Source organism: Helianthus annuus, chromosome 2, assembly GCF_002127325.2.
Source record: "Helianthus annuus cultivar XRQ/B chromosome 2, HanXRQr2.0-SUNRISE, whole genome shotgun sequence".
NCBI lineage: Eukaryota > Viridiplantae > Streptophyta > Magnoliopsida > Asterales > Asteraceae > Helianthus > Helianthus annuus.
In genome coordinates, this window is record NC_035434.2 from 144,942,475 (window position 1) to 145,014,563 (window position 72,089).

The 72,089-nt window shown below is 35.3% G+C and overlaps 5 protein-coding genes and 1 non-coding gene across 28 annotated transcripts in view; 4 read left to right on the forward strand and 2 right to left on the reverse strand.

The window, feature by feature from the left end:
* The first annotated feature begins 18,279 nt into the window (after positions 1 to 18,279).
* On the forward strand, positions 18,280 to 21,177 carry LOC110897525. The gene is made up of 6 exons (XR_004881864.1): positions 18,280 to 18,539; positions 18,633 to 18,896; positions 18,993 to 19,396; positions 19,504 to 19,587; positions 19,689 to 20,571; positions 20,664 to 21,177. It is a non-coding gene; the product is annotated as an uncharacterized LOC110897525 (transcript).
* An 857-nt stretch (positions 21,178 to 22,034) lies between these two features.
* Positions 22,035 to 26,410, reverse strand: LOC110897532. Its single transcript, XM_022144291.2, has 5 exons — positions 26,229 to 26,410; positions 25,169 to 26,133; positions 23,780 to 24,997; positions 22,739 to 23,696; positions 22,035 to 22,683 (listed from the first exon to the last, which is right to left on the reverse strand). Exons 1-5 carry the CDS (start codon positions 26,408 to 26,410, stop codon positions 22,035 to 22,037), a joined length of 3,972 nt encoding a protein of 1,323 aa, XP_021999983.2.
* Positions 26,411 to 28,955: 2,545 nt separating this feature from the next.
* On the reverse strand, positions 28,956 to 43,136 carry LOC110897540 (replication protein A 70 kDa DNA-binding subunit B-like). Its single transcript, XM_035982485.1, has 15 exons — positions 43,087 to 43,136; positions 39,564 to 39,822; positions 36,129 to 36,229; positions 33,348 to 33,489; positions 32,990 to 33,059; positions 31,292 to 31,489; positions 31,105 to 31,204; positions 30,791 to 31,003; positions 30,554 to 30,686; positions 30,278 to 30,483; positions 30,069 to 30,189; positions 29,806 to 29,985; positions 29,652 to 29,720; positions 29,467 to 29,538; positions 28,956 to 29,360 (listed from the first exon to the last, which is right to left on the reverse strand). The coding sequence occupies exons 1-15, from the start codon at positions 43,134 to 43,136 to the stop codon at positions 29,121 to 29,123; spliced, it is 2,154 nt and encodes a 717-aa protein (XP_035838378.1). The 3' UTR covers positions 28,956 to 29,120.
* A 15,284-nt stretch (positions 43,137 to 58,420) lies between these two features.
* On the forward strand, positions 58,421 to 59,047 carry LOC118485944 (phosphoserine aminotransferase 2, chloroplastic-like). The gene has a single exon (XM_035982489.1). It carries the CDS (start codon positions 58,421 to 58,423, stop codon positions 59,045 to 59,047), a length of 627 nt encoding a protein of 208 aa, XP_035838382.1.
* A 754-nt stretch (positions 59,048 to 59,801) lies between these two features.
* LOC110923472 (putative protein TPRXL) overlaps positions 59,802 to 72,089 on the forward strand; it is a 23,647-nt gene continuing 11,359 nt past the window's right edge. For 4 of the 23 annotated variants that reach the window (XM_035984415.1, XM_035984420.1, XM_035984417.1 and 1 more), the window contains exons 1-2: positions 59,802 to 60,626; positions 61,039 to 61,148. In XM_035984415.1, the coding sequence (XP_035840308.1) occupies positions 59,950 to 60,591 (642 nt within the window). In that variant the 5' untranslated portion in view covers positions 59,802 to 59,949 and the 3' untranslated portion in view covers positions 60,592 to 60,626; positions 61,039 to 61,148. Of the gene's footprint in view, positions 60,632 to 61,038; positions 61,149 to 61,238; positions 62,421 to 63,596; positions 64,296 to 67,990; positions 70,567 to 70,776; positions 71,182 to 71,729 lie in introns of those variants that run through there. The other 19 variants (XM_035984407.1, XM_022167578.2, XM_035984404.1 and 16 more) reach the window with 16 other exon arrangements.
* Positions 69,229 to 72,089, forward strand: part of LOC118479325 — a 3,118-nt gene continuing 257 nt past the window's right edge. The window contains exons 1-2 of the mRNA XM_035982490.1: positions 69,229 to 69,355; positions 71,730 to 72,089. The exon at positions 71,730 to 72,089 is cut by the window's right edge and continues 257 nt beyond it. Coding sequence (XP_035838383.1) covers positions 69,229 to 69,355; positions 71,730 to 72,089 — 487 coding nt within the window. The remainder of the gene's footprint in view (positions 69,356 to 71,729) is intronic.

The window sequence follows — 72,089 nt, forward strand, 5'->3', positions numbered from 1 at the left end:
TTGTTTTTGTGGGCATGTACTTTTTAAAAGTTAGGCTGGGTGGTGTGGGGCTCGTCCCAGCCTCGTCGTGGCCCGGCGTCGCCCAACACACCATCCCGTCCGGCTCGTCGTCGTCTCAAACGTCGAGGTTTGGACGTTTAAGACGCACACTACAAGACAAGAACACACACATATACATACAACTCTCTCTCTCTCACACACACATATATATAGAGAGAGAGAGAAACGGGATCTGGAGAAAACGTTCAAAAGTGTGAGAACGCATTCTGGTCCAACACGTGGCGTGGGACATGATCAGGGTCCGAGGGATATTTTTTGTCTTTTCAATCTTCTTTTATTTTCCCATCGCGGTATAATATTTTCTGGTGTCTAAATTTTTTGTGGCGTTAATTGTATTTATTAAACTTTTTGGCGATAAATTAATTGTTTTTGTGTCACATAGATAATTTTTTGGTGTTATAGCGTTTTCTGGTCAATTTTGTTGGCGTTTTATATAATAATTCACTATGAGTCATTAATATTTTCTTAAGTTAAAAATAAGACCAAATGTTTTTTTTTGGCGTTTAGTGAATTTTTTGCCATTTAATACATTTGACAAGTTGCTTTGCCAGCACCCGTTCTCACAATTTTCACACTACTAGCGTTTTGGTGTTTGTAGTTTTTGACGTTTTATATAATAATGGATTTTATTTGTAGAGAATTAGATAACAAAACAACAGATAACTTGATAACAAAAAAAAATTAAAAATGATAATCTAATTTCTCTTCCGAATCTTCACTGTCATCAGCTCCTTCTTCTTGAATTTGTTTTGGCGTTTTGAACATTTTGAATACCTTAGTTAGATGCCAACTTTCCTACATAAACCTCGCCTTTTTCAGACGAAGCTACTTAGTGGCATCCTGTTTTTTGGTGTGATATTCTTGTTTGGTGGCATGCTATTGAAGATCAACTCTTGCTTGATGCTATTTGTAATAATGGAGTCCAAAATAGCATTTTAGAGCATTCACATCCAAATCACTATATTTTCACCTTAAATTACACTAAAAAACACTACATTTTCTCTCTCCTTTTTAATTAAATAATATTTTTTATACTTTTATCATTATCTTTTCTCTCTCCTCCACCCACAACCACTTTCAAATATATTAAAAAATTATAGGGGGTGAACAGTGTCCCCCCAAATATACAGATGAACAGTAACATTTTCTCTCTCCTCCACTCACAACCACTTTTTATACTTTTTATATTTTAAAAACACCTCACTCAGAATATGATGCCTTGGATGTGAATGCTCTTACACTTGTGTTGATCCCTTTATTTCATGCCTATATTAATCAAGAACAAAGTTCACATGATGACATATCACTGTCATCAATATCTTTTTCTTGAATATTTGTCCATCTCATTCAGCAAAATATTATTGAGGTAACCCTCTCAGAAAAAGAATCCATTCAGTGAAAGCTTTGACATCTGTGGTTTTTTTTAACTAATATTATTTGGCATTTTAAAGTGAGTGGTTTCTAGAGGATATGGTGTTTGTGTTTTCTGGGTGTGATCAATTTCATTGTGTATAGACCCCTCTCTTATAGGAGTTTTTTGGCGTGTAGTTTAGGCGGGACTTTTTAATTGTAATAAATTATAGTAATAAAGTAACAGTCTTTTCGGTTACTATTTTTGTATTTACTGTTTTGATCAGCTTTTATCAGTTTTATAGGTGATAGACGTCACATCTTCTAAGTTTGGCGTTTTTTTTAAATGGCGTTATGCAGACCAAGATGACAAAATACAATAACGGAGAAAATAAAATATTAAGCAGGAAAAATATTTTTTGTTATTTTTGGCGTTTTGTAAGGAATAACCTATTTTCGTATTTTTTTTTGGCGTTTTGCTAATAAAGAGAGAAATATATCATTTAATTATCTTTAAAAAAAGAAGATTACACAGAAGAAAAAAAAGAGGAAAAAAATTAAAACCCTTCGTCAAAAGGTGCTTTATCCGAAAAGTATCCATCACTTGCGTCATCTTCTTCCTCGGAGTCTTCATCTGGATCTTCATCCATGTCATCACCTTCACCTTCATCGGCTTCTTGTTCCTGAAGATTCTGAAGCCTCCACTTGAACATATCTTGCATTAACTCTAATTTTGAGTCCATTTCTGTATTGGTACAAGTGACGTTATGCAATTCTTCCATGAAACCAAGACCCTGCTTTGTCATGATGTTTTCAAGCCAGTAGACTTCCTGCTCTCCGCTGTCGTATATAACGTTCACCATGTCTGTTTCATCATCAAAACGCCATGATGTCATGACAGGGTCCGGCTTCACATTTGCTTTGATTGGTCCAAATTTCCTGGTTAATGCTTTCATAAGCATATGTGTTTCATGGCATTCGTTGTCTAGAGCGATGCCAAGGGATAAGATTCCCCTTTGTACCTCTTCTTTCATCTTCAAAAATTGCCCTGACCGTAATACACCCCCTCCTTCTGTTGTCAAAACGGAGGACGAATCGCCTGATTGCCAGAGTGTATCTCCACGAAACGATTGTTGCCATTTTTGGCGTTTTGGTTAAGTTGACGTTTTTGGTTAAAGATGTTTTTGCAGAAATGAATAGATTTAAGTGATTATGGAAGCTATGTTTTACCTCGTTTATATAATGATGTTTTTGGCGCGTAATTTAGGAGAGAATTTCTTCTAATAAATGTTCATAATTGAAATTCAGTTACCGTGTTGTTTCATCTTCCTGTAATATCCAAAGCGTTTTATCACTAATTTTTGGCGTTTTATTTTTAATGACGTGTTATCATTTAATGGCGTTTTGAATATGAGCGGTAAAAGACCTTTTTACCCTTAATGAAGCGCGTCCCACATAATAAAATTGATGTTATTTACGAAAATGCCACCGCACAATCTAGTCCATGGATTGTTTTGATCGGATGACCCATAAACGTTCTCACCGTTCTCACACTTTTCACCGTTTTCTCTAAATCTTGACCCTATATATATATATTAGGCTCATCTCCCATTTCCTTAGTTTCATCCCCTTTGTCCCATCCTCACACCCATTCTACGTGCGTGCTTATGTGGAGGGTCATCTTCCAAGGATGAGCCTCTCCCATATCGTATAGCCTTAGCCAGGGGGCCTTGTATAGTGAAAAGGTTATTGTACAAGAGGAGTGAAATCGTACGTAGTGTAAGAGAAAACATAGGTCTATGATCAAATAATCCAATGATTGAGATTAATTGGTCCTCAAATTTAGAATTCACGTAACTCAAAATAAAAAAAAAAGTGGGGAAAAGGGCAAAATAGGAAAATCCAATATTTTCAAACGGGCAAAATAGAAAAAAAAGTGGGGAAAATGGCAAAATAGGAAAATCCAATATTTTCAAACGGGCAAAATAGAAAAAAAATGGGGAAAAGGGCAAAATAGAAAAAAAAATTGACTCGTAAACCCACTTCTACCATGATTTTCAAACGGTGATAATTTTTTCATACGATAACATTTTTTTTAAATTACACCATATTAACGAATATTTAATTCTCTTTAATTTGTGTATGCTATTGCAATAGTTTTCATTATTTTTAATTTTTTTATTTGACAAGCTATAAAGTTACGTGATTGTGTAACATTACGTGATTATGTTCCAATACGTAATTACGTACTAGAACATAATCAATGAATAGCTAAATCATGTACCTTATGTGCAAGCAGTAACAAATTCTTAATGTAACATTGCATCTATAATCACGTACCAAAATGATCAATGAATACCGAAATTACGTACCAGATACGTATACCTAAATCTAGAATCATGTACCATGTGTGCAAAATTAGCAACAAATGCTCAATGTAATAATCACGTATAATGTGTGCAAAGTAGTAACAAATGCTCAATGTAATAATCACGTACCATGTGTGCAAAGATGTAACACTACATCTATAATCATGTAACCATTTATATTACACATCAAATCACGTAATAGCATAAACACAATTAAGTTATCATTATATTGAATGTATAATCATGAAATAACCATAACTTTAGTAAAAAAATTATACAATTAAAAAACTATAATAACGTAATTACGTGCTGATAAATAATCACATGGCATTACACTTGTTACATATGGTACGTGATTAAAGATGTAGGATCACACTAAGCATTTGTTACTGCTTGTACATATGATACGTAATTACGTATTGGAACATAATCACGTAACGTTACACAAATCACGTAACTTATATACCTTGTAAAATAATTTTTTCAAAAATTAAGAAAACTGTAGCAATAGTCTGCTCAAATTAAAGAGAATAAAATGTTCGTTGATACAGTGTAATTTTTTTCAAAAGGATTATCGTATGAAAAAGTTGTAACCGTTTGAAAATCGATGGTGAAGAAGGTTCAAGGGAGAAAAATCACAATACCTTTCTTTTTCTAAAACTGAAAAGGACACTTGTCAAACTCAAATTGTCTCCTATATTTCGTACGAAAAATCTTTCTTGTACATGATACGATGCATACACTAATGCCTAGTTAGTTATTTTAGGTGGTGTTTGTTTTTTCAGATATAAAAGGTCTGTAGTTTACGGACCATATCTCCAAATGTCTGCACGAGAAGAGGTGCACCAAATGTCTGCAGAGTGTAATAAAAAGAGTATTTGGTTATTTCAAAACCCCACATATGCAAAAGGTCTGCTCTTCTCCCAAACCCCTTTTTTCTTTTTAACATTTGCAAACCACCCACCACCTCCACCACCCCCCATAAAACCTGATAGATTCCACTCCATCTCCCACCACCACCACCAACACGACGTAGAGAGAGAGAGAGAGAGAGAGAGAGAGAGAGAGAGAGAGAGAGAGATAGAGATTGACGACTAGAGAGAGAAACGGCGAGAGAGAGAGAGAGAGAGAGAAACAGTGAGAGAAAGAGAATGACGGAAGAGGAAGACAGGGCCGGCCTCCCCCTATACGGCGGCGGTAAACGGGCGGCGATTCAGGTTTGGGTTTGGATGTGTGTTTCAGGTTTGGGTTTGGATCTGTGTTTCAGGTTTGGGTTTGTATTTGTGTTTCAGGTTTGAAGACGGTGACGACGTGGTGGTGGAGGTGGAGGTGACGACAGGGACGTGGTGGTGGAGGTGACAATGGGGACGTGGTGGTGGAGGTGACGGGGGCCACGTGGTGGTGGCAGAGATGTGGAGGTGACGCAAAGAAGAGGAGAGGAGAAGAAAATGGTTGATCTGTGTTTTGAAATGGCAGAGAAGATGAGAGGAGAAGAGGTTTGAAGACATGAGTCCACATCTGCCCCAAGAAGAGGTCTCGTAGACCTTTTTTAATGAAATGACTTCGAGAAAACAAACAGTTTTCAAACTCAGAGGTCTGTGCGTGGTCTGCGTGACGCAAACATAAAAGGTCGGAAAGAAGATCTTGCAAAAAAACAAACAGCACCTTAGTAAAAAGATGGGTCAAAATATCTATTTTAGTGCTTTTCCTAAAATAAAACCAAAACGGCCCATAATGTCCTTGTAAGAAATATTGAAGATATCGTATTGGTTGTCACATGGATCTTTCATTCTCAAAGATGGAATGAAATGTCTAATATTGTACAAACAAACAAACTAACTTCAATAAATTGTTTTATCAAACTTTATGCATAGTGTGCGTTAATTTTGATGTTGGCTAAGTGATAAGAATTGAAAAGTGGCATCAACATTTATACAAGTTTAAAGACTTAAAGACAACCTAATATCGTCTATTTAATTCGTTTTAAACTAGTAAAATCTTAAGAACCGAATTGGCATTTATTTACAATTCTTTGATATGATAAATAATCTAATCTAATCTAATCTTTTTTTTTTAAATGAGAACTTCATTAAAACGCACTCCAAGCCCGAAAACCGAGCGGGGACCCACAACAAAACCTTACAACATGTTCAAATTACACCAATCCAACCATGAGATATGATTGGTTCTCGCTCTATTTCTAAACCATAAAAAACCTAAAGACTTAACTTCAGAAAAAACATCGTCCACCTTGGCTTCTATCGATGAAAAAACAGCCCTGTTCCGAGCGATCCACAAGCACCAACACGAGACTATGATAATGCCATGGACAATCAATCTCAACCTAGGTCTGATATGCCTCCCTTTGTGAACCTCCAATAGATCTCTAAGACTGAAAGCGAAAATAGGAGGGATGCGACACCACAGACTAACCTTATGCCATAGCACCGAAGAGAACCAGCACGAAGTGAAAACGTGCTCCACCGTTTCGACTTCAGACCTGCACAACGCACATAACCCGTCGCCTGTCGTCACTCCCCTTCTGTTTAACGCGTCATAAGTAGGGATCCTGTCCATTTCTGCTCTCCATACGAACAAATTACACTTACTCGGGGTCCATTTACACCAATTCAAGACGAACCTAGCATTGTCATCCCCCGAGCCCAGCATAATATTTTTAGCCGACTTCACCGAAAAAATCCCAGACTGATCCCCTAACCACTTCCAAACGTCATCTAATCTAATCTAAATATTAATAAAAGACTACAAATAATGCCACATGGCATTCTCTCCTTCAACCATATAAATTTTATTTATATTTATTTAATTAATATATTTTTTTAATACTAATAACCAATATATATAAATATCACTTATTTTTTTGGGTAAAGTATATAAATATCACTTATCTTTACCTTTATCCTTATCTTTATTTTAATATTAATAAATCCAATTAATAATATTATAAATATCTAAATCTGATAAAAACCAAAGGGAAATAGAGATAAACTGAATTCACACCTTTCATTCTATTCAATATTACAATATATAGATAAAGAAAACTGTAAACCCTAAAGCCCATAAGTAATGGGTTGGGCCTAAAATGTCTGCTTTATAACACTCCCCCTCAGACATTTAGAATTATACACAGTTTAACGACATACTTCAGGATGATGTTAAATTGGTACTTCAGGACCTGAATAAATAAACTGATACTACTGGATCAGCTATGCTGCCTCATTAAAAACCTTACTAAGAAAACCCAGTGGGACAAAACTTAGTTAAGGGAAAAAGAGTACAGCGTGTATAATTCTCCCCCTGAATTCAACAAACGTCTTTCAATCTACGAAGACCGATCTTGTGTGATAACTGCTCGAAACTGCTTCTAGGTAAAGATTTTGTGAACAGGTCTGCTAGATTTTCACTTGACTTGATCTGACGAACATCGATTTCCCCTTCTTTCTGCAAGTCATATGTTGAGTAGAACTTTGGTGAGATGTGCTTTGTTCGATCACCCTTGATGTAACCTTCTCTGATCTGAGCTATGCAAGCAGCATTGTCTTCATAAAATAATTGTCGGCTCCTTCTTGATCTGTTCTAATCCGCATGCCTCTTGTATGTGATTAATCATTGATTTCAACCACACGCATTCTCGACCAACATCATATAGTGCTATCAATTCAGCATGATTTAAAGATGTTGCTTTAAGTGTTTGCTTAGTTGACTTCCAAGAAATTGTTGTGCCGTCGTATGTGAATACATAACCTGTCTGAGATTTTGCTTTGTGAGGATCTGATAGATATCCAGCATCAGCATACCCAACAAGCTGGGACTTTTGATCTTTCTGATAGAAAAGACCTAAGTCTTATGTCCCGCAAATATACCGGAATATATGTTTTACACCATTCCAGTGTCTACGTGTTGGATTCGAACTGTATCTCGCTAGTACATGTACTGCAAATGCAATGTCAGGTCTTGTGTTATTTGCGAAATACATAAGGGCACCGATCGTGCTTAAGTATGGTACTTCTGGACCAAGTACATCTCCGCCTTCTTCTTGAGGGCGATAAGGATCCTTGTGTGGATCTAGCTGTCGGACAACCATAGGTACGCTAAACAGATGAGCTTTATCCATATTGAAATGTACTAACATCTTCTGGATGTAGTTTGATTAATGGACAAATGTGCCATTGCAAAGATACTCAAATGGTAGTCTGATGCATACTTTTGTCATACCAAGATCTTTCATCTCAAATTCCTTCTTTAACAACTGAGCAACTTTCTCTATCTCTTCAGGAGATCCGATGATGTTGATATCGTCAACATAGACTGCTATTATAGTGAAATTTGAGAGTGATCGTTTTATAAAGACACATGGACTGATTACATCAGACTTGTATCCTTCCTTTTCGAGATATTCACTAAGTCGATTATACCACATACGACCAGATTGTTTGAGACCATATAAAGATCTCTGGAGCTTTATAGAACACATATCTCGAGGTGTTGATTTTAATGCTTCAGGCAATTTTAATCCTTTAGGGATTTTCATGTAGATGTCATTTTCAAGTGTCCCGTATAAGTATGCGGTGACGACATCCATTAGTCTTATATGAAGTCCTTCAGAGATTGTGAGGCCGATTAGGAACCTAAGGGTTATCGCATCCACTACAGGGGAATACGTTTCCTCATAATCAACTCCTAGGATTTGGGAAAACCCTTGTGCTACAAGTCGAGCCTTATATCGTACAATCTCATTCTTTTCATTTCTCTTTATTGCAAACACCCATTTATAACCTACTGGTTTGACGTCTATGGGCGTTCGGACTACAGGTCCGAAAACATGTCGCTTTTCGAGCGAATTCAATTCGGCGTTTATGGCTTCTTGCCATCTTGGCCAATCATTTCTGTGCATGCACTCTTCTAAAGTTTTAGGTACGTAATCATTTTCATTGATTACATCCGTTGCTATAGCATATGCAATATATCACCAACACGTGTTTTATTCCGGTTCCACATTGTACTATCTTATACATAATTAATAGAGATCTCATTTTCGTTCGGTACCGGTGTTTCTTCTGAAACTTCATTTTCCTCTGGATTCATAGTTGTCTCTTCTGGGACATTTACCTCTACCTGGGTTTCACTTATAATCTTTTGTGAGTTTTCACCAACTGCGTTACTTTGCTCTTTTCGTTTTCGTGGGTTTTTGTCTTTGGAACCGATTTGTCTCCCACGCTTTCGTTGTATAGTAATCTCTTTTCTAAGATTACTTCAATTCGAGCAGGTGCATTTGACGCTGGTACATGTGACTTTGTCACTCTATTCGTGTCTGTGAATGCATCTGGTAATTCATTCGCTATTCTTTGCAAATGTATGATCTTTTGGACTTCATATTCACATTGACCACTTCGGGGGTCGAGATTTGATAGCGATGATGCATTTCACGTTATTTCTTGTGTTACCAGTCTTTCTTTGTCCTTATCTCCCCCTAAGACTGGGAATACTGTCTCATCAAAATGACAGTCAGCATACCGTGCTGTAAACATGTCTCCCGTCATTGGTTCTAAATATTTAATTATGGACGGGGAGTTAAAACCAATATAGATACCCAGTCTTCTTTGGGGTCCCATTGTAGTACGTTGTGGTGGCGGTATTGGTACATATACCGCACAACCAAAAATTCTAAGGTGGGACAAACTTGGTTCTCGTCCGGAGACCAGTTGCAATGGGGAGTATTCGTGATCAGCAGTTGATCTCAATCTAATCAGTGCAGCGGCATGCAAAATAGCATGACCCCATGCAGAAGATGGTAATTTACATCTCATTAAGAGTGGTCTAGCGATTATTTGTAACCGTTTAATCAGAGATTCAGCTAAACCATTTTGTGTGTGAACATGAGGTACTGAATGTTCAACATTGATCCCAATTGACATACAACAGTCATTAAAAGCTTGAGATGTGAATTCTCCCGCATTATCCATCCGGATATTTTTAGTTTGATTATCCGGGAATCTTGCTCTCAACTGTATGATTTGAGCTAAAAGCCGGGCAAATGCTATATTCGAGTAGCTAAAAGGCTCACGTGTGACCACCTTGAGGATGCGTCAATTAAGACCAAGAAATAGCGGAATGGTCCACACGGAGGATGAATGGGCCCACAAATATCCCCTTGGATTCTTTCTAAAAATGATGAGGTTTCATGTATCAATTTAGTTTGTGAGGGCCGAGTTATAAGTTTGCCCAGAGAGCATGCTGCACATGATAAGTCTTGTGGTAGCAAAACTTTTAAGTTTTTGAGAGGGTGCCCGGTTGCACTTTGATTATTCGTCTCATCATTATGCTACCAGGGTGACCTAGACGGTCATGCCATATATTGAATGTGTCTTTATCTAACAGCTTTTGGTTACTCACCATGTATGATTCGATAGGATTGATATTAGTACAATATAATCCAGAGGATAAGGCTTCTAATTGTTCAACGATGGTTTCTTGACTATTTTTGTTTGAAGTAATTTGAAGATATTCAATATTATTTTCAAATATTGTTTTTAGGTGGTAACCATTTTTCGAATATCTTTAAAGCTAAGTAAATTTCTTATGGATTTACTTGAATATAATGCATTATCAATAGTTAGTTGGGTACCCGAAGATAATATTATGTGTGCTCTGCCGGAGCCTTCGATAAGGTTACTGACACCAGATATAGTACTAATCGGTGTCTCTGCTGGAGACAACCCAGAGAAAAATTTCATATCTTTGAGAATAGTGTTAGTACTACCGCTATCTACCAAACATTCATCACCAATAATAGCTCTACTGGAGCTAGCATGCATATTTCAGTATGTGAGGAATTGAAAATGGTGAGTCTAACGTGTCTGATGGCCAATAAATAATCTTCTCTTTGGAATTTTTTTAACACTAATAGAGAAGTAATTAGAAGTCTGGGTCATATTAGATTATTGGTCTAGCTTTTTACGACCTTTAATAACTTCATAATGAGATTCAGGAGTATGACACTTCGGGTGTAATGTATAAGTATATCTATACTCTATAATAAACTACAACTTCAATAATAAACCACAATTTTGGTTTAGTTGTTCTATTCAATAATGTCTATATTATAACCAATAACATATAGAATACAAGATATACCATAGAGTCAAATTGTACACTACATGAGGTAATAGCATGTCACCACATATATACGAGACATAATAAGCCTTTTGGCCTTGATAAAATAAGGAACCTTTCATCACTAATAAGCAAACGCATATAATATATGTAATAACTTATCACAATATAATCAATCACAAAGATATCTTACATACAAATCTTTGCTACTCTGTTTTGAAACATAAACACACATTAACCACGTGACTTTGTTTTTGTTGTTTCATAAAGGATAAAACTTATATATAATAAACGATTACATGAAATTATATGTCTTAATTAATAGTAAAAGATAACTAAAGACATCAAAAGCATACATCTATATTAGGATACAATTTTCTTTGCAAATCATAAACTTTTTGTGTAATAATATAAGTTAAATAACTATACTAAATTCTATATTTTTTATAAGAAAACTACTCAACAGTCTATAACCCTCTTTGTAAACTAAAAATCACCGTTAATTTGTTTAATATAACGAAGTCATAGAAAGCAAACGAAATCAATAATTTTTCATGCGTTAAACAAATATAGTTGATTTGTATATGCAAATATTATAAGACTGGTAACACAAGAAATAACGTGAAATGCATCATCGCTATCAAATCTCGACCCCCGAAGTGGTCAATGTGAATATGAAGTCCAAAAGATCATACATTTAATATATCATATCAAAACAATAGATATCAAAACAACACAAATTGAAACCGATTGTAGTTATCAGTTAAAAATAATCTCTTTGGTTTAATTTAATAAACTATAATATTTATTTTATATATGAACGAAAGTTCATCCTTATCCTCATATGTCAATTAAATAAATAATATTTGTAATCAAAATAAATAATGAAGGATATTCAAAATAATACCCTTTCTAAAGCCAACAATGATCGATAATCCATACATATTTGAAAATATATAATATCAAAACATATTTTAATATGTATTAATAAGATATTGCATAACAATAACAAACGATAATTTAGATTCAAAATATTATGTCAATATAAATCTTATTTGATAACAATTATTGTCACAATACCAATATTATCACAAATATTAATATACTTTGCACGGGTTATCGTAGTTATATGTGGATTTAAAATACCTTTTGTTAGTTTTAAAACCAATTATCAGAATCTTGGCAAATAGATAATGTGAAGGAACACTAATCATTAATACCCACGTTTCCAATCATCCACGAAATCAAAATCAAAATATTTGATTTGTTGAAAAAATAGATGTTTTAGAATTATATTGGAATAATAATTATAAATCTTGATTTAACCGAATATTTTATGAAGTATACTATCAATTATTTTGAGAAACATATCTTTAACGAAACCTAAAAACTATATAATCTACATTAACCCATTGTTTATTTAAACAATATATTAATTAACATAATATAAAATAAAAAAATACTTGAAACGTATAATTTAGTTTCACATGTATTTTAAGTAATGGATTAATTTAAGCATAAATATATCATATATCTCTCGACAAGAGGGTAAATGTTTCAACTAAAATATAATATCCATTATAAAACTTATAAATCAAATCTAATTCATATTTATTAGAAAAAAAAATTAGTCATGCATTTAACAATCTTAATCTCATATAATTTTTTTATATATAATATATAAAATATTATACTCAGAGAGATTTGATCCATTATTCATAATAGCTATAATAAAACATATTTTTTTATCCCAATCCTGCCACCAGTAGGAATAAAATTATCGAACACTTGTAACAGAAGCCAATTTTGAAAATGAACAAGGTGGGTACGAATAACAAAAAACAATAATAACCTAAAATTGACGTTAAAGAATTCACAGAAATCATGTAAGCAAGATTCATATTTTATGGATGTATGATCATAAAGAAAAGGGTCCGTATCAATTACCTGATTCGTGATTGAAGTTTGAGCAGATCAGTTGTGATTTCATCTCTTACAACTCCGCAGTGGTTAACAAATCTGTTCTTGATTCCAGTGGATACACTTGCGATGGTTGTCTTGTTCCATTATTTCGTAAACACAGCAGGCGATTTGGTTTTATTCAATGGATTCAAAGTGAAACGAAAAACAAAAAGCAATGAGCGAACTCGTGCTGATAACGTGATAAAAACCAAAGGGAAATAGAGATAAACTGAATTCACACCTTTCATTCTATTCAATATTACAATATATAGATAAAGAAAACTGTAAACCCTAAAGCCCATAAGTAATGGGTTGGGCCTAAAATGTCTGCTTTATAACAAAATCTAATATCTAATAAATTATTAATATCCTTTGTTTTAGACCCTTTGTTTTTTAATTATTAATAATATTACCCAAAACTTTTATAATTTTGCAATTTAAACCCTTTGTTTTTTTACTTATTAATCAAAAGTTTTTCATCTTTTCCAATTTAACCCCAACTCTATTTAATTTTCAATTTTGTTCCACCATACTTTTCATCATTCCCAAGCTTTCCGTTTCGTTCTAAATTTTGTGAGTTAACGCATCGCAACGTGCGTGAGGGGTTCAACATTTTTCATATATTTTTCCCGTTTGGCCTGTCAAAACACATCTATTTTTCTCCGTCTGACATGTTCGTCGCAACGCACGGGTCTTGGATTAACTTAGTTATTTTTTCTATGTTTTAAGTTTCGATTTAATTTCTCTGTAACGAGTGTGCGTAATTCAAAGATTTTACATCTGCTTTTTGCTCGGCTTTATTTTTTTTTTCCCGTTTTTGTTTATTTTGTTTTTACGAATTTTCCAGTGTTGGTGATCGCTGATAATGGTATAGCACTGATACTACTTGAGACAGTTTTACGACAACCGCTGCAACGCAGGGACTTAATACTAGTATGATAAGTATCAACATATTCGGTCGGTTTCAAAGACATATTCTATCAATTGTAAGCTAATCGTTGAATTAATTTAATTTCAATGGAACCTTTCTTTTGACTTTAAGCACGTGACTTTTCAATTCTAAACCATGAATACGTGACTATAAGTGGGATATTGGCGACCAAATAATTGGAATGGGCAAAAGCTAGAAACTAGTTATAAAAATAATGTTTATATATTTCGTTGACAAAGATATTTAATCACATATCGAAATAATTATATTGGTAAACACGTACTAAACGTATATTGAAAACTATTAGTTACATAATTGAAAGGTGATCTAGTAATTAGTATTATAATCATCATATTCGATACTTATATCAAAACGCCATTCTTAGGTAAAAAAAATTTAACATAACATGTACATGTAAAACGGGTGCTATTTTAGTAAATCATACTATACATAGTTTTGATATAAAGTGCCTGAATAACGATTAGAGTATTAGACCATGCGTCGTTGTTTAACATAACGCCTCGTCATGTCACTGACACGTAGACAATAGGCTTCAACTAACACACCTTTAACGCCTGGATTTAACGCCCCGGGCGGTGTGCTCATCCGTTAAACACCAATGTGGCCCGAGGCGTAAATCCACAGCATTGAGCATTCAACAGTTATTCATTCTATATTTGGAATTTTACACAAAAAAAAAAGAAAAAAAAAAATCATGTGCCCAAACACCTTGGTCGGGTCAAGGGGGTGGGCTTTAATGAGTCTTATAGGTGCAACGCCTCTAGAAAAAAAAAAAATATTATTGTGTTTATAAAGAACCTTATTATATGTCTATACCGGTGGTATCACAACTTATGTGTTTATAAAGAACCTTATTATGTCTATACCGGCGGTATCACAACTTATGTAGAACTTGAATGAATTGCAAGTAACATAGAGTCATAGGAACTATTGTTTTGGATGTCAATTGTTGGGTTGAATTGATAAACCGGATATAGCTCATATATTTATTCGTGTTAAAGAAATCAACTATTATCGAACACGACTAATCTATTAAACGAGTTAGATAATTCTCATGAATTATTTTTTTTATTACCACACCAAGATGAGTGAGCGAACAAAACTAGCTTTGATTTGGGTTTATTATATTTTTAAAGTGTAAATTTACTACGTATACATTTACGTGGAGGGGAATAGTTTTGTTTGGTTATTGGCCAAAAATGGCGGCCAGTAACATGGTTTTCTTTTCTTTTTTTTTTTTTTAGTTTAGCATATGATAGTTATCTATAACTAAAAACGGGAGATGGAGAAAAGTGTCAAGCACTTGTCTACCACTTCTTCATTTGTTCTGTCAAATTATAATTTTATTCTTAGGATAAAATTACGATTTTGCCCTCAACTAAAAATTAGGATTTTACTCCCAGTTCAAAATAAAATAATGTTTTTGCCCCCAGTTATAGTCCTGCCAAATTATGATATTATCCCCAGTTTAAAATTACGATTTCGCCCTCAACTCAAAATATAATTTTGTTTTTGCCCCAGATAAAAATACGATTTTGTCTTACTTAAAAATTACGATTTTACCCCCTCCCCCCATTAATTGACACAACAAAACCAATGGTCGGCGGGAATAGAGATTCCCTTTAATTGGAGGAAAGTGGCGGTTAGGGGAATAGTGTCAGGCACCTGCCTGACACTTACCTATTGGCCTAATTAATTTATGTTTTATCTCCCCTTTAAAATTACGATTTTGTCATCAGTTTAAAACTACGTATTTACCTTCAGTTAAAAATAAATTTAAGCTTTTGCTGTCAGATAAAATTTCCAATTTTGCACTCGGTTAAAAATTACGGTCTTGTCCGTTTAAATTAAAGTTTTGCCATTAGTTTCAAATGGGGGAATTATGCCAGGAGCTGCCTGGCATACCCTCATTGGACCAACCAGTTCATTATTTTATATTCACTTTAAAATGACGTTTTCTAACCCAACTCAAAATAAAATTATGCTTTTGCCCTTAGCTCAAAATTACGATTTTGCCCTCGGTTTAAAATTACGATTTTGGCTGCTACGCAAAAATACGTTTTTTGCCCCCCAGTTAAAACTAAAAATATGTTTTCCCTTGCTAAAAGTTACGATTTTGCCCTCTGTTAAAAATTATCATTTTGCCTTGAGCTCAAAATTACGGTCTTGTCTTTACCAAAAAAAAAAAATTACGGTCTTGTCATCGTTTTAGTTTTTCTTTTCTAGCAAAACTATATAACTGTTTTTTTAATTGGTTGAGAATTATTCGGCCATCGCATCGCAACGTGGGCGGAGAAACAACTAGTTAGGCAATAAAACTTAACACTTTGAAAAATACATACAAATTCAAAAAGCAGCCAAAGTCATTCAAGGTGTTTTAAAATTATACATTAATATTAATATTAATATATATATCAACTAGCCTATATCCCGTGTGACACACGGGTTTAAAAAATACAATTAATAACCTATTATTCAATATGATCTTTTATATCTTAACAATCAAAATAACATCTAAGAGCATTGACATTGGTGCCTTCATCTTCATTTATATAATTTAATATAAAATTTATTTTTCTCTAAATTATCTTTAGTTTTAAATAACCTATCACGTCCATCTCTATATCTATATCTTTATCTAACTCACAAACACTAATTCTATTAGTTATTTCTCTTTCCTACACACTCACAACAAAAAATATAGTTTATTGTATTTTTCTTCTCTTTAACCGTACACTCTCATCACACTAAAACTTTTTAACTTTTACTTTTCAAACCATATGGATAAAGCTTTACTCAACCCTATTTTGGGAAGTTGGACTTCAAGTTCCCAACATAGGGTTTAGTGAAACTCTAGCCATATTATTTGGAAAGTAAAAGTAAAAAAACCAAATATTATATATTTGCAAAAGAAATTTTTTTATATGATGTCTTTATTATAAATTATAACACTTGTTTTTTTTTTTTTTGGTGGGAGAAACATAAAAAAAGGATCACATTATATGTGGGTGGGTTTTATTTTTTTGGATGATCCAAAGTTGAAACAGATCCAAACACTTCAACACTACCAACAGTCACAAAAATTAAAAACACACCAGACTACTACTCGCTTCCCCCTAGGGTTCTTCAACACTCCACTCGCTTCCCCCTAGGGTTCTTCAACACTCCCACACTCTCACTTCTCTCTGCGTTTCGTATCTTCAACATCCAGACAAACCCTATAATCTCTGAATTCCGCATCTTCTTCAACATCCACAGACGCGATTTCACGATTTCACTCACGAAAAGGTTATACACTAACAGTTATCAGAAATCACAGCATTCGGTAAAAAATTTTTGAACTTATTTCTTGCTTTTTCACAGATTTCGTAGTTTTATTTGTTTAATAATGTTAAATAATGAGAATCTAAGTGTCGGAAAACAAAATAACGATGACCAGAAGTTCAATCGTTTGTGTTTCATTTTTTTTCTTGACTTGTTTTTCTATCTAAGTAATGTTTACATTATGTTTCGTTTTTCATTAAACCCTAAAACGTTGATACTGATCAAACCCTAAATGTTTTGTTAGTGCTAGTTGATTTTCATTTTAAACCCTAAAACAGAGATTTTGATTGTTTGTGCTTGATTAATGCCCTGGTTATTTAGAATTTTGACACTTTTTGGTATTTGATATAAGATTTCTGGTGATAATGATGGTTTTTAGGGCTATGATTGATAATGGTGATGTTTTTATGCTAAATTTTCATCGTGATGTTTCTATGAACTGTTATATGAATCTTCAAGGTCGTTGTTGATTTTCTTTACTTCAAACCATAAAACGGAGATTTTGATATATGTTCTTTCAAACCTTTAAGTTATGCTTTAGTGTGGTAATTGAAAATTCTTACGAGTGATCATTGTGAATTAGATTGCACAAACTGTATATGAGTGTTTTTACACTGTTTTGGGTCAAAAATCTTATACGGTTTGAGTAAAAATGATAGACTTTTTTGGGTTAAAATGTTGCTGGTGAAAGTTTGCTAATGTAAGAGGCTCTTCTTAAAGTGGTTTCCATGTTGTTTTGATGTTCATAGTTGAAGGTACTCACTCACTTTAACTGTTATTGCATTCATTAGATACCCACCGGATTTCGTATGTTTTTTATATGAATGCTATAAAAATCCTTGTAAAAATTCCTTATTATTTCAGTGTTCTATTTTATATTCAAGTTCTGCATATGCTAGTGTATTTACCTTCCTAATTGTAAGTATCTATTTCATTCTGTGCAGATATGGATTCAACAAAAAACGCTCATTCATTCCTAGCATTTCTTGATAAAGAAGAGCCTATCTTAATGGTAATTTTTTTTTTAATTTCGTTGCCCTGTTATATGAATATTTGAGGTTATAATTTGACATGTTTGTTTTTGCTTTATTAGGAGATACCAAGTGATTTTGCAAAAAATCTGTGGGGCGAAAAAATACCATATTATAAAGCTGTTGAAATAAGAGATGGTGAAAAACTGAGAAAGATGCGTATTAGAAAAAAAAAATGATGGGTCGGTGTTTACAGATGGGTGGATGTTGTTAGTTAAAGAACATCAATTGAAATACAAAGATGGGGTACTGATCACAGCAGTTGGGAAGTTGAAGTTTGAAGTTTTGTGTTTTAAAGATTTGGTATGTCAGAACTCGTATATTACAGCACAAATTGAATCAGAACTTGGAATGTGTGTAAGTGAATTCATATTAGTTCAGTACTCATTTTCAACAAATTTTTAATTTTTTGAAATTGTATAGTAATAATTTGTTCAATTTCTTTTATAGGTAATGCCAGATAAATTTTATCATGACTTTTACGGCAACAATTTCAAAGGTGGAATGGCGAAGGTTTATTTTGGAGAAAGATTTTGGAACGTAAGACTGGAAGGAGGCTCGGACGGTGGTTATTTCAAGGATGGATGGCGTAAGGTGGTTGAAGAGGTCCCTATAGACAATGATTATTTCTTGGTTTTTACCAGCCTGGATTTAGTAAGCTTTGATGTTTCCGTATTCGATCCTGACACCGGAACAGAAGTTTTTCTAAAAAAGGTTGACTGGTTGTTTTAAAAGTATATATCGAAACATATTAATTAAAACTGTTAATAATTATACTGATTTTTGTCTGAGGTTTTTTAAATTTTCTAGTCTACTGCGGATGATGATATGATAGTTGAACAAAAGTTGCCGGCTGATGTGTGTGAAGATGATCTGGAAGGAAATAAAAAATATGTAAGTATTCAGCTTGTTCATTTTGAAAGTGTTTTATATGTTTAACAATTTTTAATATATTTATTTGAATTATTATTTAACTTTTACGTATTCATGCTTTATTAGACAAAGATAACTCCAAAAGTGTTTTATATGTTTAACATTAATGAATTTATTTATTTGAATTATTATTAAACTTTTACATAATCATGTTTTGGTAAGAAAGAATGAAAATCCAAAACATTCTTTATTTATTTGAATTATTATTTAACTTTTACATATTCATATTTATTGTTTTTATTGTGAAGGTTAAAGGCAAGTCCAAGGTATATGAAACTCAGGTATTTAAAACCAAAAATGAATACCGCTCAAGTCATTTATCGTTATATATTTCATAGTAACATGTTTATTTAAAAGTTGTTACTGATTTGCGTTACTTTTGATACAGACACAACGAAATCTTCGGAGCAGAATTAAAAGGGTTGATGCAGCAGCAAGCACTGGTTCTCCGGTCTTGAAATCCACAGACCTGGTAGAAAACCAAATTGTAAATTTTTTGACATTTACGGTTTATATTTTATAGTAACAAATTTTTATAAAAGTTATTAATTATTTGTGTTACTTTTGGTACAGACAAAACGAAATCTTCGAAGCAGAATTAAAAAGGTTGATGAAGCGCCAATGACGGGTTCTCCAGTCTTGAAATCCACAAACCTGGTACAACAACAAATTGTAACTTTTTTTGACATTTTTTATTGTTTACATAGTTCATATATCTTAATTATGTAGTGGCTTTCGTTCAATATGGTTTCTGCAATAAATGGGTTTGGGTTTAAATTGTTTGCTAATAATATAGCCGCTATTTGTTTGGTTATAATATAGGCGTTATTTCTTAATTGATAAAATAGTGGTTTGTTCATTTCTTTTTGGTGATAATACATGCTTTATTTGTTTCATGATAATATAGTCATTTGTTCATTTGGTTTCGTGATAATATAGGTGTAATTCGCTTCATGATAATATAGTCATTTGCTCATTTTGGTTTGATGATAACTTAGGAATTATGTGTTTCATAATAATATAGCTGATAGTATTGTTTTGCATGATAATATAGTCTCAGGTTCCTTTCGTGATAAAATTGTTTTTAGTGATAATAGAGTGTCGTGTAGGGGTGTTCAAAATTAGTGGAGGAAGTTGTAAACATCCTAAGAACGAAGTAGTACTTTTATTTGTCTCATTTTTATTTGTGTGTGTTTAGGAAATCGGATATCCGAACTTCGGATAGCCGAAATTTCGGATACGGATTCGGATAGTGATATTGACTATCCGAAAAATTCGGATATCCGGTTTTGAACACTCGTGTTTGTTTCGTGATAATATATAATCTCTATAATATATATCTAGAATATGTTCTAGTTAATTCAATTATGTTCAGACGAAGCGCAAGAAGACACTTCAAAAAGTTAACCCACAATCACCGGTTTTGAACTTCACAAGATTTGCGGAACACAGAATTGTAAGATTTTATAGATTTTTTTGTGTTTCTTTGTTCAACTTTTTATCCAAAGGCTATATTTAATGATGACTGTAATATGTTGTGCTTTTCAGCGACTACCAGCAAAAATGTCATCTGTGTTGGACTTATCTCCTGTTCATCTCAAAGAAGTCAGTGTTCAAAACCTGACAGGTGAAGTCAAGAACATCATGACCAGATCGGAAAAACACCGCAAAGGGTTCCGGTATGCATTTGTTGGATGGTCGAATTACTTGAAGGCTTGGAACATCAAAATTGGAGCAGAACTGTTTTTTGAGTTCAACAACTCAAGCAAGGTCTTGACATTGACAAAGGTTGTGGAGAAGCGTGGTGTTAAGAAGAAGAAATTGCGTGCATGACTCGGAAGTCTGCTTGTGGTTGTGGTGGTTTTTATAAACAATATATATGCTACTTTCTTTTGTTGGGCTTTAGAGTCCTAGTTGGTCTAGAAAAACTTGGGGCTAAATTAGACAGCTTTTGGTTTATTTTGGGTTGGGCTTTTATGTAAATCAAGGTTAACAGGTAGTCAGGTACATGCATGGTTGGTTGTTATTTTTGGGTAGAATAACTTGACTAATTTTGATATTATGTCTTACGTTTAATGGTAATACACAGTTGACGTGTGACGCACGGGTTTAAAAAATACAATTAATAACCTATTATTCAATATCATGTTTTATATCTTAACAATCAAAATAACATCTAAGAGCATTGACATTGATGCCTTCAAGTTCATTTATATAATTTAATCAAAAAATTTATTTTTCTCTAAATTATCTTAAGTTTTAAAAAACCTATCACGTCCATCTCTATATGTATATCTTTATCTAACTCACAAACACTAATTTTATTATTTATTTCTCTTTCCTACACACTCACAACAAAAAATATAGTGGATGGATATGAGCCTCTAAATATACAGGTTTACTTTAACGTCTTCGCAAATTCTCTATTATAGAGATATCAATGTAATGGTATTTTTGTTGTTTCCTCTATTTCTTTACGTATGATTAATTATCGTTCGCATCCTTCTATACTTTGATTATCTAAATTATTATTACCATATGTAAGAAATTTAAAATATAAATGTATAAGAGGTCTTTAAAATTAAATAGATGAAAAGTAATTATTTTGATATAACACAATTATAATTTAATAAATAAATACGTATATATGACTAAATAAGTTATATATAAAAAAAACACAACTTATACAATGTTAATACATATGATATAAATAAAATGTTACATTAAATTTAAATTACATCTGAATTTTTATATATACTACTAAAGTTGTCATTATATTACATTTTAAACAATGGCAATAAATGAAAATAAGGATAATAATATTCATACAATATACTAACGTGTCTGACTTAAACTAAACATAAAGCGACATACACGTACACTTCACTGTTACTGAACACATGATATTTTAAATTTACATTACAAATTTCTAAAAACTTCTTTGTATACGACATTTGAGGTTGTATCAGAAAGATTTCCATCACTATCTAGAATAACAATTTTGAGGCCATCTCGTCGGGTAACTCTTGATAATGCAACATACAATTGACCATGTGTGAAAACTGGGTTTTTCAAAAACAAACCAACTCTAGAGAGTGATTGTCCTTGACTTTTGTTTATGGTCATTGCAAAAGATACCGCAAGTGGAAATTGTCTTCTTTGTAACTTAATGTGAAGTTTTTTGTCTGTAGGTATCAACGTAATTCTAGGAATATAATGACGATCTCCAATGTGACTTCCAGAGATAATCTCTACCTGTATAACACGTTTACCCAAAGAGACCACCTTTAATCTTGTTCCGTTACACAAACCACTTTTTTGGTCAATATTTCTAAGAAGCATGACCGGAACACCTACCTTGAAAACTAACCTATGATTCGGCAAACCAGAAGCTTTAATTCCATTAAGAATATCCGGGGAGCATAATGTATCATCTAAATTCTCATTAACCATTTCTGTTGGACAGATACTATCTGAGCTTAAATATTCCTTCTCAACTCCCGGAAAAAGTGACAGCATACGATCGTTAATTTCTTGAACAACATCATTTGTTGGAGCTAGAATGGCTCTGATGGAAGTAATTTTGTTCATTGAAATTATATATAAGAGAAGGATATACAAACTCGATTAACTCTGAAATGGGATCAGACGAATGTTTGATGAGAAGATCTTCGGGTATTTGTAAATTTGCATTGCCGTCATTCACACCACCGACATTACCTTCCCCTATATCCAAAAGCCAGTTTGCAAAGTTGGTAGTTTCTTGTATTTCAGATGGATCATTTGAGGTACTCAACCTCAAATTTTTGGTCAATTTTAGGACTTTGCAAGTTCTCCAAATATAAGAAGAACTTAAAGAAGCATTTACAATTTGTTGTCTGCTTCCTCCTGGCACCACAGGTAGTATTTGTCGGAAGTCTCCTCCAAAAACTATAACTTTCCCACCAAATGGTAATTCTAATGATGCTCCAGATACAGATCTAAAAAGGTCTTTTAACGATCTGTCCAAAGCTTCAAATCCATGTTTATGTACCATTGGTGCTTCGTCCCAAATAATAAGTGATGTTTCTTGTAATAAACGTGCAAGATCGCTATCTGGCTTAATGAAACAAAAAGAATCCTCATCTAAATTGATAGGAATGTGGAGCCGGGAGTGAGCAGTCCTCCCTCCTGATAGCAAAAGAGATGCAATTCCACTGGAAGCCACACTTAAAACAATTTTCCCTTCAGATCTTATAGATGCACATAAAGTCTTCCAAAGATATATTTTTCCAGTTCCACTGTAACCATAAACAAAAAAAACCCCTCCTTTGTTGTTATCCACCGCTGTGATGATTTCTTCATATATAACCCGTTGTTCATGAGTTAATGAAGAGAAAAGGTTACGAAACTCTTCAGCTAATATCTCCTTGTCGTAAGCCAACTCTTCACTAAGTAAAAGATTGTTTGCGGAAGATATACAATCATGATTAGGAAAAGGCATACTGGAATACCTTTTAAGAGTGGAATTATTTCGAAGTAAAAACTTTTGGATCTCAAACAATGTTAGGTTCTTAAGTTGATCTTCGTTAAGTACTAAACCTGTCAAATAATGAAATTAACGTCTAAATTATATATTACATTAACTTAAACATTTATATAAAATCTATTGTAATGGAAAATACCTGGATGTTTTAAAATACGACGTTGCTTGTAGAGAATGTCATCTGATAAGTAAGTGAAAGTTTTTTCCCACACAAATTCAGGTCTAGACATACTCTCGGACATTAACATTGTACAAAACAAACTTCTTAAATAATAACCCGATTCGGTGAAACTGGCTTCTATAATTGCTTCAACATATTCATTGTCATCATCCAAAAGGTCATATGCATAACATGCATCTCTAAAAGTAGGATACTCAACATCATTTACGGTTCTAATATCCTCAAAATTTCTTGGACCTTTCACCTTGTTCAACAAAATCCTCAAATAATAAGCTTCCCCGACTGAAGGAGAAACCGAATGAATTCTGCCAATTGAAAACCCTCTTTTCCTTGGTTTCCACTTACGTTTGTTGCTCTTCCAGACAAATTTTGTTGGGAATTCGACATAAGTAAGTTGACGTGCGGCTGGGTATTTTTGATTACAAAGAAACCACTGTAAAAACATTGAAGCATTCACTGACGGTTTATCTAACACATCTTCTATTTCTTCAAATTCTTCATAGATAACATGTTGTTGTCCTGGAAGATGAAAAGGAAGCCTAATGACAGAAGGATTCCTATAATGTATATCATAAGAAAAAATCCGCCAAGACGCTTCACAAGCAGATATGTATCTACAACTATAGTAGTCTTTGATTTCATCAACCGTCTTTTCTTGATCATTTGCTTCTTTACTTGGTACAAAACAAATTGATGCCCTATCATGACCTTTGTTTATATATTTAAACAAATATTTTATTGATCCGGCCTGATTGCACCACTCGACATTGATGGGTGCTTGATATCTTTGTAACAGAATTTTGTTGTATGGCACAACACTGCGGTTATCTAACTTGACATCTGACTTCTCAATAAAAACACCATTGTTACGTCTTTTATAAACGGGAAAACCATCACCATCTATGCATGTAGATTCACGGAATTTTTTGGGATAATTTTTTGAACACTTTCCGTCAATCATGCAGGGACAATTCATATTTTCAACACCACAAGGACCATGAATCATGAACTCACTTACAAGAAAATATAACTCTGGTTCTTTGTCTTTGTCAGGTATTTCGGCAGAAATGAATGGATCGATATAATCAACGGTTGGAAGTTTGTGGTCGGCATGCATAAATAAGCACAAATGAGCATGAGGCAAGCCGCGCTTTTGAAACTCCACCGTATATACAACTAAAAATAGAAAAAAACAAATTTTAAATTGTGTATTATATTTACTTTTTAATGTTTCCTACCGTTTACTAACTAAATACGCATATATAACATAGTTTATAGTTTATTTATTATAAATGTCGAAAAAAAGGTAGAAACGTTTGAAGACAAAAACAAAAAAATTTAAAATACCTGCTTGAAGCTTTCCCAGAATTGCATTATCCCTTAAGTCTTTAATGATGGAATCCAACTTGATTTTAAATAACCTACATAAAATATCAGGCCTATCTTCCGGGTTAAGAGTCGTGTCCTTATGAAACCTCTTCACTTCAGGCCATTTTGGGTTACATGTGATTGTTATGAAAAAATCAGGATATCCATACCATTTACAAAGGGACATGGCATCTAAATAATTTTGAAACATGTACCGTGCACTACCAGTAAAAGACGAAGGTAATATAACACGCTGACCGATTTTAGAGACATCACTTTTGCCTTGTTCTTTAACGGAACATAAATTCTCAAAAGTCTCGCATCTTAATTTCTTTTGTTGAGTACGTATGTATAAGAGCCTTTCGCTTTCAATCATAGTATACGCATCAACCAAAAATTGTTGAAAAAGCCTTCTGGAATTAAGAACCAAAGAAAACGTATTCAATCTGTCTTGGATTCTATAGCAAAAGTATTCTCTCATTGTGCACGTATGTCTTTTACTGGTGGTTGAAGTAGAAACATCACTGCTGGTTGAAGTAGAAACATCACGATGAAGGATATCAATTCTATAACCATCATCACCGTACACAAAAAGTAGGGGATATTGAAGAGCTAAATAAGAAGGATGTAGTTCACTAATACGCTCGAGATAACCTTGTTTACTCTTCACAATAATATCTCTAGGTTCAAACAAAGTGTCAATATCTCCAACTATTAAAGCAGCAACTTCAGAAGCAGTTGGCAAGTTATATGTCCTACCATCTTGATTCCTTTTTGCAATAAGGCGTATCTTTAGATTCTCACAAGGATTTCTTTGAAAACAATCTCGCGCCATTCTGTAAGACTTAACCAACTGATTGTGTGAATCTAACATTGCCTTCAATTCTGTAATAATTTCAAAATCCAAATTTTCGGTACTTGAGGTGGAGTCTTTTTTGCTTTGCCTAATTAAAAAAATTAAAATATAAAGTAAATAAGGATTGATAAAAAAAGATATTTTTGGAATATGAAATTTTGAAATATTACATAAAAAACATACCCTAAAACAAATTGTATGTTTGCAACCTCATTCTCAGTATCATATATATATAACTGAGAAAATTTAGGCTTGGATCCATTCGTTGGTATAAGACTTCCAATACTATGATAATTTTCACCACTAAGTCTGAATACATACGGAGATTTACCATTGTTAATGGAGTTATCTACTTTTCCACCCATGGAAGTAAAAGAAAACATTGAGTTGTAACGACGAATGTTTTTCAAAAAATGAATGCTTTTTGAGTCCGAAGAAGTATAAAGACTTTTATAATCAGAGGGCGGGGGCTTGAAATCGGGAAGTTTGACTTTGCTGTAACCACAACAGAGAGAAAAACTTGATTTAGTCTTTCTTTGATAACTTCTTAAGACTTCATCTTTCCATAATTTTGCATGACATGTTTCACATATATGACTCTGATCACCATGATCCAAGTAATCTGTTAATTGTAAAGTTTAATTTTAGTAGTATATAATTATAACATAGTATTGTTAAATTGAAAAGAATAAATTTAAAAAGCTTTGTAAATGGAATATTACCTTTTGATATGCCACAAAATATATTGGTTATAAATTCTCCGGCAAAATGGAGTTTTTCTCGATAATTGTTCAAGGAAGATAATTGAATATTCTTATTTGACGTATAAGTACCTGAAAAAGGAATTCGTATTTAACAATTGTGAATATATATATATATATATATATATATATATATATATGTTAACTACTGATAATAATTTGAATTTAGAGTTTGAAAATATAAATAAGTAAGTAACATACTTTGTGGTAATTTGATAGATGCTTGTGTACTTGACCTTTGAAAGTTTACTGATGGAGATTTAATTGCTTGTTTTTGCCTATCACGATATTGTTTCCTGATGCTCCGACAAAACTTTGGGCTACTATAATCATCATTGGTGATTGAAGCTGTGAAAGATAGAATGTTGTATACAAAGAGAAAAAGTAAATGGAAATATGTACTTTTTTATTAAATGCAAAACAGGAAAATTAATAATTTATATACCATTAGTAATATCTGATAGCATAGGTGTAAAATAGATATTGGAAGAATGAACAGTGGTATGTTGATTTGGATTTGATTGATAAGGAATAACAACTTCCTTCACATAAGGGACAGTTCTATTAATTGGTGAATTGTTATAACTGAATTGGATATTTGATGAAGAAGTACCTGCCAAACATATGACAACTATTAATAATAATTTGAATTAGTATTTTGTAATTAGAAAAATGAGACTACCATACTTTGACAAAATGTGAGACAGGGTTGTGTACTTGAAATTGGAATGTTTGGTGATGTAGAATTCATGACTTTTTTTTTGCTATCCAGATATTGTTTCCGGATGCGCCGATTAAACTTCGGGCTAGTATAATCATTATTGGGGATTGAAGCTGTGAAACAAAAAATGTGGATAACAAAGACAAAAACATAATGAAAATATGTAGTTTTTAAAGAATTGATTATAAATAAATATGTACCATTTGTAACATCTGATAGCAATGGTGTATAATAGATATTTGAAGCAGTGTCAGTGGTATGTGTGTTTGGAATTGATTGATAAGTATTGACGACTTCGTTCCCATAATCGGCACTTCTGTTAGTTGGTGATTGGTTAGAAGTAAGTGGGACATTTTTCAAACCTGCTTTATGAAAACAAATATTTAGTATTGTAATAATAGTGTACGGTTAATATTTGCATAAAATGAAAATTTTAAATTAAAAAATATGTGAGTAATGAAAATTAACTTTAAAATATAGCTTATTCATAAATAATTAATGGTAAACAGATAAATTACCTTTAGATTTTTTGTGGGAATTCCTTTTATCGATCTCTTCTTTTCGCATAAGTATTCTTTCTTTACAATCTAGAATGAATACAGCTATTTCAGCTATAATCAAATAGGTGAAAAGTAAATAAAGTAAATACATACCATTTGTAATGTTAGAAAGCGGACTTCGCATTTGAAAGTCTGAATAAATATAAAAAACTTTCATTAGTTTCAAATTATTGTTTTCTAACCAGGCAAAAATTAATATTGAATGGCATATATTAATGACAAATAGGAGAAGGTAATGAAAACATGACCTTTCCCTGTGGAAGTAAAATCACAACGTTTCGTTTTTTTAACTGCCATATGTAATTTCCTTTTTTGTCGCATAACCTTTGCTTCAAAAATTCCCTCGTTTTGATCTGTGGATAATATATGGTATAAGTAAGGAAATAAATATTTTACATAGACTCAAACATAAGCCATATTTAGAGAAGTATTTGAAAAATTAAAATTTTCACATGTTGAGTTTTAAAATTACATAATAAGATGTAGAATACTTTGACATTCAAGGATTTGAATGTTTAAAGGGTATAAACTTTTAAAAATGATGTTTTTTGATAAACTATGTAGTACAATCGCAATATAAAGATCAAAGTTAAGTTTAGAATAAAAATTAGTGTTTCTCATGTATTATATGTGAATGTCGATATTTACAAAAGATTTGAGGGTTTCCTGTAACTACTATCAACTGAAGATGATAATATATATTCTTAAAAAAGTTGTTGATAAAGGAGCAGAGTTTAAAAAGTGATCAACCTTATCTAGTTATATTTACATTACAATGACATAAAATATAATGTTGTCAAAAATAAAAAGAGAAATGTAACAAAACATTAATACATTAAAAACCAAAACATAATAGTTGCTTTGGAATATTGTCAAGAAGCATTCAGTACAACAAAAGGAAATTAAACTTCTTAAACATAAAAGCTGGAATGATCCAAAGCTTTTGAAGTAGTTCTTAAACGATAAACATAAGTTAAAACACATTAAAATAACATAGGAAAACAACACTTAGAACATAAAGACTGTAAAGTCTTCATTTTTCAATTTTTGGAATTAGGAGAGTTGGTTTCCCAGGTTTAACTGGTTTGGTGGTTGACATTTCTCCATTTTCATCAACATCATAACTCTCAACCAAGTTTTTCTTGAAAGCAGGTTTTTTGGTTTTCCTCTTAAAAATCGCAGGCTCACCAAATGGCTTACTTGCCATGGCAGTGTCATCCAAATTTTTGGCCAAAGGGGTGATGACATTATCATCCATGGACTCAGTAGCAACCTAAAAATGATATACAAAATTGGTGTCAAAAAAAACACTGAAAATTGGTCTTAATTATATAAATTATATTGTAAAAATTTTAAAGTATATAATTAATTTTACATACCTTCGATTTGACGTCCTCGTTTGATTTGGTACCAACAGTGACTCCCATAATAACATCAGTGGAGTTATCATCCTGCATTTTTTGTATAGTACAATTTTTATATCAAACAACTAAAATACTTCATAAACATATAATTGAAGATAAAGTATAATAATGAGTAATTTTAAAGAGTACACAATGCATACATTCAGGTTAACAGTATCTTCTGAATCCATATCAGTGAACCTGTTGTTCAAAGAAGCAGACTTTTCCACCTACAATGTTTTTCAGAAATTGAGTATGTCAAATATGTTTATATAGTAAATGAACCGGTAATTAAGTACTGAATCTTAATATTACCTCAATGTTGTTTGCTTTCTTCTCAAGCTCAAATATGATATCCTCATCATCAGTCAATTTAGAAACACCAAAAAACCAAAAGTTGTTTTCAATGTTGAACTCACTTATATCAATCTTAAATGCAAATTTTTTCCCCAAAAGAGCTTCAAACTCGTCAGGATACAGACCCTTATCACCACCCTGTAGTATATATACAAAAATATTATTGACATATTACATGGGACAAAAATAAGAATTTGCAAAATTAATAAATGCAAACTTACAGCAACGTGTTTCTCAATTAAGTTAGCTGCAGTTGTTTTTAGAATTCGGCAAGCATGTCTGTCAAACAATGTCAATGACACAGTTCCACTTGAATCTTGAACAGTCAATGGAATTTTAAGCCTAAATCACAAAGTGTCAAAATGTAAGGAATGAAATATAAACAGCTAAGAAAAACAATAACTTTCTAACAATTTAAATTTCTTTACACCTTTGAGTATATTGAATCACAGTGTCCTTGCAAGTTGCCGTTTTGCACTCATAAACCTCTTCTTCATCAACCAAGACACCAACCGTAGGTGTATCATTATTAACTTTTTGGAAAACCTTCTTGTTACAAGCTTTACAAGCAAAATAATACCATGGCAAATCTTCGGATATCATTTGAACAGTACCAACAACAACAACAGACTTGGCCTATAAAATAAGTAGTTTAGTTATAATGACAGAAATAATGTTAATATAAAAACATAGTCATGTACTTTACCTGATTGAGATTTACTTCAGCTATGTTGTTGAATTCAGATCTAACAACATACTCATCATACAATGATAAAAAAATTCCAGAAAGCCGAGAAGATTGACTCGAACATGACGAAGCAGCAGAGTTTGTAATAAGCCTGTTACAAATAATTAGATTACATTAATATTTCTGTAATTATAATAAATTACCGAAAAAATTGAATAAATGAATTCTGGGTTTTCATTAATTGAAATGATTAACCTGTTACGAAAAGAAGTCATTTCATCAACATCAGAATTGATGAAAAGCTTTGAAACATTGAAACAGCTGTTAACATAACCAAAACGACCAAAGTACTTCAGTGTAGCAAACTGCAGAATGACAACAATAACACCATGTTGTTCTCTGTTTTCCCAGTGCTCTAAAATCCGATCAGCATAAGAATCCCACAAAGACAGGTATATTGAATCCATCCTTCACAAAAAATATTCTAAAATCAGGCTTAAACTAAATGGGTAAAAATTATAAATTATGAATTTATAATCAATAGATTGAATACGAATAAAAATACATACTCTAGATCTTGAATGATGACATTGAGTTTCTTGGTGTCTTTACCCCTTGCTGTCTTAAACTTCTTAAGGTCTTTAACATCAGCAACAAAACCAATAACATCTAGAAAATGACAGTCGGGTTAAATGTGAAAACATATTACAGTATTTAAAAATTTAACTAAAAAACATGTATGAGGTTTTTAGTCACCTATAGATTTGTTTTCTGGAACAGTTTTGTCGATGATATCCTTAAAGGATGTGAATGAGAACCCATAGATGGGACCATTGAAATCCTTACATGGATACACATCGGTATCACAGTAGATTCCCAGCTTGTTTTTGTTGTCCACATACTTGTACTTGGACTCATTTAACCCAATAGTGGGTTTGACAATGAAATAGCAATCTGTTAGAAAATTTGAAAAATAAACATAAAAGAATTTAAAAAACAATAAAAAGTGAACATGTAAGGTACATGTAAAAAAGTTGGTATGTAAAACTTAAAATTTAAAAAATATTTAGAAACTAAAAATACTAAAGTTACAATTGAATGTTGTATTATTAACTTAAAATTAAAACCACCAAACAGTGTACAAATATATTATGCAGTTGCTTATTTATACAGGTTATAAGTTATTGCATATAACTAAGTTATAGGTACCTTTTAGTTCTACACTATGTGGATGTCACCAATTTATTTTTAATAAATTTAAGGATAAGGTAAATGTAAGTATACAAATATTATATGATGTTTATAATATAAGCATATAAGGTACTTCAATGAGAATGTGGTCAAAACTTGTGGTTGTTCCATTTGAAACTACTCATAACTTATTAGGGATAAGATGATAATACAATTGAATATACGTTATTGAATATACCTTAACTTATAACTACCATTTAGTTCTACACTATGTGGATGTAAATAATTTCTTTTAAATAAATTTAAGGATACGGAAAATGGAAGTATACAAATAATTTATGATGTATAAAATAGAAACATGTAAGGGACTTAAATGAGAATATGGTCAAAAGTTGACGTTTTAACATTTGGAACTACTCATAACTTTCTAGGGGTAACATGATATTACAAGTCCTAAATTAATGACATGTGACTAAAAGTAATTTAAAAAAAAACACATAAACAACCAACCTCCATAATCTGCCATGTATACAGATAAATACAAAAACTAAAATTTCATAACTACATTTATTTTAAACTAACACAGCTGTGAATAACTCTTTATGTAACAATTAAACATGCAAGTTTATGCATAACCAAACATTGTTAAAATATACATGGCAGTTGCTTATTTCAACGGTTATAAGTTATTGAATATACCGAAGCTATAACCCCCTTTTAGTTTTACAATATGTGGATGTAAAAAAAATTTTTTTATCATAACTAAGACAGCTGTAAATGAGAATATGGTCAAAAGTTGACGTTTTAACATTTGGAACTACTCATAATTTTCTAGGGGTAACATGATATTAGAAGTCCTAAATTAATGACATGTGACTAAAAATAATTTAAAAAAAACACATAAACAACCAACCTCCATAATCTGCCATGTATACACATAAATACAAAAACTAAAATTTCATAACTACATTTGTTTAAAACTAACACAGCTGTGAATAACTCTTTATGTAACAATTAAACATGCAACTTTATGCATAACCAAACATTGTTCAAATATACATGGCAGTTGCTTATTTCAACGGTTATAAGTTATTGAATATACCTAAGCTATAACCCCCTTTTAGTTTTACAATATGTGGATGTAAAAAATAACATTTTATTATAACTAAGGCAGCTGTAAATAAGTTAATATGAAACAGTTAAACAGGCAAGTTGTTGCATTAAATATAAGTTTAACAACTTTAAAAGGTTTTAATAATATACCTGATTCATTCAAAAGTTGTTCAAATCTCGGAAACCATCTTCGGAGAACATTGGCTTGCATGGTGGTTCCCTGTCAAATAAAACATGAAAAGTAAAAATAATAAGGATAATAAGCACAAAAAATATAAATACTTTACGGAGATTACAGAGAAAAGAGACAGGAAACTTCATTTTGACATGTTACAGTGAGATGTTCATAAGCAGAAGGATAACACTTTAAATTAAACGGATAAGTAATTAGATAACCAAAACTTTAACAAACTGACTGGATGCAAAGGTTATAAGTTTGTTTGAGATGTAAAATATTTCAATTTGTTCGTTATTTCAAAAACCTCTTCTTGATATGAGAAATATATACCTTTTCATCAACAACGATCATTTCGATTGAGTAAAACTGCTCTGGATTGTTATACATGGGTTGCTTCCATAAACGGAGTACACGAACCTTCACAGTGTAATCACGGCGAGCCAAATCCAAATCCTTCAAATAGGTGATGTTACTGTATCAAAGAAATATGCGTTAATATTACTATGTATAAAATAGGATATGAAACAGTAAATGGATAAAAATTCAATTCCCTACCCGTGCTCCATTAGTTCACTAAGTTGCTTCACAGATCAAATGGAAGAAGGAGAGTTCTAGTTGGTGAAAAAGGAGGAAGGGGGAGTGGATATAAATAATGAGGGATGGAAGAAAAAAACAAAACTATATAAGGTATATGAAAGTAAACAGATTCAGTTTTCTTTCTTGGATAGGTAGTAGAATAACTAAAAGGTGAAACAATTTGAAATGGTTTATTTGTCCTTATAGTTGACCGAGAAAAAAGTTAAACCTTACATAACCTGCAAATTTCAAACCATGAACCGTTGAAAGTCCATTTTTTAAAGGAACAAAGAATTCAGTCCCATTTTAGGCTTTCAGTTTTGTTTGTATTATTCTGTTTTTATAACTGTTGTCTTTTCAGGGCCTTAATAGGCTGTATGAATATCAATTGGGTATGTAGAGTTTTTTAAGTTAATACTTGTTCTTAAAAGTATTTAAATACATATGTATATCAAATATCCTTTACTATTGTTAAGGACTACTGTTGTAAAGGTTTAAATTATTGATCTTTGTAAAAAAAAAAAAACAGGTTTCCGGTCTTTAAAATGTTTATAAAAGTATGGTTATGAGTAGAAATCAAAGTGTCTTTGTGAAACGTCCTTGAAAATTTTGATTTACTTTCAAAAAAATGAAATAATGTTAGTATATTTTTCAAACAAAAGGGCTTGACCGTTAATAAACTGAATGGTGAAAAGTGGAAAGTTTGTCTTTGTATTTTTGTGCTTTTCCTGGTTTTTTAAAGATAGTAATCTGAAAAGTAAAGGAGGTGAACAGTATTTTTAGGGAAGAGTTTGATTACCTTGTTGATACAAAGACAAACTTGTATACTTTAGGAATTATTAGAAGTGTAAAGTGTAAAAAGTTATAAAATAGGTTAAAAGAAATACCAAAATTGATTCAGATCTGTTTGGAATATTTTGTTTTCAAATACAGAATCGTGACATAATGGTTTACCAAGATCAAAATCATATGAACCAAGATTTAGTTTAAATTTTAAAATCATTGATCCTAAACATATTAGTAATCAATTTGTGAGTACATATACAACGATAAGATAAAATGAGACTTGAAAAATTATATACCTTTGTAAAAAAGAAACACGTTTCCGGTCTTTAAAATGTTTACAAAAGTATGGTTATGAGTAGAAATCAAAGTGACTTGGCCTAACGTCCTTGAAAATTTTTATTTACTTTCAAAAAAGGAAATAATGTTAGTATATTATTCAAACAGAAGGGCTTGACCATTAATAAACTGAATGGTGAAAAGTGGAACAAAGATTATGGGTAAGGTCAACTAAAAGGAAAAGGTATTTCTGAAAGTCAAAATGAAAGGTTTATGAAAATAGGAAAAGTTTGTCTTTATATTTTTGTGCTTTTCCTGGTTTTTTAAAGATAGTAATCTGAAAAGTAAAGGAGGTGAACAGTATTTTTATGGAAGAGTTAGATTACCTTGTTGATACAAAGACAAAATTGTATACTATAGGAATTCTTAGAAGTGTAAAGTGTAAAAAGTTATAAAATAGGTTAAAAGAAATACCAAAATTGATTCAGATCTGTTTGGAATATTTTGTTTTCAAATACAGAATCGTGACATAATGGTTTACCAAGATGAAAATCATATGAACAAAGATTTAGTTTAAATTTTACAAATCGTTCATCCTAAACATGTTACTAATCAATTTGTGAGTAAATTTACAACGATAAGATAATATATACCTTTGGACCATTTCAAACTCAGCTGACTGAGATTTTGGATTCAGGTATGCATCCATCCAATGCTGAAAACTGATGATTCCATAGAAACTTATTTGTATCACCTACAACAAAAAAAATTGCTACAAATCTAAACTCTATTATGAATCTGATATGAACTGAAAAAAAAAAACATATTATCCCTTTTTAAAAACTAAAACTAATATCATGGTAAAAAAACATGTTGGCCTAGCTTTTTTAACAAAGCTTATAGCTTTTTTTAGCTTTTTTTACAAAATAAGCTTAACTTGGTGTTTGGTTTAGCTTTTTAAGCTTATGCTTATTAGCTTATATAAGCTAATTTATAGAAGCTAAGTTGAAGATGGTTTTTTAGCTTATTTGAAGAAACTTCTTGTTGTAAGGGCTAATGATATAAAATAAGCTATAAGTTAATCCAAGCACTTAAAAAGAGCTTATCAAATGATAGTTAATAAGCTATAAGCTAGTTTAAAATATAAGCATAAGCAAAAAAATAAAAGCTAGGACAAACACCCCATTAACACAATATTTGATTATCAAATATGAAAACATATTCAGATTCTAAATAATTGGTTTTCAGATCTGTTATAAAATAGGTTAAAAGAAATACCAAAATTGATTCAGATCTGTTTGGAATATTTTGTTTTCAAATACAGAATCGTGACATAATGGTTTACCAAGATCAAAATCATATGAACCAAGATTTAGTTTAAATTTTAAAATCGTTCATCCTAAACATGTTAGTAATCAATTTGTGAGTACATTTACAACAATAAGATAAAATGAGACTTAAAAACTTATATACCTTTGGACCATTTCAAACTCAGCTGACTGAGATTTTGGATTCAGGTATGCATCCATCCAATGCTGAAAACTGATGATTCCATAGAAACTTATTTGTATCACCTACAACAAAAAAAAATTGCTGAAAATCAAAACTCTATTATGAATCTGATATGAACTGAAAAAAAAAACATGTTATCCCTTTTTAAAAACTAAAACTAATATCATGCTAAAAAATAGAGGGGACATTATTTCTTGCAAACATCCAGAACACAAATTGGACATTTAACACAATATTTGATTATCAAATATGAAATCATATTCAGATTCTAAATAATTGGTTTTCCAAATCCATAACGCTAAAAAAACCCCAATGTTATTGAAATTAGTTCAACATTAGAAATCTTAATTCGACTTATCTGATTATGGATTTCCAAGAATCGTGCAAAGAAATGTCAATCACATGAAGCCGACCAAGTTGTTTGACTTCGAATCTTAGAATAAACCCTAATATGTTCAACAAAAAACAAAATGTTAGAATAACAAAATGGAATCACAACTCATAAAACTGCTATGAAAGAGAAGAACGATGAAAAAAGATGAAGAAACCCTAACCTGTAATACACGTGGTTCAGATCTACAATAATCACTAACAAAATCAAGTCAACAAACGCCTAGAATCAAGAACAGTGATCAGAAACATGACGAAAACATAACCTATTAAACGCGCTGTTTAAATCTTCATAAAAGTTTAAAAAAAAACAAAAGATTTTTTAGGGAGAATCAAACCTGAGACAGAAAAGGATGCAAATTTGTGAAAATTAAAACTTCCGCCGATACAAATAGCTTGAACAAACCGTAATATGATCAACGGGTGGTTCAGATCTACAATAATAAGTAACAAAAACAGGTTCAAAACCACCGACAATGAAGAACAATTAACAAAAAATGAGGAATCCCATACATGTTAATCGCGTGGTTAAGATCTTCAACCATGGATGAATGATGGACATGAACAATGGAAGAATAAACCCTAATATGAAATACGGGGGGTTCAGATCTAGAATAATCAGTAACAAAATCAACTCAAGAAACTGCTAAAGTCAAGAACAATGAACAAAAATAGAATAAAACCATACCTGTTAATAGCGTGGTTAAGATCCGGAACCATGGATGAGTGATGGAGAAGAAGAATGGTTGAGCAAGTGCAGAGGAGAGAAGAAGGAATCGTAGCGGCTGTGGGGAAGTTTTAGGGTTTGTTCAAAAGTGAAACAAAAAACCCGGTTCGGCAAACGTGTAGACGTGAACCCCTTCTTTGTTGAACACGGTAGTAAAGTGAAGGAGGGGTTGACATGTGTTTAGGGGGAATGTGGGGGTGCCAAGTGGCAGAACCTAGTTCTTTTATTAGAGATAGAGATTTATAACACCCTTTTGGCCAGTCTACTTTTCTATCTTTTTGCTTTTTACCACAACGGTTTCTTGCTTTTTACTTTCTCCACACAACCATCATTTCTCAATTTCTTATTTTAACTTCTATCAAACTGTTTTCAACATCACCATCCCACCATATATATATTCTTACATTTGAAGAGAATCAAAGAACCCCAAGAAAATTAATAAATCAAGTTTATACACATTCACATTCGCAAACAAACAAATTTCTAACCATTGTCATCCATGATAATCCTTCACTGTATTTCCCTTTATAATTAATTTACACCTATTTTATTTTACGTCACAATAGTTCGTATTTATCCTACCAGTTTAAATGAGTAATAACCTAGGTAAGAGTGTAAGACATATCAGGGTTAAAAATGAATAGAGATTACAAGTGAATCGTAGAGTTGTCTAATCTTAGTATATAATTTTTCCTAATCCATCATGTAACTTAAACATCAATACATATTATTGGAAATGTTGCCAGTGTTTGTTTTTATGGTTTTTCATCTATGTAATACACGACTTTATTTTTGGGTTACATCAGACGAGTTTCATGAAATGGAACCGTTGTAGATAAAAAAAATTGTATCGTGACCAACATGTAAACAACATCGAGTACCGGCACTATAACAAGTCAACATTCAAGCTAACAAAAGAAAAAGAATCAATTACATTTAATCAAATGGCTATGAGATGTACAAGTATGGTAGTCGTTTTTATCTTTACCGGTTGTTATACCTGAGTGTCGCTATTGTTACGAACCAAATTGATACCAATCAAACGTCCGCCGCAAAGCGCGGAAATCCCACTAGTTTTCTATTAGAAAAACACTAGATGATATATTTTCTATACCTATATTCAATAAAATAAGTATTTATGTAATCACATTCAATAAAATAATTATTTATATGTTTTGATGAAATGGACAAAAAGGGAAATCATTCCAATCCACACCAGAAACTTCCACCCCTGGCCCAAATTTTGGGTCAAGTCGGTAGTACATTCTTTTGAGTCTTTTGACACCTCTACACCATGTGTCGGTAAAACCATATGGTGATTTATAATAATGTTATATAAAAATTGACGATATTTATATAGATCTTTACAGAAATAGGCATTGCTTGGGTGAAGTGTATAACTTGAATGTCATATTATTTTATTCAACGCTTATATAGGATTCTTTTTATAAGATGGGAAGAATAATTAATTAATCTAAGTGCGCATATAATTGATGGTGTATGAATTTGTATAGAGATCTATTATTTATATAGTTAGTTGTACAGTCTTGAAAGACTATATGCTTTGGTATCGTTTAGTCATAGAAAGAAAATGTTATGGTCCTGAGTCGAAGTATGAATGGCCCGCTATTCGATGATCATCAATATGTGCAACTCATCTTTTAATGAGATGATGGTACGTAAAGTCCGACCATCACCACACATATGAGTAGTTGATTTAGACATACAATTCAAATTCAACCACGAGCAGTGATTGATCTTGTGATTCAAAATACCTCCCATGTTATTTCGGTGACTTCCATGGTTGGATCACCTCATCACAAACCAACCTCTATACTATTGCTTTTCAAATATGTGTGTAAATGTGTATGTTTTGTCAAAATTTCATGCCCTCAAATCAAATGTTTGTTTTAAGAGACGCGACTTAAGTTCGAGTATTCGAGGATGTTCAAGGGGATCTTCCTTGCATATGCCCTCAAATCAAAATGGTCGATATACAACTTACACTCGCGTATGTATATTATTTTTTTTATCAGCAAAAGGTCTTTGAATAGCAAAGGGTCCTTGAATGACATTTGGGCTTTGACTTAGCTTTTTAAAACAACTTATAACTTTTTTGAAAAGTTAATAAGTCACAATGTAGTGATTTAGGGGGTATTTGTTTTTTCAGAAAACCTCTTCTGGCCTCTTATGTCTGCGCCACGCAGACCACACGCAAACATTTAGATCTGCAGATCGTTTATTTTTTAGAAGACATTTAATAAAAAATGTCTTCAAACCTCTACGCGTCCTCTTCCCCACGCAGACATGGTCAAATGTCTTCCCACCTCTTCTAACCTCTTCTCAAACCCTAGCATCTTCCTCCTCCCAGTCGACACCTCCACCTCCTCCACCACCACCACATCTCCGGCACCTCCCTCACGTCCGGTTGACCCGACGCCACCTCCCCCACCTCCGATTGAGCCGCCTTCACCGCCGACAACCACCTGCTGCCTCGTCAGCCCCACACAACAACCACAGCGACGTCGACCTCCGCAACTGTAAAAAACACGTACCTGGATGTCGACAAGGAATAGCACGAAAAACGAGGTGACTCGAGACAAGTCGGAATCTGAGCAGCGGCGGGTGGTAGGTGACGAGTCTCTGGTGTAGATTGGCGAAGGTGATAAGTGGTGTTTGGTGTGGCGGAGATGGTGGCTGGTATGGGACGAGGTGGTGGTTGTATTGATGGTGAAATGATGAAATGGTGGAAAGTGGTGGTGTTAAGTGAGATGTGAGAACAGGCCCCATTTTGGGGGTTTTATTTTTTAGATCTGCAGGGGTCCTTGTATACCATAAGACTTAAAAAACAAATAATCTTCTTCCCGCAGACTGCAGAGGTTTGGTTCCTCTATTCTGCTACAGATGTATGCGGTCCGCATACTGCAGACGTTTTACCTCTGAAAAAACAAACAACACCATATTGACTTTTCCCCTCCCAAAATAGTTTCACCCAAACACTTTTTAACTTTTCAAAAAGTTAACAAACTAATAAGTCACTAAAATAAGCAATCCCAAACACCCCCTTGGTGATGTTTTGCAATTGTAAAGTTGATATGGATTATTGCTTAAATCCATGCAACTTTTGGCTTAAGTCGGTATTGATGAAAACGTAATCTGATATGCTATAAAAGCTAATACATGACCGTGAAGTCGAGTGCCTATAAACGTGATTTTTTACATGGATAGAGCATAGGGGGTTATCCCGTTTTCCCCATTTTTTACATGGTTAGAGCATAGTAAAAGCTAATAAATGACCGTGTGTGTGGGTGAGTTAGGTGTCTTTCAGTGAATAATCACCGATCGGTGATTGCAAAAGAGAACCCTGAGACCAGGGAAATGGTATTTCCCGTCGGGGCCGTTTGGTGTCTGTTTGCCACTCAGCGTGCTCTTATAAGGCTATAGGGTGTGGGCGTAATGGTTGAGACATGATTTGCCACCTAGGAACATGAACGGAATGCTACACCACCCTCTTGATTGATCCACCTGGTTTGCATGGATTAAACCATGGTAAAAGATAATATTGGAATGGAAACTATCATGCCTATAATTTCTCCTTTCTTTATATATAGTCAAATGTTGTTAATATGTTTCCTATTTTTATTATATTGTAAATTAATATAAATGGAATGCAATCCTCTCTAAATATTCAAGAGAGAGTTCACATATCACATGGTATCAGCCAGACTAGGTCCTCTCCTTCCTTAATCCTTCCTAAAATCAATCTTCTTCTTCTATCCCTTTTCCTGCCATGTCGCAACCTGATTCTTCCTCCTCTACCACTCCCGAAAACTCCCTCCCTATGGCTACTATGTTACATATGATCAATATTAAACTATCCTCTACCAATTATCTTCCCTGGGTTTACCAAATCACTCCTCTCCTCGCCAACTAAAAACTCCTCGGATATGTAGACGACTCCATCCCTGCTCCTCCTAAAACCACCATCGTTAACTCCAAGGAACAAGTGAATCCTGCCTTCACCACTTGGTTCCTTACTGATCAACAAGCCATTCTCATCCTTAACGCCTCTCTTACGGAAGAATTTGTGGCCGAAATCCTTGGCCTAAGCACTTCTCATCAGATCTGGAAAGCCTTACAAGCCGCCTATAGCAATACCTCGTTGGAACGCATGCACCTTTTGCGTGACAACCTTCGACAATTAACCAAGGGATCGTCTACTGTGGCCGAGTTTGGTCGTAAATTCAAAGTAATTTGCGATCAACTTTCGGCTATTAGGCATCCGGTAAGCGACAAGGATAAAACCCATTGGTTTCTCTGTGGTCTCGGTCCCACGTTTGAAAGTTGGTCCACCGCTATTCGCACCGCTCGTGACCCTCTTTGTTTCCGTGACCTTCTCACCAAGGCGGAGAGTTAAGAACAATTCTTGCGCAACCTTCATCCGCCTACTCCGGCCCCCGTCGCCTTCGTTTCTCACCAAGCCAGGTCAAATGGCTCTTCCAACAGCCGACCCAGATCTGGCTCCTCCAATTCCGGGTCATTTTCTCGAAATCAGTCTCACCCACATACTCCAAAAAACCCGCGTAGGCCTCCTCACTGTCAACTATGTCGCACGAATAGCCATTACGCAAATAAGTGTCCCAAACTCTCCTCTTTCGTTAAAATCATTTCCATTTTCAACAAATCATTTTCTTTTTCTTTAGACAAAGATAAATTAAAATAAATAAATGGCTAGTGGTTTGGGTTATGACCACACCTTTAGGGTAGTGGTTTTGGATGATGGATTAGAGGTGGGTTATATGGCACTAACATGGAGGGTCATGAGTGTCATGACCACACCCTATAGCCTAAAGGTATATCATACCTAGAAAAATATGTTTTTCTCAACTTCTATTAATTAATTATACATATATTAAAAAGAAAACATAATGAAGAGTAGAGGGCTACTTTTGTAATTTTTTGGTAGTAAAACCATAAAATGTATGAGAAGTTGATTATCTATCATGTTATCTTAGAATATTCGGAGTTCAATGATCCGAATTTTCGTAAGGATTAGCTTCCTGGGAATTGAAGAGGGCAAAACATTGTGTGTATTCTTAAGTGCAAAGAGGGGTAACATTTTCGTACATTATAAGGCACCAATTCTTAAATTCAGATCTCAATTTTAACAAAGTCGTGAAAACAAATTCATGGCTAGCCACTGATATTAAGCTTGAGTTATCTAGAAGGATAATCTTCAGATTTCAATTATAACGATTTTTTTTTTGTTTTTTTTTTAGTGAATAAGGGATATGCTATAACCAGAAAACTTGTTAAGGTCAAACCAATAAGGGTTCACCAGAATGTACTGTTCCGTCAGAGATTCCGACCAAACGCTTCTCACCGGAAAATATACAACCCAAATTTTTTAACTTTCAAACTCACTAAAAAGCAGATTTTCACTAATCTTACACGATTTTGACAAGATTTCAACCAAAATTATCACAGAACCCAGCCATTTTAGCAAGTTTTTAAACCATATTAACATCAAAAGAGCGGCGGCAGCTTCTAAGGAACGAACGGAGGAATTGCAAAACAAAATCAGAACTGAGAACGCCGTTGCGAGTAGGGATAAAGTTCGTCTGGTAACCACAGTATGTGTAGTAGTGGTTGGAAGACGATGAGGGTTGTTGTAACAGAAGGTTACGGCGTGGGGACCACGGAGAGTTGAGGTGGACGCGCCGTAGCTTAGCATTTTCTCCTCTTCGATTTCTCATATTGAGGGTTGGTGGGTTTTCATCGACATCGTTACTCCGATCTCACCTCATCGACATTGATCCTCTCCGGTAACTACACATTCCCTTCATCTCCATTTTTATGAATGACAAGTTGACCCACCAGGTGTTCGATCAAATGCCTCAATGAAGATAAGGTTTTAAAAAAACTTGTTTTTAGCAATCTTGTGGAGTGGGTATTGGTTAAGGCGATTTGATCTTGTAATTTAGATTCAATTGTGTTAATCTTTAACTACATGGCATGGGGTAAGAGGCTAGGAGGGACACCATTTAGAGGGTGGGCAACCAGCGGTTGCTGCCCTCCTTCATCTTCTATAGAATTTTACCGGTTTTCTACCCCCCACAACTCATCTCGAGTTTGGTGTATCGTTAGTTAACATACGATAACATACGCGCATGGCTCCTACAGGGGGGGGTCGGAACGTTAAGTCAGGCGGCCATATGCAGGGCTCTGCCAGTGGTTTAAAGACCTGTCCTTTCAAATTTTTCCACGAATGTAAAGATGGTAAACCGGGCTCTGTGGGTTTTTTCCGCCTATTTGAACACATGCAAAGCACCCACCTCAAGACAGAAAACCGAAGGCTGTCTTTGAAGGAGGCTATTTCAAAGGACCTGGACCTTTTTATGGATGTTGCAGAAGTTCTTAGGGCAGGGGATAAATGGTTATGTGGTAAGTGCATGGTGATGCACGCACTCAGTAGGGGATGCAAGCATGATAATGAGGTCGTGTCGTTTGCCATGATCTCGGGGGGTGTTGAAGATTTCATTGTTGGGATCGGGAAACCATGCCAAGTGGTGGTTGACACAAACCCACCTCACCCAGCAAGGCTTGGGAGTGATGTTAACCTCCTCGAGCGTGTTTTCTCCCTCCCTATTCAGACTGTTAAAAGCATTCCCCCTAGTTGTCGGCTATTGTTTGCTCAGGTCCTAACAGGTGCTTTGCGCAAAGTGGTAGCGTCACCAAGATCGGTCAACAATTGGGTCCAATTGCTTCTACTACCGCGTTGCACCTTGTGGGTGGTTAGACCATCCTCCAGACAAGAGCGGAGATCAGGGAATAGGAAATCTCTACAGTGTAGTAACATCTTGCACGCGCTTACAGTGTGGAAAGATGGGTCTGGGTTTGATGATTTGGTCGCTTCCCTATTGGATAGCGTGGGGGAGACGGGGGCCCCTAGGGGAGAATGCAGGAAAGAGGAAGAAAAAGAAAGGGGCCCTAATATTAAGCAATGTCTTCGGAAAGCCAGGGATGGACATTTCACAGCTGCGCTTAAGGTCCTATGCTCTAGTGGAGTTGCCCCTCTAGGTGATTCGACCTTGAAATCTCTTACTGATAAACACCCAGTGGTGTCGCCCCCGTCATTGCCTTCCAACCCTTTGGCCCAACCCACTCTTGTTGTTGATGGGGATTGTGTGCTCAAATGTATTCGATCATTTCCTAAAGGGACCTCATGCGGTAGAGACGGGATGCGGGCCCAACACCTGTTAGATGCTATTGGTGGCGAGGGCTCGGTGACTTCCTCAGGTTTGCTTATGAGCATTACTGAAGTTGTTAACTTATGGCTTGGGGGGTCCTGCCCTATGGTGCTTGCTGAGTTTGTTGCCTCGGCCCCCCTCACCCCCTTATTGAAACCTGATAAAGGAATTCGGCCTATTGTTGTGGGGGGTATTTGGCGAAGGTTGGTTTCCAAGGTGGCGATGAAGAAGGTCGGGAAAGAAATGACCCAATACTTAGGTGACTATCAGTTTGGGGTGGGGATGCCAAATGGGTCAGAGGCGGTACTTCACAGTGCAAACAGGTTTCTCAACTCGTTTCATGCAGATGGTTCCTTAGCCTTGCTTACTGTGGATTTCTCCAATGCTTTTAACACGGTCGACCGCACAGCCTTTCTCCAAGAGGTTCATCAGCGTTGCCCGTCAATCTATCGGTGGGTCCAATTTCTTTACGCTCAGCCTGCTAGGTTGTATGTTGGTAACGAGTGTATTGGGGCTACTACCGGAGTTCAACAAGGAGACCCTTTGGGGCCCCTTCTCTTTGCCCTCGCCTTACACCCCCTTATTCTCCGAGTTCAGAACCGCTGTAAACTCCCGTTTCATGCTTGGTACTTGGATGATGGGACGACTATCGGAAACGCCTCTGAGGTTGCTAAGGCCTTAGACATCATCAATGAGGAGGGGCCATCTCTAGGGCTTTATCTCAATATTAAGAAAACAGAGGTTTATTGGCCGACATGCGATGGCCAGAAAGATCAGGACGGGCTTTTCCCGAGAGGGATCGGTAGACCAGAGAAGGGGGTTAAGCTCCTTGGTGGAGCTGTTAGTCGGGATCCTAGCTTTATTGGAGAGTTGGCAGGGCGGCGGGCCTCGGGGGTGGTTGACCTTATGAAACTCTTACCCTGCCTGAGGGATCCCCAATGTGAACTCCTTCTGCTAAGGTCGTGCATGGGTGTTGCTAAGTTGCTTTTTGGGCTGCGGACTTGTCAACCCCATTTGATGGAGGATGCGGTATCTCGGTCCGATGATGGCCTTAGAAAGGCTATAGAAGACATAGTAGTGGGTGGCGCCCCCTTCTTTGGTGACCTCCAGTGGCGTCTAGCATCTTTGCCAATGCGTCTAGGTGGTTTGGGCCTCTTCTCAGCCCGAGATGTTGGGGCTTATGCCTTTGTGGCGTCTAGAGCTCAGTCTTGGGAACTACAGGATCATATCCTTCGAAATGGTGGGGTTGTCGGGCTTGACCCAGACTATCAACAAGCGCTTGAACGCTTAAATGTCTCTCTCCCAGACTTGGATATTGGCGGTTTCTCTAACAAGGACACCACCCCTCGAAGCCACAAAAAACTTTGACGAATGCACTTTTTAGCAAAATCGCTCAAAGCCTGGGAGAAGCTTTTGATTTGTCACCCCGCCAGAAGGCGGTGTTTGAGTGTCTGAAGGGTCCCCGTGCTCAGGAATTTTTGACCGTTGTCCCGATTGAGGGGTTAGGACAATGCATGTCGGCAGTAGAATACAGAACCATTCTCAAATACCGGCTAATGATCCCTATGTATCCAGAAGATGAAACCTGCCCGATATGTCGTAAAGCTTGTATGGATAAATATGGGGAGCACGCAGTTCACTGTAAAGAGCTCCCTGGGTTTAAATATCGGCATGACTGGGTGCGAGATGTTTTGGGGGACATCTTAAGAAGAGGTGGGATTTCTGCTAAGAAAGAGGCCCCTGTGAATTTCCTCACGGACCCTATGGAAGGGAGATCTACTCTGCGACCAGCGGATCTGCTCGTCTTTGGCTGGGCTGGGGGGAAACATGCTTGTGTAGACCTCACGGAGGTTTCCCCTTTGGTTGGTTTAAGGGAAAACGGGTTTGTATCTGGACTAGCAGCAAGAAAGGCAGAATCAAAGAAAGTGGATAAGCACGCTAAAGCTTGCGCAGAGAACCAACATGTCTTTATCCCTTTTGCCTTTGATACTTTTGGCTCCCTAGCGCCAGAAGCCATCAACTTCTTGACGAGGGTTCAACGGGTTATCCACTGATGCGTGTTAGTGTATATATGTTTTTAGATGTTTATTTAAGCCCTTTTTACACTTTTAGCCAAGTTTTAAATTTATAAAACACGATATTTACTAACACTAAGCACACATATGGGCAAGTGCACCCATCGTGGACGTAGTATAGTGTTGGTAAGATACCGAGGTCGTCCAAGGACACAAGAGCTTTTAATACCGGTTTATCCTCAACGTCTAATCAAATCAAAAAGTTAGAAAAAATGTTTTAAACTAAGAAAAATAAAAACTAACTAAATGCTGAAAAAGAAAATAAAATAAAAACAGATAGACAAGATGAATCACTTGGATCCGACTCGTGTATTAGTATAACCTTTGATTATTTTCGCACTTTTGCACTTGTTTAAGAGATTATCTTAGTTATTGTAGTAGGCCCCTCTTTTGAAGGCGACGTTACCCTCAACCCAGTAGTTTGAGTCAGCAAGGATACAATCCTAAAGGGTCGGATTATTGAAAGATAATGAATTAAGTTATTAATGCAAATTATGGTAGGCCCCGCTTTCGGCGGTGACGTTACCCTCGGCTAAGTAGTCTGAGTCAGCAGGGATACAGTCCTAAATAGCCGGGTTATAGTATTAATAGTAGTTAGCTTATGAGGGGGTCAAAGAGTTTGGATCCCCGCCATCCAATACCTATGGGCATTGAAGGAGATCCTACTAAATTTGACCCAGGTCCCAAGCAGGACCTCTAAACGCTGAACAAGGGCAAGACCTTTACCAAACCGTTCCCTTAACCCCCGACCAGGTAGTCAACATACCTCCATATAGACCGTGGAGATATGAATGGTGAAAATCTTTTATTTTATATAGACAGTAAAATAATGCCAAGACACCACGGACAAACGATAAGGAAAGATCACCTTCAACATAAGTAACTAGTTATTAAAGTCATTAATACAAAACCAAATAAAAAGTGCAAAAGATTAAAAATAAAAAGTATTATACTAAACACTTGTCTTCACCAAGTGATGTAAGAGACTTAGGCAAACATGGCCTTGATTGTCAAGAACTCTTACGATCAATCTTGGATCCCGAGACGACTCACACACTCTATGATGGACAATGGATGATGGTGGTGGATGATGGTGTTATGGTGGTGATGGGTGGTGGATGAAGTGTGAGAGAGGTGGTGTGCCAAGGGATGAGAGAGAATGAAACCAAGCTCCTCTATTTATAGGCTGAACAGAACGCTGGACACGGCCCCGTGTCCGCTGGACACGGCCCCGTGCCCGTCTGACATTCTCTCTCTTCATTAATTGTAATTGCGAATTACAATTAATGCGCCTGCTGTACTTTCAACACGCCCCCGTGTCCGCTGGGCACGGCCCCGTGGTGAGCAATGGAAGCTTCTACTGGTTTGTCTTTTCTGCTGCTTCCTGGGCACGCCCCCGTGTTCACCGGACACGGGGCGTGTTCAGACTTCTGTTCTCTTCTCTTTGTCTTGGGAGGTGCCGTTGAGGGTCCGGGCAGTTTACTTTTGTTCCTTTTCTTGTATTTATGATAGAATTAGTGGTCTTTTTGCTTCTTTTGTGATTTTGAGCTCATTTCATCCTGAAAATACAAAAGGAAGACAAAAACACTCTTTTTCCAACATTAGTACTTAAAAAGGGTTAGTTTTATGCCTTAATTGATGTGTTTTATATGTTGCATTTTACACACATCAAATACCCCCACACTTGAACTTTTGCTTGTCCTCAAGCAAAACTCTTTTAATGTGGCTTACACTCCCAAATGGAATAGGTAGAAGAGAAGTTTTTTTTTAACTTGTCCTAGAGTGTCGGGAATCCAAGGTTTGTATAGGTTCTATTTTTATTTTATTTACAATCTTATTCGTCGTGGCTTATTTTGAACTTTTCATAAGATAAACTACTTATTTGGGCATAGCATGCCTTATTAAAATTCCATTTATATACAAGTTCACATACCTCACGGGAGATCACTCAATCACTCGGCCGAAGGTGTATATTTAAGTGAATCGCTCGAGAGCGGCACGGATTTACATTCTCCATATGCTTGCCAAGCGATCAATCCTCCTCCTTTTTAACTTTTTACCTTTGTAAATATCAAGAGGTCTTTTGGGGTGAGGGCTTGGGTTTAAAGGTGGGTGGTTGGTTAGTGGTTAGTAAAAAGGGCGAAAATCGTAACAAGTGTCGGTTTTCGTGAAATACCTTATTTTTGGTGACATTTATTTTTGAAGTATTTCTCCAAACAAGCTTTTTGTAGCTTATGTTTGTTTTTGACTTCATTCATCATTTTTTTTTTTTTCGTCACGTAAAGGGTATGTTTATGAAAAACCGAGTTTGTTACTAAAATAAAGGTGAAAAAATGAAAAAGGTTTTTTGTGGGTAAAAAAAAATTGTTTTGGGGGTAATGAAATGAAAGGTTTAGGCTCAAAGGGGTTTTCTAGGGGGATTTTGGGTAGGTAAAAAAAAAAATAAATAATGGTTTTGAAAGAAAAATAGTTAGTCCTAATGCCTCCATCATTTACTTACTTGGGTTTAAGTTGGTAAGGACCGGGAATGTATCGTCGTGGCAAGTTCTAGATTTGTAAAGACCGAGCGGCTATTCACACAAGAAACGAAAAATGAGCATTTAATCTAAATATGTGTATTTTTATGCTCAATAAAGGCTCAAAACTCACTTTTTGTGGGAATGGGTTTTTAATGTGACCAAGCATATATAATCGAATTTTAGCTAGACTTGTTATACCGGTTCATAATTTTCTTATGTTAGTTCTTTTTATCACGACGCTATCGGTTGTAAGTTTGTAAAAATATAACCCTTTTATAACTTGTTATTCCCAACTTAAACTAAGACAAGTAAATAAAAAATGAAAAAGTTTTTGAAAAAATTTGGGGTGTTTAGCGGTTCCAATAGAGTTTTGTGTAAGGCTTGTTTTAGGATTTTGCAAAATTCCAAGGTTTTAGCATCCCCCCACACTTAAATTACACATTGTCCTCAATGTGTCCCAAAAATAAGTTTTTCGGTTGATTAAAATGTGTAAAAGTGGGTTAAAAACAAGATTTTATGGTACTGGGTAGCTGAACACGGGGTGGTGTTGGCTGAACACGGCCCCATGTCCAGACTGCCAGTACCAAAAGTAAACAGAAGGCTGGGCACGGGGGCGTGTTCAGTGAGCACGGCCCCGTGTCCAGGTACCTGAACTGGGCATTTCTGCAGATTTTTGGGCACGGGGGCGTGTTGGGTGAGCACGGCCCCGTGCTGAACTTGCAGTAATGAAGAAAAATTGTCGAGAGGCTCTGTTTTTGCGCATGGGGTGTTGGTTCAAGCTTCCCTTAGTATCCTTCACCATCCCGAGTGTGTTTTATTCCTGCAAATTAAAACTAAACTAGAAAGCATAAAAGTTAAACTAATCTAAAACTAAGGATAGTTCCGCGGAATGCCTCCGTGGTGCGCCACGTTTATAAGGGTCCTTGGCTAGACCCTCCTTATCGGGTGGTTCAGGCTCATCTTCAATTAGGGGGTCATTATTGCCAAAAGGATATTTCATTGAGCGCTCAAGATCTATGCTCCTTTTGAATGCCCCTAATTGGAGAGGTAGATTGTTAAATTTCCGGTTTTTCAAAGCTCTATGAGTTTGCACAAAAGGCTTTCCCAAGACTAAGGGGGCGTCATCTAGGATGACGAAGTCGGTTGGGATTACCATTTGATTTGTTTGAACCAAAACATCTTCAACTACACCGATTGATTTTATTACTTTCCGATTGGATAGAAAAATGGGTATTTGAAGTGGAGTAAAATCACTAACACTAAATTTTTCAAAAATATAGTTAGGCATTATGTTAACACAAAGATCTTTATCAATGGTGATATTACTAATAAAGGATTTTTGAAAGAAACATGGAACCGGTGTAATGTTAATTTCAAAAGGGTCTTCTTTTATTAGCGAGGTTTGATCATTAGTTAACTTAACACTTACTAAGTCTTTGATTTTAGCACTAGTGCTTAACTCTTTTAGAAACTTAGCATGAGGGGTTATTAAACAATGATTTTCGAAAGTAGGTGACAAGAGGTTAATTTCTTCAAAATTAGACTCTTCTTGAATTTTAACATTATCGGACTCACCATTTTCGTTGTTTAACTCATGTGTTGGTTTTTCACTTTCTTGTTCTTCCATTTTTACACTTTCAACTATCTCTACGTTATTATCATTTTTTAGCTCTTCTCTTGCGCGAGATTCCTCTTCCCTTGCGCGAGATTCTTTTATGCAACGTTCGATAGTTTTAATGTGTTCTAATATCCTATTGGTTACTTCGGTGAGATTGAAAGAATTTGGATCCTCAAAGCTTGAATCCGGTTGTTCGATCCTTGGCTCCTCATAATTCTCATATGAAGTAGATGGTTCACACCATTGTTCTTCATTATAAGTATATGATGGATAAGGGTCGAAACTTTGATCTTCATAGTACTCATATGAGGTGGGTTGCTCACGCCATGGTTCCTCATAATAAGTGTATGAAGGTGGTGGCTCATATGTTGAATCTTCAAAGTATGAGTATGAAGGCTCATACCTTGGTTCATCAAAATATGAGTATGAGGAAGGAGGTTCATACCTTTGGTCTTCATAGGATGTATATGAAGTTGATGGCTCGTACCTGGGTTCCTCATAATGGTTGTATGAATTGGATGGTTGATATGAGTTATTATATTGAACCGAGCGTGCATTACGACAATTAGTGCAATAATTACCTCTATAATCATCCTCATCATAGGTGTAGTTGTAATCTCTTGAGTATTGATCCATAGGAATCACTCAACAGACTACAACTGAGTCTCGGGACCAGAAAACAAAAATAAGACGGAAACAGAAGCTGGACACGGCCCCGTGTTGGGTGAACACGGCCCCGTGTTCAGGGACTGTATCTGGGCGTTTTAATTAAATTAACTGGTCACTTTGAGCACGGGGGCGTGTTGAGTGAACACGGCCTCGTGGTCAGACTCTGTATCTGGGTATTTACTTTAAAAATATGCAGCACGGGGGCGTGTTCAGCGAGCACGGCCCCGTGTTCAAGCTACTGTAAATGCAAAACTAAACTAAAATGCAGAAAAAAATGCGCGCGTTTTGAAAAGGTTTTGAAAAACTGATTAGGCCGTCGATTTTAAGCTTTCTTAAAATCCTTGTGTCCCCGGCAACGGCGCCAAAAACTTGATGCGTGTTAGTGTATATATGTTTTTAGATGTTTATTTAAGCCCTTTTTACACTTTTAGCCAAGTTTTAAATTTATAAAACACGATATTTACTAACACTAAGCACACATATGGGCAAGTGCACCCATCGTGGACGTAGTATAGTGTTGGTAAGATACCGAGGTCGTCCAAGGACACAAGAGCTTTTAATACCGGTTTATCCTCAACGTCTAATCAAATCAAAAAGTTAGAAAAAATGTTTTAAACTAAGAAAAATAAAAACTAACTAAATGCTGAAAAAGAAAATAAAATAAAAACAGATAGACAAGATGAATCACTTGGATCCGACTCGTGTATTAGTATAACCTTTGATTATTTTCGCACTTTTGCACTTGTTTAAGAGATTATCTTAGTTATTGTAGTAGGCCCCTCTTTTGAAGGCGACGTTACCCTCAACCCAGTAGTTTGAGTCAGCAAGGATACAATCCTAAAGGGTCGGATTATTGAAAGATAATGAATTAAGTTATTAATGCAAATTATGGTAGGCCCCGCTTTCGGCGGTGACGTTACCCTCGGCTAAGTAGTCTGAGTCAGCAGGGATACAGTCCTAAATAGCCGGGTTATAGTATTAATAGTAGTTAGCTTATGAGGGGGTCAAAGAGTTTGGATCCCCGCCATCCAATACCTATGGGCATTGAAGGAGATCCTACTAAATTTGACCCAGGTCCCAAGCAGGACCTCTAAACGCTGAACAAGGGCAAGACCTTTACCAAACCGTTCCCTTAACCCCCGACCAGGTAGTCAACATACCTCCATATAGACCGTGGAGATATGAATGGTGAAAATCTTTTATTTTATATAGACAGTAAAATAATGCCAAGACACCACGGACAAACGATAAGGAAAGATCACCTTCAACATAAGTAACTAGTTATTAAAGTCATTAATACAAAACCAAATAAAAAGTGCAAAAGATTAAAAATAAAAAGTATTATACTAAACACTTGTCTTCACCAAGTGATGTAAGAGACTTAGGCAAACATGGCCTTGATTGTCAAGAACTCTTACGATCAATCTTGGATCCCGAGACGACTCACACACTCTATGATGGACAATGGATGATGGTGGTGGATGATGGTGTTATGGTGGTGATGGGTGGTGGATGAAGTGTGAGAGAGGTGGTGTGCCAAGGGATGAGAGAGAATGAAACCAAGCTCCTCTATTTATAGGCTGAACAGAACGCTGGACACGGCCCCGTGTCCGCTGGACACGGCCCCGTGCCCGTCTGACATTCTCTCTCTTCATTAATTGTAATTGCGAATTACAATTAATGCGCCTGCTGTACTTTCAACACGCCCCCGTGTCCGCTGGGCACGGCCCCGTGGTGAGCAATGGAAGCTTCTACTGGTTTGTCTTTTCTGCTGCTTCCTGGGCACGCCCCCGTGTTCACCGGACACGGGGCGTGTTCAGACTTCTGTTCTCTTCTCTTTGTCTTGGGAGGTGCCGTTGAGGGTCCGGGCAGTTTACTTTTGTTCCTTTTCTTGTATTTATGATAGAATTAGTGGTCTTTTTGCTTCTTTTGTGATTTTGAGCTCATTTCATCCTGAAAATACAAAAGGAAGACAAAAACACTCTTTTTCCAACATTAGTACTTAAAAAGGGTTAGTTTTATGCCTTAATTGATGTGTTTTATATGTTGCATTTTACACACATCATCCACAGCAATTGTTCGACCCCAAGGGGGCAGGGGTTTGTGTTCGGGAGGTTGGGGTTTGCAATTCAGAAAGGGTTAGCGGCGCAGCTTGTTGCCCGTTTACCTTCTGTTTTAATGTAACTTAACAATTTTTCTGGTTACGATTTTATTGAACAAAAAAAATGAAGATTTAGGTTTAAGTTGCATTTTTTTTCAACAAATCAAAATAAAAACTACCTATAATTTTCAAAGGTACTTTTCAATGTGTTCAAATGGTGCATAGCCAATAGTATCCAATGACTAAGGGGCTGTTTGGTAGCCTCTGAATGGTCATTAAGAGGCTACCTCTTAATAGAACCATTAAGAATTTACAATGAGAAGGTAGAAGAATGTGACATGTGATGATTTACCATTCAGATGTTACCTCTTAACCATTCAGACTATAGGTTACCTCTTATTCATTCAGAGGTTTTAAACTATTAAGAGGTAGCATCTGAATGATCATTAAGAGGCTACCAAACAGCCCCTAAGCTTGAAGGACAAGTCTTAAATTTAAATTTCAACTTTAACGAATTTTACTAATAAAAAAGAAACATTATAAATATATACCAAAACATAGGGAAGGTTTAAATGAGAACGCTAAATACTGTGAGAACCGTGAGAATAAATAAAAAAACCGCGAGAACTCGATCAAAAACAATTCAAATTCAATTTTTTTTCTACACATATCATTATTATTCGAATACAATGTTGGAAATTTAATTTACACGTTTAAATTTACGTGAATTCGTAAATAAAGAAAATTTACACATGTGTAAGTTTGCCATTTACACATATGTAAATCTGTTATATTTATACACATGTGTAAAAAATCTAAAAAGAGTGATTTTGAAAGGAGAAATGAATTATTTGATATTGTAAATTCTTTTTCTGATATTGTATCTTAATTACAATGAGGTTTGTATTAAACAAATTGGTTTTGATTGGTTTTTTCATTCGTTCTCACGGTTCTCGCAATATTTAGCGTTCTCAAGATAACTCTCCCCCAAAACATAAGCTCTTAGTTACAGTAAATTGTCTTTTTTTTTTTTACCTTTTTAAGTTTCAACTTTTTCTTGTTTTACTTTTTCATGTTTCGAATTCACCCCTTTAAGTGTAAATATTAAGCGCCTTTAACCCGATAATTTTATTTTCTCTTATAACTTCCTTTCTTTAGTTTTTTTTTTTTACAAAAAAAACTAAATCATCATCATCATCATACTCAGTAAATCCCACCAATAGCAAAGCAAAGGTAGGGTCTGATGAGGGTAAAATGTAGACAACCTTACAACTACCCCGTAGGATAGAGAGACTGCTTCTAGTGAGACCCCCGGCTCGATAGTAGTTTTGCATCAAGACTTAGACATAAGGCACATAACACTCAGCACTCGGGACAAAAACCGATCAGTGCATGTATCCTTTTGTCTTTCAGCTATCAACACCACCACATGACGCATGATTAACCGTCTTTAGCTTTTAACGTTATTTTCACGAAATTAGTAAAATAACGTTAAAAATGGTGCACTTTCACTTCCCCCCCACCCCCGATGGCCCACGCATATATTATACGCGCATACCGCAAGCGAGACGTAAACAAAAAAAAAACTAAATACGTAATATAATTTTTTTTGAGAACGAATTGAAAAACACGTTTCGACTGCCTTTTGGACTTATGCGGCTTTATTTTTGTAACTTTCCTCTTTCGGTTTCTATAATGACTAATGAGTGTCGGCACCATATCGATGCCGTAATGAACGGTAACAATATTGATCGGATTTCCGCCATTAATGTTATTTTTACCACTGCATCAACATTTCCATTTAAAATTTATTGAAAATTAGGTCGCCTTCACCGCGAAACATGGATGTAACCCACTAGTTAGATTTAAGTTGCATTGAGTTTTCAAATGAACTTTTTAATGGTTGAAATGTGGCATATCGAATACAATGACTATGCTTGAAATTTTGACAGAAAGAATATGTGCCACACATTCCTTCTGCAAATTCCCTAGGACAGAACAAAAGGTAATCTGATCTTTGTGTAGCAGTGAACTTGTTATTGGAAGAAAAAGAATATAAGTAAAAACAACAATAAGAATAAGAATATAAAGAAACACTAGCCTCAGAAAACTCTGCCACATCCATCTTTTTCTTAAACGTTAAAACATTTGAGTATTATAAACATCACATTTGTCCATCTATATCATTTAAAATTCCTTTCGATTATAAAATAAACAATTTTCTAGATAAATTACCATGGGTATAAAATCACGAATATTTCTCCTCTATATAATCTAACGGTGAACAAACAAATAGAACCTGATTTATAATAACTGATCAAAGTTTACTTTTACATTTTCTTTTTAAATTGTAATGGAGCTAGGTTGCTTATTAGAAACTAGGCTCTATTACATACGGGCATTTTGCTTAGTAAAAATCGAGTTACAATACATTTAAGAAAATGTAACAGAGTTCGTTTTTTACTAATCAACCAAACCATGTTACGGTTTTCTTTCATCTTTTGTATGTAACATAATATGATTTTTTTAATAACGGTATTCTTATCACCCCAATGTGGTGCTCAACGAAATTTTAGAAGCTTTTATACCCAATTTGGGTAAACAACCGGTTCATTACCCTAAAAGGCTAAAATGATACACGATGACATTTCCAAATATTATCCGTATAGGGGCAACGTTTCAATAAAAAAGGGTAACGAAATTGAAAAAACGTCAGATTTTTCCAAATTTTACATTAGCGTCGGAGCGTCAAGAGGCAACGGAGGTTACCCCTTCTATCACTCTAGGTCCGCCCCTGATTACCATACTTTCTACTTGCTTATTGTTTTTACATGATTTTCTGCATTATATGTGGATACAAGTACTTCTTTGTAATACTTTTATCCTCAAAACATTATTACATGATTTTCGGCATTATATGTGGATACAAGTACTTCTTTGTAATAATTTTATCCTCAAAACATTAGTATGTTATGTTTCCCAATACTTATCTAACATGTTTTGCTAACACTTAGGGTGTAGGGAGTGGTTAAACACTTTGGAGTGGCAAACCAAAAACCGACCAATCAGAGCGCGCCATGTCAATCAGTTAAAAGTGTTTAAACTTTGGTGAAAAGTGTTGGTAATGGTTCAGTTGCACAATTGTGCTTATTGATTTATAAAATTCACCGGGGTAACCCTTTACCCAAAAAAAAAAAAAGTGTTGGTAATGGTTTAGACACTTGGTGAAGTGGTAAACTTTTTAAATAAAAAAAAAAAATGTGTGATTGGTTGAGATAGGAATGGACCCCACCCCACACCCCCTCTCTCTCTCTCCTTCCTCCCTTCCCCGAATCGGTGCTGCCTCACCGATTTCACTCCCATTTCGTCAAAGTTGCATGCGGCAAATGGGTTGGCATTGGTTTGCCACCCATTGCCGATCGGTGACTTGAGTTTAGACACTCCCACACAGTACGCCCTTATTCTCTTTATGTGGATTGAAACTTCTCAAATTAATCCCATGGAAGATTTATCTACAAACATTGTTGTTTATAGACTCTAATTTGATGAAAACAATATCTTTCCATTGTTTTTTTTTTTTTTTTACTTTCAAATTGTGATTTAGCATTCTTATGCTATACAATTATAGTTGGCTTTTATGCTATACACGATATTTTTTCTCTGCTTGCTTACTTTAATAGACATCACTCGCCTACTAGAAGATAAAGTGTTAAGTGCAATAGAAAAGGGATTTCAAAATACCCCTCAATAACCCTTTGCTTGCTTTTATAGACATCGTTCACCTTTCAGAAGATAAATGTGTATGTAGACCTTCATTTGCAAAAGGAAGAGATCGGGTTGCTATATGCCTATAAGTAAACAAGTCCAGAGGCTCGAGAGCTACTCGTTATCGGCCTGGGGTGTGATTGGATATGGAACAACTAAAGGGACCGCTTAAACGCTCGCCTTACACTTGTATCCCTCATATTTCTAACATTTTTAAAAATTTACATCAAACAACGTCCACCAAAAGAAGAACAAAATGTTCTGTGTTGCATCCCTTTTTTTAAAAGGTTGATCCTCGCCTCTCAAATCTCGATCTTATGGTTTGTTTGTGTGTTTATAATCGAGGTCTTGCTAATGTTTAAGAAAAAATGTACTCTTTCTTTCATTGCTCAATTTTCTGTTACACTTAACCCCCTTTAGTTATAATATCCTTTCTGATTCAATTATTGTAACAATTTATTAAGGAAAAATAACTAATAATAAACAATAACACAGGCACTCTACAATTTTTTTATTATTTGAAAAAAAATAATATCATAAAGGCACATTGTACTAGTTTTAGCAATGAAGAAACGGCATTTAAATTAAAATTAAGAAAAAAGAAAGTACATCATGAATCGAATAAAATCAAATGCATCAGTTTGAAACTATGATTTCCTCTCTAAAATAATATTTAATCATTCTATAATTTATTCCTCAATTTATTAAATGTGACACGAAAAACTTTCAACATAATATGTTTCGACAATAAATATTAAATAGTCACATAGTATTTGATACATAACAAGTTTTAAATGGCTACATACTTGTTTTACATTTTATAGATATAAAAAAGTACATAATTCATTAGAACAAAGCTCTATACCTAGAGTGAATTGCAAGGATTGTCCTTTATCTTTATACTCATTTGCAGACGCTGTCCTTTATGTTTAAAATTGACAAGTTTTGTACTTTATGTTTTCAAATCATACACGTTTTGTCCTTTAGCCCTAATCCAGTTAGATTCTTCTGTCAAATATGGTCATGTGCAATGCACATAAGGGTAAAATTGTCTTTTCACCCTATTCTTTAAAAATAAATATAAAAGAAAAAAATATTAACCGGTTTCTTTCAATCATTCAAATTCAAAAAAGAGTTTCATGGAGATGAGCCACAGAGGAAAAGAGTTTCTTTCAATCATTCAAAAAGCAGAATCAGATTTGAGAAAATTACTCGACATCTCCGATGATTACGCCGTCTTGTTCCTTCAAGGCGGCGCCACCACCCAATTCGCTAGCATCCCGTTAAACATATGTAAACCGGAAGATCCAGTTGATTACATCGTCACCAGTTCATGGGGCGACAAGGCGTATAAAGAAGCAACAAAATATTGCAAACCTAAAGTGATCTGGACCGGTAAACCGGAGAAATACACCGGGTTACCGGTTTTTGATGAGTTGGATCAGAGTATTAACGCAAGGTATTTGCATATATGCGCCAATGAAACTATTCACGGTGTTGAGTTTAAAGATTACCCCACTGTAAAAAACAAAGATGCGGTTTTGGTAGCTGATATGTCTTCTAACTTTTGTTCAAAACCGATTGATGTTTCGAAATTTGGGATTATTTATGCAGGGGCTCAGAAGAATGTGGGCCCATCTGGGGTTACAATTGTGATTATAAGGAAAGTGGTGGCGCTGTGGCGGTTGTGGGTGTCGCCTGAGGGATTGAGAAAGAATGAAGGTTGGATTATGGAGAATTGTTGCATGTTGTTGAAGAGAAATTAGGGTTTTGAAATGAGATTGATTTGGGGGAAGACAAAGGGTTTTGTTATGATATATATTTTTTTTTGTTCTTTTTTATGTATTTTTAAAGAATAGTGTAAAAAGACAATTTTACCCTCATGTGCATTGCATATGACCAGATTTGACAGAAAAATCTAACTGAGTTAGGGCTAAAGGACAAAACGTGTATGATTTGAAAACATAAAGTACAAAACTCGTCAATTTTAAACATAAAGGACAGCGCCTGCAAATGAGTATAAAGATAAAGGACAATTCTTACAATTTACTCTCTATACCTATTTATAAAATGATACGAATATCGAAAGGTTAACATGAAACTTAAAATTCATAAAATTATTTAATAAGTAACTATGAACACATTATTCGTTTATTATATTGTATAATCTTTCTCTTTATAAAATTGAATTAAATATGACAAATATAAATTTATATTCGTTATGATCATAATTTAATCATGTAATTACTAATAAAAATGATTAACAACACAAGAAAGGTATTTTTATTAGAAAAATATTTAAAACAAAATTTTTAATGCGTAATTAATAAAGGGAAAGGAGTGGAAAAAGCTCCATTATTAAAAGCATTTAATTAAGGAGTGGAAGCCTTAATTAAAAGGGTTAACCAGCAACCATAACCTAACCATGGTTAGATTTATCAACCAAAACCAACATATTCTCCGCATACTGATAACCCCTAAACTTCCCAATAATTACAACCATACCCCATCAAACACCCTATAAATTAAGCCTCGGACCAGAGCTAGGTTTGCCCAACTGAAGACCCAAGGGTCCTTCAGTAAAATCACACCTCCAACCCTGCCTTCTTTCCTTTCTCTCTCACACACAAACACCATAAACACGTACTCACTTTCTCTCTCTAAAAATATGCGGAAATCTTCTAGAAGATCAAACGCACCGGTCCTGCCGTTAACATCGGCGTTTCAACAGCCGAGTTCTCCGTCCGGCCGGTACGGCGGTTACACACCGTCGTTCGCCGGTGACACGTCATCATCTCCATTCGCGTCATCAACAAGCTCCAGTTTCTATTCATCTCCGTCGTCAACTCATGTCTACAGCCGTTCGTCATCTCCGACACGTGTAAATCTCGCTCCGGTGTCGTCATCTTCCGTCAGGTTTTCGTTATCAAGCAGATCTGGATCTCCGAACCGATCTATGGCGGTTAATCCTCGAGATCAGGTTGTACGGAAGCAAAACGTTTCGAATCCGTTGAAGAATTTGCCGAAGAAGACGTGTATGTGTTCGCCGACGACGCATCCAGGCTCGTTCCGGTGTAGTTTGCATAAGAATTACAATATTAACCAAACGTACTCACCGAATCGATTAAACGCTCGTAGATCTGCGATGACGAACTCGCTTGTGCGAATTGGAACCGTTGAAGGTGGAGATCTGGTTAAACGAGCTCTCGCGGCGTTGATCCGGCCGTCGTCGCATCAACAGCGGCGGAGATCGGCGTTTGAGCCGCGACCTAGCCGGTTGTCGATCATGTCAAAGGCCGATGACGTATGAGTTTGTTGTTCATACGTCATATTTTACGGTTACAGGTTTGGTAATTTTACATATCCTACCTTTTCTACTACAAATCAACATGTACCGGTGACCGGATTCCGGCGAAGAGTGCAGTTTTTTATATAATTCGACGACATGACATCATCAAACCATCAAATCAATCCTTGAATTTTGACATAAGGATGAATGAAGCTTATTCGATTGTATATGGATGAAAATATATGCTTGCAGGCATTGTGATTGAACAATTTGAAAGGACTTTTTTGGATTAAATTTTAACTAACTTCAATTCATCAAACTAGATTAACTAAACGGATTCAAATTTTAATTAACTTAAATTAAACATCAAATTGTAACATTCATTACTCATACGATTTTCGTGTTGTTTGTGTTGAATCATTTGATTGTTGATTGACGTTATGTTCCGTTCGGTTCCGTTTCGTGCAGTGCCGTGGATTGCGTGTATTGTTCTGTTGCGTGCAGAGCCGTTCCGTTAGGTGCCACCGTATTCCGTCGTATTCGCCGTTATGTTTGGTGGCTGATTCGTTACGTGTAAGGTAATTTTTACTTTTTGTGTAATTTTTATTTTAATTTGAATTGAAATTTTGTTTTGTTTTGTTTATTGTTGATGATGGTTCACGCAACAGGAATGATGTGGTATAAGACCATGTGTAGTGGGGCGTTTTTTTTAAAAAATTTTCAAAAATAACGCCCGAAAACGCCCACCCCTCCATTACAGGGGGCGTTATTTTGTAAAATTTTTGAAAAATTTTTGTTCCAGCGTTTTCTTTAAAACGCCAAATGAAACTAACTTGCATGAGACCATGTGAGTGTTGACCAATGGGAAGAGACCATGTGGGATAGTTCAGCTTTTTTAAAAAGGTTTTTTTTTTTTTTTTTTTTTTTTTAATAATTGTAAGGGGCATTATGGGGCATTATACCCACTACACCACTTTTGCTATAATGCCCCCTTGCTGACTAGGACGCCACATGGCGCAAAACGCCCCATGGTGGGGGCATTATAACCTTCTACCACTACGCATGGTCTAAGATTTTGACCTTGACTTTGGGGAAATGGAAACATGAGCTGGCTTGCCTTTTCTAGAGAAGTTAAAAACCTTTATAGAGAAGTTAAAACCGTTGGACTTTCACGCGTTAAAGACAACTAATGCCCAACTGTCATGGGTATACGGATACTTATGTTGAAAAAATTGAACCTCACATAATAAAGAAAATAAAGAAAAATTGTTGAAAGGACCATCTAAAACTCTTCTTCAAAGCTAAATAAGAAAACTAAAGCAACATTCTTCATGTTAAAGGAGACTTGGTTCCATGATTTCCTTTCCTATAGACATGCCTAAAGAAAATTGCCTCAAAGCCTAACTCTGATTATGGCATGCGAGTGTGTGGCCAAACATCTGATGGGGAAATTAGGAGATAGTAGAGACTAAAAACGATTGAAGTTGTGAACTGTTGAAGCCAATTAGGAGATATGATGAACATGATATAGAAAACGGGTTCTAATACTTAGTTTGGTCTTGAGCAGACAAGCCGACAGGTTTAAGGAAGTCACTGAATATTGTTAAAGAAGAACAACTCGATTAGTGGAGATATTATTCACGTATACCCATCTCTCATTGACAGGGCTATAAACGTGCTAATCTAAACGGACTAATGAAGGCTTGTTCATGGTCATTCGTTTAGCATTGAACTTATCCACGAACAAATATCGAACGAAAATTATTGTTCGTGTTTGTTCATTCAGAAATTAAATTTGTTCACGAACGCTTTACGTACACAAATGAACATATGCTATTTTAAAAAAAAAAGTATAAATAACATCTTAATCCCAAACAGTAAATATAAAAACCTTGAGAAATCACATTATTGTAAATTTCGGGAATTTATCCCTAAAGTTATGAAACGAGCAGTTTAAATTATTAAAAGATCCTGTGTTAAAAAGACTTCCGCTGTCACCTAAATTAAATACCACGGGATTCCTGTCCCGCGGCTCTTGCCACGGGTCAAACCGGGTCGGGGGCCGTGACAGTTCATACTTCGCATAATTTTTCATATTATTCAAATATGTGTTTCACCCGAAATTCCCACATTTTAGCGTTCATTTAGGCATTTTATCAAACACCTAATGGGCATACTTTTACACATTTACAAACTAGTTCATAACTAGTTATTTTTACCAAGGTTAACATCAAAATTCAAACCTCCATGTCTAGTGTTTTTGAACTACACCTAGTACTAGTATCATAACATCAATATTCATCAATTTAACACTTTAATTCAAGTGTTCATCTTCTTGTCATAAAACCCACTTAGCACACATATGGGTAATCATCAAATCCCTAGTTTTTAACACTAATTCATCAAGTTTTCAACTAGGGTTTGTTTCTAAACATGAAATTCATCACAACTATGTTCATAGATTCATCATTCATTCCAGAATTTCGATTATGATTGTTCATCATAATTTTAAAACATCACCAAATTGCAAAATTCGACATACCTTACAATCTCCTTGACTTGGTGATTATTTGTATGTGTTCATGCATTTGATTTGAGCTAGTTTTGGCCTTCAATTTGATCATCTTGTTGAATTTAGGGTTTGAGCTCCCATGGAGCTTCTCCTAGCCATCTCACGCACGCACACACTTAAATGTGTGTTGTGTTATTTTTTTTGTTTATAAAACCATTTTCAAGTTACCCAATTTTGGTCCTTCATGTTTGGTTAGTTATTAATTAGGTCACAACCTAATTATTTTTAACAATATTCCCACTTATTAACTAGGTTTGGTATTCCTAGTTATCTTAGTGGGTTCGGGGAAATTATGACTTGTTATATTTTAGGTCCCGTGAACTCGGGCCTTTTTATCCTTTCTATTTTCGTGGAATCTCTTATTCGTTTTTTATTTAATATTAGGATTATTTATTTAAATCCTAATATTTACCGGGTTACTTTCACTACTAACGGTATTTTACCCGTCTTTTAGTATTAACGGGGTTTGATTACCAAACCCGTTTTCGGGGTGTTACATACCAGTAGTTTGGCTTTCTGTGGTTAGAAGGATGTGATAGTGACTAACAGATATGGGATTTTTAGCTTCTATTTATGAGGCCAGCTGTTGGGTATATTCATGGATCAGCTGGACTTATCTTGAGGCATTTTGGTGACCATTTACTTGAGATTGGAGACCTCGGCTCCTAGCTTATATCATCAAATCAAGAAGTTTCAGAGTATTGGCATCATTCAATCCAGTGAAATCATATGCCCAATATGTGGTCGTATCGCTGGTTTTACACAAACAGTGATGCCTCTTGTTCTTGGTACCGAGGACTTCCGACAATTTTGACTTCCTGTGGAAGCAAACTGTTGTTGCCTGCAAGGTGGTCTTACTTATGATTCCACTGCTAGTCTTTAACCAAATGAGGTCAATCAGAAGAGTGGAAGCCACACATGCAATCTTATCAACAGGGTATACCAGATTCACCTCTTCTTCATATGGGCTAGGAAGTGAATTTTGTAACATCTGATCATTTGTTTGAAAGATTATCTTTTGAATACGACAGTGTGATTTTGTTTGTTTTTTTGTTTTTTTGTGATGTTCAGATGTTCATCCATCATGAATCTTGAAACTACTGTTTTAAAAAGGAATTAACAACATTTTTAAACAAAGAAACAGTTGTTAGAAGAAAAGCATCAAGAATGAATCTGAAGAAGTAACATCTATCTTATGTGTGTCCTTCTTTGAAAGATAGGTCAGCTTATTAGAGATGATATAACATCTCAGCATGTTTTGTGTGAAGTATATCTGTCTTGGGATACCATAGGAAGGTGTTTTTCCTCGGATAGACAAAAGTATTGGGCCTGAAATGATAACTGACAATAAAGAGCATACCTGTTCTTACTAGGGCTGTAAACGAACCGAACGACACGAATAAGGCCTTGTTCGTGTTTGTTCATTAAGGAAATAAATGTGTTCATGAACGGTTCATGAACACTTATCGAACGATATGTTATGTGTCACACCCCAACCGATGGCGGAAACATCAGAGTGAGACGAAGAAAGATTGCTCATCACACATAACGCTAATTGTGACAATAGAATTAAAGATACACTACATGAAAGTTGAAATACCACATGTTAAATACAAGAAAACAATACAACAAAAAGTATGAAATTTATACAACGTATTTGACCTAAGACGTCTAAATGTGTATCTAAGCATCAACACTACTTCAGTTTCAAAGCATTGTCATCCTCAACCTGTAACATGTTTAAAATAAAGTTCAATGTAAAAGCAAAGGCGGGTATACAAGTTTTCATACATAGCATAAAAGATAAGTTTCAAACAACTCCATGTGGCAAGCTCTTGATACAAGATAAACAATAAAATCGGCATGTGTTCGACAAATCAACCGAACGATGAAACGCAATAAGCTCATGACATAACCTCAAGTTTACTGGTGGTGCGTTAATCCTATAGCGCTATATATGTCAAGGATAGGCTCGTACGAATTTAATGATAAGTCTAACACAAAACGTATAACCCCAAGTTTAAAGTATCAAGTAATCAAGTATGCAAGCATGTATAAGGAATGTTTGTGCATTTAAGAATAAAGTTTAAATGTAAGTTAATAGATAACATGTTACACCCCAAAAGTGGTAAACGAAAAAGGGGTTCAAGTATACTCATAAAATTGCTAAGTCTTCCGTCCAAGTGTTGACGAGTGTATGAGATTGGGAGGACGAATGCATAAGGGTTAAAGTTCAAGGTATGTTTAGAGTCGAGATTCGGGATTTAAAAAGGAATATGGAAATTACATATGAGAAATTAACCATCTAATCACATAAACTCATTCTTGACACTATGAACCTTAAATGAGTTTAAATGTTTTCATGGGTCAAAATGCCCATTAGAATCGTGATGAGTATTATGTTCTTAGGTGGTGTAACCTACTATTTTGACAAATAACCATTAGGTTATCATCAAAAATTTGGTTATCATAAGTATTATATACATTATATAGGTTATATTATATGTTTTAAGTCCAATATTACCACAAAAATGTCATAGAAGTCATGTAGGAAGTAGGAAGATAAATCTTCCATTTAGGTACCTCTTGTGTTTCACCAATGCACAAGTTGTCATAGACAACAAGGATGGACATGAATCCATACAATAAGGAATGGAAATACATACTATCTAACTAAGAAAACATCAAGTGATGTGTGGATTGAAGGTAGGATAGCCCAAGCTATCCAAATAATCACACAACTTCAAGCTTTAAGCTTGTTCATCACTTGTGGGTAAAACCCTTATCAAAACAGAATGTTTATGAGGTTTTAACCTCTGATTTTGAGTGTCACAACCTTGTTTTTAAGCCTAGCTAACCATAGAAGTGATTATGAGCATAAGGACATAGAAATGTGTATGAGAAACATCAAGTTAAGTGAGTTAATCAAGTGTTTAATCAAAACAGAAAGTTTGAAGCCTTATTTGGTGATGTTCCAGCCTTGGTTTTCCATGGAAAACCTGTTGGAAACATACCTGAGGTTGTTCTAAGTAATTAGAAAGAAGAATCAAAGAAAAAGGTTAAGAAATGAGGAAGTTATGCTTGTTTTTGTGAGTTGCAGTGAATCTGTCCACTTCTGTTTGCAGCTGCGTTTTAGAGTGATTTGAGAGTGTTATGAGTGAGTTGCAAAGTGGAAAAATCTTGGAGGAGTGTTGGGTTTTAGAGGGGATGGATTAGGGTTGGTTTGGTGAGCTTTAAATGTAGAAAACACACTTAAAAACACAACTAAACCCACAAAATGCCCAATCCCGAGCGAGTTAGTGGACTGACTTCGGATCCTGGAGACTCGCGGGCCACGAAGGCAAGGCCCAGGTGGGTCGCTGTCCGCGAGCCGGTGTAGTGCTGGTTTCAAGTTTGATTTTATTACAATTAGCCCCCCTCAAGTTCCATATATATAGGTTTTAGGTTGTTTTAAGGGCATGTTATGACATATAAGCATGTTATAAGGGTTTGTTATGTATGAACAACATAAAACAAGTATGATGAAGTATAACTTAGCATATGTATGTCGTAAACAGGTATCGAACACGTACGAATTGAATAAGTAAGACAAGCATTTGTGTGTTTATCATGTGTTTACAAGAATCACGGAGAATGAATCAAAGTATAACGAATCAAAATTACATAAGTATGAATGACTAATAGGGTATAATTTGAGATAAAACGATGGATTTTACTACAATTTAAGCCTTGGATTTACGATGATACGACAAAATATGATTATGAGAGGAATAGGTTTCCAAGAATAGATTTACAAGACACGCTTTCTAAGTTAAGAAGGTTATGGAAAAGCGGAGGTTTACATTATGTACGTGTTCATTCATTAAGGAAATGAGCGTGTTCACGAATGGTTCACGAACATAAACGAACATAAATAAATTTGGCAAACGCGATGAAGGATACAGGTGGATAGCCGTAGCACTGGAACTTGAATCCCTTATTGTGGAACGGAGGTCAATAGGGGAATGGTGCATAAGCAATGTGAAATAGGGTTTTCTAGTTTAATTGTTAGGGTGATAAAATAAATATAAGTTTAATAATTTAAAAAGTATAGATAAAATATATGAAATTACAAAAATCTTTTATTAAAACACAAACATACGAACATAAACGAATGCAAATGAAAGAATGTTCACGAACACGTTCACGAACATCTTACCGAACGTTCACGAACACAATTGAACGAACGAGACCTCTGTTCATGTTCGTTCATTTAACTAACCGAACTAAATTTCTTGTTCATGCGTTCATTTATTAAACGAACGGACATAAACGAACTTCCCGCCGAACGGCTCACGAACTTTTCGCTGAACGTTCGGTTCGTTTACAACCCTAGTTCTTACCGTTGTACCTTTGTCTGACATATACAGGTAGAAAAAACAGTCTTTTGAGAAACTATTAGTATTTAACCAGAAGTTTATTCTATTTTTGGTAAAACGACTAGTATGTAACTAGAAGTTTTGAAATTTGAAAATTTAGAAAAAAAATAAGAGTTATGTTTTAGTAAATACATTTCCATTTTTTTTTATTACAAAGTAACTAATCAATGATAGGACTTTGGAACCCATGCCTTGTGACTTGCAGGCTTGGTTCCATCCCAACTTGATTGGTCATTTTGACCCATTGACAACTTTTGTACTATACTAATCAGCTCCTTTCGGTTCTCTGCCAATGCATTTATTTCAGCACTTTGATCAGACCTCTTTTGCACTGATTAGGGATAGAATAAGAATTCTTCTGTTTTAGTCGGATGTTTGCATGAGGTGCATTAGTAACTTGTACTGGTCTGGTGAATTTTCTATGATTCAGGGCCAATGTGACAGGTGTTTCAACAGTGTTAAAGACCTTAATTTTTTTTGAACGACAAGTAATGATGTGCCAACCACCGTGACATCGCGCGTTGAGGCCAAGGTCGACCACTCGACCGCCGCTAGCTCCTTGGCTCTCCCAGATGCGTGGAAACCCGACCTCCACCCACCCAAAGGAACGACAGTGGAATAATAGGTAAACCTCGCCTCCCATACAAGACGAACCGGCGCCATCCGAATTCGCCCTTCACCTGGATGCCGCAGAAAATAATGGGGGAGTGGGAGTCGAACCTCGGTCACAAGGAACACCCAGTCTTTCCCCAACCATTCCACCACTCCCTCAATTGTTGGATCTGAGAGTGTGTGTAGTATGTGTTTTTCTGATAAAATAGTTAATCAAATTAGAAATTCAATCAAATAGTAGTAAACAAACAAATCAATCTAACACAACTAAATTTGGGAATGATTACAAAATGATTTCATTGAATTTAAATCAGAATGTAACACAATCGCAAGATACAAAACATACCCCCCCCCCACCAGGTGAATGCTCTCTCACTTAGTTCTTATGTGCTCATGCTCTAAGTGACTAAGGTGCTGTTTGTTTTTTAAGAGGTAAAAGGTCTGCAGTCTACGGACCACATCTGCAAACATCTACAGGAGAAGAGGTGGACCAAAGGTCTGCAGTCTGTAAGGAGAAGACTGTTTGCTTTTTTTACTTCTACAAAAACCCTTGTTCTCTTCTCACAACACACACAACACAACACCTCTCTCTCTCTCTGCCTTCATCTACCACCACCACCACAACCATCCGCCACCACCTCCTCCACCATCCACCTGCCACCACCACAACCAACAACCACCGTCAACACCTGCCGCGAAGCCAAGCACCACCGCAAACCCTAGCCCCCACTCCAAGAACCCACCTCTGCTCTCTCTCAAAATCAGGCCACCGGAGACGTCGGAGAGAGAGAGATCGATAGAGAGAGGGAGACGTCGGAGAGAGAGAGAGAGAGAGAGAGAGAGAGAGATCGACAGAGAGAGGGAGACATCGGAGAGAGAGATACACATGAGAGAGAGACACTGGAGAGAGAAACAGAGCCGACCACCACTCCTTGGTGGCGACACTCGACGATTGCGGCGGCGGAGGTGGAGGGAGATGGTTCAGGTCAGTTCAGAGTGGGGGTAGAGGTAGAGGTGGAGGAGGTGGGTGTCGGAGGAGGTGGTGTGTCAGAGGAGATGGGTGTCGGAGGTGGAGATGGTGGCGGAGTGGAGGTGGGCGGCGGAGGAGGTGGTGTCGGAGGTGGATGTGGTGGCAGAGGAGGTGGTGTCGGCTGGAGGGAGAAGAGGAGAAGAGAGAGAAGAGGTTTGAAGACTTGGGTTGATGTCTGCGTGGGGAAGAGGTGGGGAAGATGTTTTTAGTGAGAAGCTCTTCAAGAAAACAAACAAGCTGCAGGACCCAAAGGTCTGCGCGCGTCTGCGTGACGCAGACATAAGTGCTCAGAAAAGCTTTTGCCCAAAAAACAAACACCACCGAAGTGTTAACTATTACAATGTACAAGACGAACTATTTATAGGAGGAGTGAACTGTTGGTGATGTCACCATGAACGCGACTCTTAACAGCTCATTAAATGATGTAACTGCCTGCTGGATAGTTACACTGTTACATTAAACTGCTGCTTTTGATATGAGAAAGAGTGAAGTGCTGGATTTCACAGAACTGTTGGTTGAGAACCAGCACTTCTTGAAATCCAGAACTTCTGGTCTTTGACTTGTTGACTTGATCTACCAATCTTCAGTTTTGACTTTAGTTGACTTGACTGTTGATTTGTTGACCAGCACTTTGTTTTCCAACACATTGTTTTTCTATTCTCTAATCTTGAAGTTAGTAGTTTATGTTCCAATAGATGGGGTAGCTGTTTTGAGAAGCCTTCAAGTGAGGAAACTTCTGATCTTGTGATTACATTTTAACTTATTCCATGAGACAAGTAAGATGGTTCTCTTGGATTTTGGCTTTCATCATCAGTATATCTTACATAACCCAAAATCCTCCTAGATATGATAATTCTAAACTATCTCAACCTTCGTTTGTCCACCTCACTTTCAAGAAAAATATGAGCAATACTCTAGTAAAACATGTAATAAATTATAAACCATATCATAGAGTTCACATAGAAGGACCTCGCAACTTGTGGTAGAATATAGTAGGTATTAAAACCCATAATTATATATGGTTGTTCAAACACATATGTATTGTGGAAGGTGAATGTGAAGGTGAATCCAAGGAATACTTGAAGCTAATGAGACAAAGGTTAAGGTTGGTTCTAAGCGTATAATTGTTGTCTATTCGCAAGAGAGGGAATGGACGAAAGACAGAATATTCTTTTATGAGGAACAAGTGATGCCTTTACATTTAAAAAATGTATATGTCGTTTGAGGGGAGACCAAGTCCATAAAAGGTTTGCAAACCACATGAATGATTTTTGTAATAGATTTATTTGTGATTTACCAAACAATATGGGCGAATTTTATGATTACTCTAATAATTATAAATGAAAGTGACTTAATTTAAAACATACAGCTTTAATTTGCACATTTAAATTTGGATTTATATATTGTTTTGTTGTATATATGTTGTTAATAAGTACACAATAAATTATAAAAATGAAAATATCATAAATAAAAAGTTGTCTCATAACATTAATTAATAGTATTGCATATTTGGAAGTTGGAACTATTGGAACCAGTGGGTACCTCCAAGAGTTAACTACTTTTGTTTACTATAGGATGCACTACTAGTTGGCTTGTGAGATAACCCATAAACATTCCAATCTAGAATCACCTTGAAACGTTTAAGGCTGGAAGGTATGGTTTTGCTCATCCCCACGGGGATGAGCCTCCACGTAGGCGCCACGTAGACGGCTAGCATGGGATGAGCCAAAATGAAGATGGAGGGGGATGGAGGATGGGGCCCCACACATATTTTTTATTGTTTAATTTAAAAGGAAATTGAATTTTTTTTTTTTAATAATGTATAACGGTTGGATTTTGAAATTTGGGGCGGCACACCCGTCTTGTGCTTGCCGGTTGTGATGATTGCCGGGCCAGGGGGGCGGTGTGGGGGTCCGGCGCCGGGCCAAGCCGGCCCCCATACCTTCTAGTCTAATAAAACTGTCAGGTTTTGTTGCTGAGTTTATAATTTATTTAATAAAAATTCCAAAACCATACTTTATCCAAATATATAACATCAAAGTTTTCTGTAAACAAGATTCATTAAATTACCATTAATAAATACGAACCCTCTCAGTGGTCACAACATTTATTCAACAACTTAGGGTGTACGGTGTGGCATGCGGCAAGGGGCGGCAAACAAGTTTGCCGATCGGCAAACACCGCCGCCGACATTTTGGCGACGCGGCAAACATCACGAATCAGGGACATGTTGCCGACTCGGGAAAGATGGAATGTTGAAGGTGGGCCAGCCTTTAACGGTAATATTACCGTTTAAATAAAAAATATATTTTTTCTTTAAAAAATTAAACTATAAATATCAAACCAAACCATTAACCAAATACCTTCAAATATATACCCAACCAAACCAAAAAATACCACCAATTCTTCCTAAAAATTTACAATACAAAATGGCGGATGAACTCCCGTTATGGTTCCCACCCACGAGTAGCGACGATTCATCCGATAATAGCATTCTTTTTTTTTTTTTTTCAAAATCTCATCGAAGAAGCCGAACTTCAAGATACGGGCACATCTAACCGAAGGAGATATATTGAACGTCAACGTGAGGAGGGACATGAGACACTCATGGCGGATTATTTTGTCGAAGACCCGAAGTATAACGAAGATATCTTTCGGCATAGGTTCCGTATGTCGAAACGTTTGTTTCTAAAAATTGTGGCCGATGTGGAAGAGAACGACCCGTGGTTTGTAGAGGCCCCCGATGCGCGAGGTAAGAAGGGCTTTACGCCCTTGCAAAAGGTGACATCGGCTATTAAACAGCTCGCAACTGGTAACACTCCAGACGAGAACGACGAGTACTTGCATATGGCCGAAAGAACTTCCCGCGAGTGCCTAGAATATTTTT

Excerpts from the sequence above, each read along its gene's own strand:
- LOC110897532 (XM_022144291.2), bottom strand. The coding sequence starts at position 26,410 with ATGGGTGGAAAAGTAGATAACTCCATTAACAATGGTAAATCTCCGTAT. Across the intron at positions 24,998-25,168 it reads TCTGGGAAAGCTTCAAGCAG|TTGTATATACGGTGGAGTTT; the intron begins GTATTTTAAATT and ends TTCTATTTTTAG. Across the intron at positions 22,684-22,738 it reads CCCATTTCAGAGTTAATCGA|AGCCATTCTAGCTCCAACAA; the intron begins GTTTGTATATCC and ends TACTTCCATCAG.
- LOC110897540 (XM_035982485.1), bottom strand. The coding sequence starts at position 43,136 with ATGGAGATGAAGGGAATGTGTAGTTACCGGAGAGGATCAATGTCGATG. Across the intron at positions 30,687-30,790 it reads ATGACTTCTTTTCGTAACAG|GCTTATTACAAACTCTGCTG; the intron begins GTTAATCATTTC and ends TATTTGTAACAG. Across the intron at positions 29,361-29,466 it reads ACGAGGACGTCAAATCGAAG|GTTGCTACTGAGTCCATGGA; the intron begins GTATGTAAAATT and ends TATCATTTTTAG.
- LOC118485944 (XM_035982489.1), top strand. The coding sequence starts at position 58,421 with ATGGAGATGAGCCACAGAGGAAAAGAGTTTCTTTCAATCATTCAAAAA.